The 52482-nt window shown below is 34.2% G+C and overlaps 1 protein-coding gene across 1 annotated transcript; it reads right to left on the bottom strand.

The window, feature by feature from the left end:
* Window positions 1-8211: 8211 nt before the first annotated feature.
* On the bottom strand, window positions 8212-48872 carry LOC114329840 (chromobox protein homolog 1). The gene is made up of 3 exons (XM_028279097.2): window positions 48347-48872; window positions 38210-38415; window positions 8212-16092 (listed from the first exon to the last, which is right to left on the bottom strand). The coding sequence occupies exons 1-3, from the start codon at window positions 48469-48471 to the stop codon at window positions 15938-15940; spliced, it is 486 nt and encodes a 161-aa protein (XP_028134898.1). The 5' UTR covers window positions 48472-48872; the 3' UTR covers window positions 8212-15937.
* Between the last annotated feature and the right edge of the window lie 3610 nt (window positions 48873-52482).

Below are 52482 nucleotides of genomic sequence, written 5' to 3'. Positions count from 1 at the left end.
ATACTGAACATGTGGCTGATATCCAAGCGTTTAGAAGCCCTGAACAAATTAGAGGATATCCCAAAGCCCAGGAGAGAAAATTAACAAAGAAAGAAAAAAAGAGAGGTAGGAGTATGATTCCCACCGATACCCCAGAAAAACGTGAGCTAGAGGAGAAATATAATAAGAGGCAAAATACGGTTCAAAAACAAAAAAAGGTCGTCGTCAAAAGGAAAATTCAAGAGAGTGACAATGAGGAAAATGAAGCAGATGAATGGCATTCTGATGCTTCATCTGATAATGTCATGCCTGAATTAGATCCCACAGCATTCGAAGAGTTAGAAGAAATCCCAGAGAACATTAAAGACAAAAATATATATTACATGATATTACACAGGAAAAATATTATCAGCAAATAGTAATGAAAGTGAATTCGAGCTAAGCTTTTTAAGGAAAAGCACAAAAGTCGATGGAGAATTTTATTTCCAAATGTTCAGGATATTGCTACAATTTCGAAAAAAGACATAAAAATGATTTTGCCATGTCCTGTTAAACTACGGGAAAACAAAACGACAAAACGCTTTTTATTCATTTGAAATTAAGTGTAATTTGAATATTCAGTAAAAATAATGTTTGTTTTTCTTATACTACAATAAGGTTCAGTTTGTTTATTTCTGGAATGAAGAAAAATTAATGTTTTTGTTTTTCTTATTTTATTATTATTTTGTTCAGTTCTAATATTCAGTAAAATGAATGTTTATCTAGGTTTTTCTTATATTATTAGTTTTAGCACATGCTGGTGTTTTAAAATAAATAATTAAACATTTTTGATGTAGTGTTTCAGTATTTTCCTAATGTTTTGCATAAAAAATTCCACTTTTCAAAAAGTGTCTCATTGTACCTCCGGTATGGGTAACAATGAGACAAATGACATTTTGATAGCATATTTGTTGTATTTTCATTATTTATCATTTTTTGCATTATATTCTATTCAAAATTATTATAAATTTTTCATTATAAGGCAGTTGATGGAAAAATACAGGAGTAAAGAAACAAACGCTCATATGGTATTCATTGATCTTGAGAAAGCATATGATAGAGTTCCTCGAGAGATTCTGTGGTGGGCACTCAATAAGAAAGGAGTCCCTGGTGAATATGTAAAGATTGCGAGAGATATGTATGAGGGAGTAACGACTAGTGTTAGGACATGTGTGGGAGAGACTGATAAATTTCATGTGAAAGTAGGATTCCACCAAGGCTCTGTGCTTAGTCCGTATTTATTCTCATTAGTTTTGGACCAGATCACAGCGAAATTACAGGGTAACATTCCATGGTGCTTAATGTATGCTGATGATGTCGTGTTAGTAGGAAATAGTGAAAGAGACTTAGAACAAAAACTGGAACAGTGGAGGCAAGCTCTGGAGGAAAAAGGTTTAAAACTTAGTAGGACAAAAACAGAGTATTTGGAATGTTCGTTTAAAGATGGAGTTACTACAAATAAAATGATATCTCTGGATGGTGAACTGATTGTAAAAAGCAATAGTTTTAAGTACCTGGGATCGGTATTACAGAGTAATGGAGAAATAGATGGAGATGCATGCAGTAGAATTAGAGCTGGATGGATGAAGTGGAAAGAAGCGAGTGGTGGGTTTTGTGACAGAAAAATTCCAATGAAGCTGAAGGGAAAATTCTATAAAACAGCCATAAGACCGGCTATGATGTACGGAACTGAATGTTGGGCAGTGAAGAAGAAAGAGAAACAACGAATGCATGTGGCGGAAATGAGAATGCTTAGATGGATGAGTGGAGTGACAAAGAAGGATAAAATTAGAAATGAGTATATTAGGGGAAGTCTAGGTTTTTTTTATATGTTTATTAGGCAATCTGTTAACAATAGGCACATTTTATCTGAGAAATAATGACATGAAGAGAGATTGTGACCAGCGCCACACATCTCTATAGAGATAATATTAAATTACTGTATTACATAAATATATTAACTTAGCTACTGTAACAATGTTAATGTCTGTGCGGTAAATCTAATGGTGTCTGTCTCTTTAACCGTTTTGTTTCCTGACTGTTGTCTAACAAATTAATTGCAAGCACATTCGCGTGGCTTTCAAGACGTACGATGTATTTTGCACTTAACTCCACTATCACTTCAAGTCTAGGTGTGGCACCAATTGATGCCAAAATGAGAGAGCATAGGTTAAGATGGTTTGGTCATGTTCAACGTCGAGACGTTAATCACCCAATACGAAGAATAGCTGAAGTGCAGATCCCTGGAAGGAGTAGGAGAGGAAGACCAAAGAAGAGACGGTAAGGCAGGACATGTTGGTAAAGGGGATTGACATTGATATGACCCAAGATAGAATTGTGTGGAGAAATGCAATTAGGGAAGCCGACCCCGCATAGGGATAAGGCAAAGAGAATGATGATGATTCTATTCAAAATTATTTGGAGATACTTATACCATCGTGTAACACTCAAAAAATAAATATTATTTGCCTTAGTTTTTAAAATACTAAGCTCAGAAAAAAAGTGTCTCATTGTTACCCATGTTCCAATCCATAAATATTGTATTATACGCTGTGAGTTCGTAGGTAGAGGGGGTAATTAAAAATTCGCGAGCGCCAGTAGTGACAAGTTTGTAAACCTTTACTGGAAATTTGCTTTTTGACGTTCTTCATTAAGAGTTGCATATATATAGCTTTTAAATGTCTCACGAAAGTTGTTGTATTAAAGAGTGTCGAAATACTGGTTACAATAGTAACTGTGTATTCTACAACTTTCCTGTCGCTAAGCATAAGGTGATTCAACGACAAAAATGGATTGATGCAATTAGAAAAAAGTAACACAATTTTAATTTTAAAACGGTAGAAAAATTTGAGCTAAAGGATCAGTTAGCACACTCTCGAATTTTGACGGTTTCAATTTTACAATCCACTCCTGAAACAAAATTTGAATGCGTGAAGATAACGACCAATCACAGCAAACGTAGGATGCCGTTAACTGTCATTCATAAGTTAATATTTAAGAAGTATTATACTATAAGTATATTAAATTATTATACTTTTTTTGCAGAATAAATTTTTTCTAATATTAGTTGTCAACATAAACGTCAAAACGATAAGCAAAATCTTAAAAATAATCATAATGAATAATAAATTCTGTACTTACTGCTATTAATTATCGATTACAATCCAATTACTTCTTTACGTTGTAAATATTACACGATAAGAATTAAAATAAGTTTGAAACAACTATTATTTGCTTTTCTACTGTCCTCTTTAAAATTCCGAAATAGGAACACTAGTCAACCGTTAGATGGCGATAGCAGCCATACCAGCGAAACTCACAGAGTATAGGTAACACTTTTTTCTTTCCAGAAAATTTCCGGTACAAGTTATACTAGTAATCCTGTAGGTAGGTGGCGATACCAGCGAAGCTCGGAGCGGATACTAATACATCGCTAAAGAGTTCTAAAAACAACTGATTTTTGTATAAAAGCAGACTAAAAATCTGAGGAATAATCAGGCCCGACCCTAGGGAATTTGCCGCCCTGGGCAAGATCGGCGACTGCCGCCCCCCTTGGTAGACCCAAAAACTCAAAAATTTCACCATGGCTCTTAATTTGCTTAAATCTATCACTTAAAATTATTGTATTAACGGTAGTGTCTATAATTTTTAAATAGAAGTCAACTTAATATCATTTTTCACTTTTCTCTTTCTTGCTATTACTGTGCCTCCGATTTTAGGATTCTCGATTTCTAACTTTGATGCTCTTTTGCGTCTGTCAAATAGCCCTGGAATTTTAAATCACTTCTGAGAGACCTAAAATGGATTTCCGTTTTTTCTAATAAACTTACAGCTTGATACACTCCCATATCAATACTCTGCAGTGATTTGCTACGTTGATGTGAAGTAAAATGTCATTCTTGCCTCATGAGCAACCATTTTATCGTTGTTTTTATTGATAGTCATTTCTACAAAAGCATTGTAGATTTCTTCAATTTGATATCTTATGGGAGTAATGGCATCAATTCTACTTTCCCATCTAGTTTTGGAGAAAGGTTTCAATTTTAGGCTAGAAATATGATTTTTCAGTACATCCCATCGATAAAGAGATGCTGAGAAAAAGTTGAAAATTTTAAGGAAAAGAAAGAAACTGCAAACTGTGAGGCTTTAACAGCCGTTCACGACTAAATTGAGTGAATGGCTAGGCTAGAACATGGGACAAAAATGCTCTAGGATTTATTTTCAAACTTTTGTTTTGAACTCCCAAGTTCTTCCCTTTCATGTTTGTCCCATTATCATACCCTTGTCCTCTTATATCTTCCAAAGGTATTCCCAGTTCATTCAGTTTTTGCAAAATAATTTCTGTAAGTCCCAAGCCAGTGGTTGCCAGTACAGGTACAAATCTAAGAAAATGTTCTGCAATTTTTACACTTTGTGAAGAACAGGAACCTAAATCGACAAATAGTCATCTGTTCCACTCCAGAAATATCAGGATGTACAATCTAAAATTATGCTATAATACTTTGATGATTTTAAAAAGTTTAAAATTATATTTTGGTTTGGTCATATATAGGAGCTGAATAATTTCGTTTTGAATACGTTTTCCCAAGTAGTGATGCTGATTGTTACTACCATTCGTTGTTCTCCTAATGTGCTCTTGTAAAACAGAATAGAATTTTCCAAAGAGCTCAACAAGCTTTAAAAAATTACCATTGTTGTGATGAAAAAGTTTATCAGAATCGCTTCTCAATGGAAGACAATGTTGTGCTAGGAACTGTATGATTGATAAATTGATTGATTTATAAGTCGTTCTACATAACTTTTTGTGTTTCTTCGTCTATGGTTTTGTCCGATTCTTGTCTAATTGCTAGTTCGCTTCTTGCACTGTCGCTGTGACTGTCGATGAGCTGGAGACTTAGCGTGGCTGGACAAAGTCAGCCATATGTTTCCAATTATTATATCCATTTTCACTAAATTTAATTTTGACATTGGAAAATATTTTACAGAAAAACCAATACACAGAAGTATTTGTCTTAGAATAAATTAACCACTTTCTACGGGCATCTATCCAGAAATCTGAATTATCTTTCGGGCACAACTGAGCCTCTGCAACGGATAATTTTGGCGGGGGTCTTTTGTTACCAAAGTTGTTCTAACAAAATCATTAATTTTATTGGACCACTTTGCTGGATCATAATAAATAATAACATTGTTACCTGTGACAGTAGACAGTAGTAGTGTCATCAGTACCTGACGTAGATGCTGATGATTGTCCTAGATGACTGTCGTTGGACTGAGAAGGGGCGGCAGCGGATGTAGATGCTGATGATAGTCCTAGGTGACAGTCGTTAGTTTCGCCGCTTTTGTTCATAAATTTGTTTTTTTATAATATTAAAAACATAATTTATTATTTCTTCAATTTCAAAAATTGGCCGTCCTCTAAAACTTGCCGCCCAGTTCGCCCACCCCTGGGGCCGGGCCTGGGAATAATGCACAAAACACAAAAAATCGCTGATATAACTTAATTAACCTATAAAATGCCAATAGTGTCAAAATGAAATGTCATTAATGTTAAAATTTCATAACAGTGGAGTAAATTTAAAAGCAATTACTCCCAATTTAAAAACAAACCATAGTATTAGCTTTGATATTTCACTATGTATTGTATGTCCATATTTTAATATTTCTACGGTTATAGTATCTCTGGCGCCTTGTTATTTTTTAATTTTTGAAGTTATACTTCTTTAGGCGCGATTGAGAGTAAAATTTCATAATACTGCGAGCATGCGCACAGACAGTATGGCGTTTAGTTGCTAAATCTTTCTAGTTATGTATAAATATATCAATCAGTGCAAGAAAAGGTGTTGAAAGAATAATATTAGTGTTTTTAGTAAATATATTTATTATAATTTTTGTGTCTTTGGATTTGTCTTCCTCAGGAGTAAGATGAGTATTATTAAAACATTTTATTGTATATTTATTATACTTCACACCTTGTCTGTTTGTTACCGTGAATTGTCATTAGGTACGTCCGAACCGATACAGACCTCGTAGCCATGGGCGTCCACAGGGAGGGGCAGCTGCCCCCCCCTAGAGAGGACGAGGCGAGTGTAAAATTGGTGAATAAGCAATATAGAAAAATACAAATTTGTAACTTAATCTTGATTTTGAATGCAACCACTCTGTTTCTATATTTTAGCTGGGATGAAAAAACCACATAAACTTAACAAAACTTTAATGAAAATTTGAAATCTGCTATTATTTTATTTACCTAATATTTTTTTAAATCTGCAAGCAACGGCAACCACCCCTAAATTCGTATTTTCTTTCTATTCGAATCTTTTTTTTCCACTGTGCGTCACACAGCTTAAATTTAGTTGTGAACGATTTAAATAGCTTAAATGAAGTTCGAAATACTATTGCAACTATTAATTATACAACCAATTTCTTCCGTGAATCAGTATTAAGAAGAAATATGATAGCAAATATCCCTAGCCTCTGCGAAACGCGGTGGTTCGAGAAATACAAGGTAATTAGGGTTTTTCGAAAAAATTTCATTGAAATTGTACAGGCCTTGCAATCCCTATCCGTTGAAGGAAATTTGCTCACTAGAAAAACATCTTATCAGTTGCATTCTGTGGCATGCAAGTCAGGATTTATCGTCGCTGTCATTGTGATTGCAAAATATTCTGCGAATACCTAGAGCCTATAGTCAACCGCGTACAATCTGCGCAAACTAATGTTTTAAAGGTAGCGGAACATATTCGTCAAATCATGGATATTTTTAAAAAACACAGACAGAACGCAGAGAACGTAACAAACACTTTATTGCATGAAGCCAATAAGATAGCCGAAGAATGCGGTTTTGAATTATCTACCCCTAGAACTGTAGACAAGCAACAGCATAGAAACAATCAACCAGCTGATACGCCTAGTAAATACTGGAGGCGATCCATGATTCTTTCATATCTTCTCTAGAGACACGGTTTTCCGAAGAAAATACGCCAGCCTTCGCTCCGACTCTTCTGCATCCCAAGCATTTATCAAAAATTGATTTAAACGGCCTTAAATTAGAACAACTGAGACAATCCTTAAACCACTATGAAAGAAATGGAATAGATGCAGAGCTAGAAGTACGGGTAGAGCATTGGAATAAAAAACACAATGAGTTAGACATCTTCAACACCCTTGAAATTTTGGAACTGGTTCGAGCGTCCACTACTTTTTATCCGTTAACAAAAAAATTGCTGGAAATTCTCGTAACATTTCCTTGCACTACGTGTACAGTTGAGAGGTCGTTCAGCAGTCTTCAAAGTATAAAAACATGGCTGCGGAGTACAATGGTCGAATATCGCCTTTAATGGGTTAGCTCTAATGAGCATTCATCGAAAACAAATATTACCAAAAAAGAAAGAGTTTGTAGAGAAAGTTTTACAAGAATTTACAATTGATCCGCGTAAATTGTTGTTTAAATAATAGTGTTTAGGAACAGACAATTTATCTTGCTTCCCAAATCGAAGACTTATCCAGAAGGAAAGAAACTTGTTAAATTTGCATCACGTTTTTGTAAAAATCGTTAAAACATTTTTAAATATTTAAATTATATTTAGTTAAGTCATTGAGTTATAATCTTGGCTCCAAAAACATTTTTTCAAAACTTTTCTTAGGAAACCCCTTCACCCTCTCTGAAAACTCTCAATTTACGTCTATATTTATTATTGCTTATCTAACCACTTTTTTTATTTCTCAAATCTGCCCTGCCCTAGTTTTGATCCTGCGGACGCCCATGCTCGTAGCATATTTGGTATAGCATTCGGCCAGAGAACGAGAGGTCTCGAGTTCGAATCCAGTGCAATCCGATAATTTTTTTAAATTTTTTTGAAAGCGGTAAGCACAAAATTAGTTTTGTGTTTAAAAAAATTAAAACAAACTGTTTACAGTATATTTATTTTTAATTATTCATATAATAGAAGTATAACTTCTTACGTGCGTACAAAATACACACACATTCTTTTTTTTATTACATCTTCTATTCCTTCTTCTGTTGGTGCATATAATATATGCAGACATATTATGTCTGCTGCATCAGCCTCTCCGACTAGTCTTAGCTCTTCTATTTCGTAATTCATAGCATTGATTCTGTTTAAAAAGGACGTGTTTGTAAGGAAAAACGATAGGAACAGCTGAAGAAATGTAAATAAGTATAAATAAGTATTATTTGTTATGAACATTTATTAACAGAATTCTGTATAAAATACGATTAGATTAAAGAGTAGAGAAATATAGTGCGTATTTATATTTTACTCTACCAATGTCATTAGAAAATTTTACAATTTTTTGAATTTTATACAAAAGTCCGCCTACTTATTATTAATATACAAAGGATCAGATATTTTTCTGTACAAAATCTGAGCAATAGGTCTTAAGAATAAAAAATATAATAGATTCATATTATTGCAACTTTATATTGTTTTTGAAATTGACAAAATTAAACTAAGGTGATTTAATATTAATAATAAAATATATATGGCTTAAATTTAGATGTTATTGCTGTTATTAGGTGGTGATAGAATGTATGATATAAAACCTAATGACGCTTAAGGTCTTAACGCTTAATTCTGAAAAACCTGCTTATTCCGTTTAAGGTTTAAACATACCTTCAATAATAACTTCTTTAGATGCCAATCACACAGTGCCATTCTCGACTTACAGTGCTAACAGTTATCTTGACATTTTGAATAATTTTAGATTACAATTTTGCTGTTTCTCCTTAATGTTAAGCAGTGGCGTGCTGGAACTTTTCAAGCGGCCCGGTGATTTTATAGAAAAGCGGCCTTCCATCCTCATTTTACCTTCTATTTTCAGGATTTTTTAATCGTTATTATAAAACAAAAATATAAATTATTTTTAAATCAAACATTAAACTTTAAATTCAATGAAATTGTTTCAAATTTGCTGTTTTATTATTTAAGAATAAGCAATCTTACAAATAATAAATATTATCACATGTATGACAACGTTGTTTGCAGTAAGGCAGAAACCATAATTTCCTGAATAAATATATATAAATTTAATGTGATTAAAAGATGAAAATAAAATTAAATTTTGAGAATTTTTCAATTATGTATCAAGTTGAATTTTAGTAAATCAATAATAATTATACAAGAGGGTACAAATACAAGTACAGTACAAATACTTTAATTTAACAATATTTAAATGTTAATACAACGCATTATTCTAAACATTACTTTGCAATTATTTTATACAATAATTAACTCTCATTCAATAATTTCCGCATTAAGGTCGTAGCCGCAAAATTTCGCGCCAATGTGTTTTAAAATCATTCATTTTTTTTTCAAATCCTGAGGAAACTAATAAGTATTTTTGAAAAATTTAAACGAATAATGAAAGATTACATTATTACCGAGTGCCTAAAGTCCCTTAGAATAACCAAAAAGTTTCTTTTGAATGAGATATTTGAAATTTAAAATCACACTAAATTTTCTCTTTTTTTACCCCTGTAACTTATTAAAATAAACATTATAGAAGTTTGCAGGGACTTTCGGCCCTCGGTAATAATGCAATATTTCAATCTGCGTTTAATTTTTCAAAAATACTTATTAGTTTTCTCAGGATTCGAAAAAAATAAATGTTTTTAAAACACATTGCGCAAAATTTTGCGCCTACGCCCTTAAAGAAGATTTTTGAGCAAATTCGTCGATTATTTCATTATTTTTAAGCTCATACAGCTCAGTCTTTTTCTCTAGCCATTAGCACAAATGTTTCTAAGTGATCTTGTGTTAAAGTAATTCTTATCCTATTTTTTATGTATTTCAACGTTGAAAAGCTTCTTTCACAAGATACTCGTGTCACTGAGAGAGTTAATAAATGCTTATTTATCTGTAGCAATCATTTATGTACATAGAGTCTTATTAATTTACTTAAACTGTATTTTACAATCAAAAAAGATTTAAATTTTTGTGAAATGTTTTGTTAACATCAGTCGATTCGAAATTAAAAAAAATTGTTGTTACATCAGATCTAGAAATTTTTATGAAACAAAAATTTATTTGGCCGGCCTCAAGAGGCCGCAGCCTCTCGGTGATTGCACCGTTTCATTTATATGGCCAGCACGCCACTGATGTTAAGATGTTTCTTTTAATAAGAATACTTGATCACTGCGATATATTCGATGAAACACTGAGAGATAATGAACGAAAAGTGCTAGTCAAATCAAAATTAGTGATATTACTACTCTACAAAAATGATAATATGAAGTTTCAGTCATTTACTTTCAATTATTCTTTAGAAGTTTTAGTAGACTTAGTTAATGCATTCCGTCATATTTTTCGTGAGATATTAACATGTCTAACTTATGTGTTGTTATATTGAATCTGTAAAATAGGCGTTGGAGGTCATTGGCCATTTTGTAGTCGATGTTGGTTTCATTTGCGCTTTCTATTATCTTGTCCGTGATCCTGTTAAAGAGAGTCGTACTGAGGTGATCTCCCTGTTTGATTCCTGCCCACACGTTCTATTTCTTCTGTCAGTCCATGTTGATTATATTCTTGTTTTATGGCAACTGTTAAGCTCCCTGATTCTTGCTGTGTTTTTATTGACGTTTTTCTGCTTCATGTCTTTCAGTTGGACTCTTTCAAACGCTTTTGAGAGATCCACAAAGTATAGGAAAAGAGGTTTTCTATGGACTTCTCGACTACGTTATCTATTTAAAGAGGAATTTCTATGGCTTTATCGTACTCACATAAAAAAGGTTCGCCATTCCTGACCTAGCTGAATTTGGAGTCTACTATACCAATCAAATTTTCATTATTTTTTCATTTTCATTATGATAATGAAAATAAATACACCAAGAGAAATGGGAATATCACTGGGAGGCACGGAATTAGAAACGGTAGAGAAATTTAACTATTTGGGCAGTATTTTGAACAACAAAGGAGGGACAAAGGAGGATGTAAAACGGAGAATAGGAATAGCTCAAAACGCATTCAATATGCTAAGGAAAATGTGGTCATCACGTCAGATGACAAGTAAAACCAGGATAAGAATTTTCAACAGCAACGTGAAGACTGTGTTACTATACGGAACAGAAACATGGAAAGTGCCAAGAAAATGTATCAGACAGATGCAAGTGTTCATAAATAAATGCCTAAGGAAGATTCTTAACATTTACTGGCCAAACCGCATATCAAACCAAGAGTTATGGACAAGAACTAACCAGGAACCTATATCCAAGACAATATGCAAAAGGAAATCGAGTTGGATGGGGCACACACTAAGGAGACCTGACACAGACATAGCGAGACAAACCCTAGAATACACACCACATGGCAAGGGAAGACCAGGTAGACCCGTGGAAAAGAAGTATGGAGAAAGAAATTAATGCTATTGGGAAAACTTGGGCAGAAATAAAGATTAGTGGAAAGGATAGGACAGAATGGAGGCAGACAGTTGACGCCCTATGCTCCGCATGGAGTGAAGAGGAATAAGTAAGTAAGTATACCAATCAAATCTGATTTAATATACAGATTATAACAAGTGGTACTTTTATTTGAATGATTCAAAAAGTTTGTTTTCACGTGGAAGCATGTCACGAATTTACTTCATAAATAACTCTTTTTTTTAAACTCCTTTCCTCACCAAAGTAATTTTTGAATCAGTGTGATAGTTGATTTCAATAATGTATAACAAATAAATTAACAGAAACAGTTGCAAGCACATATGCAATGGCAGTTTAATTTGTTTATTGTAAATTGTACAATGCATATAACTTTTAACATCAAAGTAAAAACTCCTTTTTTCCCCAGTTCCCAACTAATTGGCGAACACAGACCAATACATACTCGTATATGTGACCTCCTTTTCGAGTAGGGACTATTATGTTCCCGGAAAGTTATAAACTTTTATCAGCTATAAGTCGTTTTATTTTTACAATTTTATAATGTAACTTTTCAATTCAACTAAATTCAACCACAGCCTGTTTGGTTTTGAGGATATTTAGCAAGTACAAAGTTAATTGAAGATGGACTTATAAGTCTGAAAATGTTCGTTCTGAAACTTATGTAACCCCTTTGGATTTTTCAATTTTAATTCCTGATTAAAATTAAACCAAATACAACAGGAGTTTTTACTTCGATGTTACTTAACTATAATGTATACAGCGAACTCCCGGGAACCATCCCGTTTTCATTAACAATGAATAATACAGTAGGACCCCGATTATCCGTGCGCGGATTATCCGTTCTATGATTTTCCGTTACTGAAATTGCATTTTTGAGGTTTTATCGAAATAGCGTCACCGTAAATTACTCGACGGAAACTCTAAAGACCCTATTCAATTTATTAGACACCCGAGAAATATCAGTTTTTTAATTTCAAGCACCTGTAAAGTATCTTCAAAATCATACAGAACTGTTAAATGGGTTAAATAACGATTACTTAATAATCATGCTATATAATTAAGCTAAAATAGTGAAATTTTTTTATTGAATTGAGAAAACTTAACAGATGGCAATAGAATGTCTGTTGCAGTGAGTCGACTTTTTTCAAATTTAGTTTTTTAGTTAAATTAGTGATTGTTGTTCAATTTTCGTAAAATTTGCAGTGGTGAGTGTTAATATTGTTCTATGTGAACGGTAGTTTTTAATTTATTTAATTTATTTTAAGATATTAATAGAAATATGTTAGTTTCTAAATGTTGAATATCTTCGATTGGAATTTTTTCATATGGGTGATTGTAAAAATCTTTTTGTTGTTCTATTACTGCTCTTTTAGAAAATATCGCATGTTATCAAAAAGAAATATAAAAAAAATGCAGTGTAGCTTAATCTTTATTTCTAAGGTTGAGTCAAAAACCTAAAGGGAAATATCATGTTACATGGATTTGGAGTGGTTGGCATGGCAGAAAGATTTCAGTAACTCCCAGAGGGCAACGATTCTTAATGAATTTTTCTGTAGAACACTGAGAGTCGCCCATAGCGATATAAGGAATACATTGGAAGAAGCAGAGTGTTCAGTATCGGAGTTCACTGTACGCCAAAATTTGTACAGTATGGGATTCAAATGTCATAGGCCAGTTAAGAAACCAAAACCGTCACCACAAATGCTCAAAAAACGCTTAGTTTCGGCCAATTCGCATAAATATTATATGACTATAAAATATTAATGCAAATTGGTCCAAACTAAGCCTTTTTGAACATTTGTGGTGATATTTGGTTGTTTGGTTTGTTACTTAACTGGCCTATGACATTTGAATCCCATACTGTACAAATTTTGGCGTACAGTGGAGTCCGATACTGAACACTCTGATTTTTTCAATTCATTCCTTATATCACTATGGGTGACTCTTCTGTGTTCTACAGAAAAATGTATTAAGAATCGTTGCCCTCTGGAAGTGACTGAAATCTTTCTGCCATGCCAACCCCTCCAAATCGATGTAATATGATGTTTCCCTTTAGGTTTTTGACTCAACCTTCGAAATAAAGATTAAGATACACTGCATTTTTTTTGCTATTTCTTTTTGACAACATGCGATATTTTCTAAAAGAGCAGTAACAGAAGAGATTTTCTCCACAAGAAGATTTTTACAATCGCCCATATGAAAAAATTCCAATCGAAGATATTCAACATTTAGAAATTAACATATTAATATAATTAAAAATATAAAAATATAATTAAAAACTAACGTTCACATAGAACAATATTAACACTACTGCAAATTTTACGAAAATCGAACAACAACCACTAATTTAACTAAAAAACTAAATTTGAAAAAGTCGACTCAGTGCACTCTTTTAGCACATTCTATTGCCATCTGTTAAGTTTTATCAATTCAATAAAAAAAAATTCACTATCTTAGCTTAATTATGTAGCATGATTATTAAGTAATCGTTATATAACCCATTTAGCAGTTCCATATGACTTTGAAGATAAAAAACTGATATTTCTCGGGCGAGTCTATTAAATTGAGCAGGGACTGTATACGACGTGAGGGAGGTCCATAATAACGCAATACCGATAGCAAGTGCTCTGGGAATCCCTGTAAATCATACGCTGCTGCGTGCTACTCCGTATGTGTGAGATTTAGTTGCGCGCTAGAGAAGATTAACTACTCTGCTATATTCTTAGCGTGTCTAATACGTGTCTTTACCAGTAACTGACAATAACCAGTGGTAATCGCAAGAGAAATGCTTTAAATATTGAACAAACATTACAGATTTTAAACAGAAGTAGAAAGGTGAACGTGTTGCATTATTATCATGAATCTATGAGGTTGTTAAGCAAACAATACAAAATTCCATGTTCAGGTCGAACTCTACTCTCAACATATCTGCAAGAAAATCATTGGAACGATTGACTTTTTAATAACTCGATAAAGCACTTTAATAAAACCAAGTGGTTTCTGCAGAAATAACAACTTGAACACTTGAAAATAAAAGAACCTTTAAAACTGATTCATTTGAAAATGAGAATAAAGACGAAGAAAATGATGGAACGGTATTAATCAAAAGAGAACTAATAATGACTTGAGATAGGCTTGAGCAACGAGAACCTTCAGAACTTGTCAATCTTGCGGTTTGAACTTGCATAGAATACATCAGAAGATTGAACTATGAGTTTTAAACTTATGAGATTTTCTTTTTCTTTATCTTGTTATAGTAGGCACATTATGTGTGTACATATCGCACCTTGAAAACCATATGGCAATATCTGCAATTTTTTCATGAAATGACCTTTGAATGCAGTCTAATAGGAAAAAAAATCTATTTTTTAATGCTATATAGCAGCGTCTGCAAAAAATTTTAAGTTCGGCACCAGAAAGATACATCCCTATGGCTTTTGTCAAAAATCGGTTCTTCTTTTTATACCATCAGGCATTATCTGCAGTAGTTGATGCTCTACGGTTCTAAAATTGGAAAAAAAAACCCCAGATCTATATGGCAATATGTGCAAAATGTGACCCACGCTCGTAAAATGAAAGCAAGATCTACTAAGGAAACATCCTTTGAATGCAACAAAACAGAGTGCTGCATAGAGATTTGATTGCAACACTGGAAATAAGCGACAAGACTATAACAAATTGATATACAACGTCGTACTGCAGATCCCAAAAGAAAAGCGAATTATAACCGACAGACATTATATAAGCGACAGATTATAATATGCAAGACTTTGATTAAGTGTTAACACTAAAAATTTGTAATAAATAAGTACAATCAATAAAAAAACTGTTATTTTATATGAATTTTTACTCTACCATGTGCGAAAATTGATATATTTTTTAATACCATATGGCCGTATGTGCTAAAATACCTATTTCCTGGGGGAAATTTTACGTACTTTTTAATTCATATAAAAATATGTAAAATTAAAGACAATTGTGCCAAATACCAGGTTTACAGCTTAATTTTTGGAATTACAGTAAATAAAATTAACTTTACAAAAACTTAAAATGCTCATAACTCAATATTATGATTTTTGCAGTTACTGCCCTATGGTTTTCAAAGTGCGATATGTATCATATATAAAAAATAAATTTTTCAACTATTATCAGTGCCGTGTTGGTCCCATGGAGCACGGATAACCGGGGTATTCTACTGTACATGTTTTTTTTTTTGTTTATGTCATTTGATTAGAAACATGGCGTCCCGATGACTAATCAAATGTGACTGAACTAAGTGTAATGTATGTCAACCAAAATTTGATGGTCCCAATATATTCAAAAACTTCCATCTTCCCAAAGTTATAAACCTAATAAAGCATATTATAAACTCTATAATGTAATAAAAATCAACACTTTTTTGTTCAATAATCCCACGTTAAAATTAAGTTTTACCTTATTAAAAAGGCAAGATCAATAAAAAAAGTAAAAAACGGAGAAACTAAGTTACATACTATGCTTAAAATTAAGAATACACGACTTTTAATTTCGGTAATCTTCTGATGGTGGGGCAGACCAAGTTAGTCGCTCTTCATAAAACTTAATTACTACCTGTGGACATTTGACGTTTGCTTGCTTTGCTGGTACGAGGTCGGCCTCGTCAGTACCGACCCATTTCATCAAAAACATCAGTGAACCTAAACAAAAATAGGCGTTAATAAAGCGATAATGAAAACAATACAGCTTTACATCAGACTTTATACAAATAATGCTACAGTTGAGTATCAAAATTGTAGACACTAAATTCTAGGAGTTATTCTTGGTCTTCCAATGGCACACAATTTTTTTTATAAGAGTGAGCGGTAGCGTTACTTATTACTCTCCCTAGTGCTAAGAAACTGAACAAATATATGGGATCGGCAATAAAATTTTTACATCGGATTTTAGTCATGTTTAAATTAAATTAATATTTATTGACGGAAAACTATATTTTACAATTAAAATTAAAAGTCAAAAGTAAACATTGAACACAAGTTAACTTACATTACTTACAATTAAACTAACGACATCAAAAAATTAAAATCAAATTAAAATAATTCACGCGAAATAGTCCTTTTAAAAGCATTTAGTGTAACTCCCATAAAGTCTATATTTGGGAACTCATTCAGCCCTATTCTGTAACTTTTAACAAATCGAATAGAAATGACCAAGTCGAATCGTAATTACCCGAAATCGGAATGTTTAATATCTATCGCGTCATTTTCGTGTTTGGATTGGCATTCTGTAACTCACATCGTATTCGAAATCGGTAACCTCTATTCCACACGGTCAGGAGGTGGTGGCAACCCCGCATTGACAAGCGGTATGAGTGTTCCGTGAACTGCTTCCTTGAGATATTACACCGTTGCCATATGCTCAATTTTTTCATGCTATCACATTACATAAAGTTAAATTTATAAATAATAAAATATTAATATAAATAATAAATACTGGATACAAAAAGCTCAAAAGAGGATAAATGGCTTTAAATCCAAGTGAATTAAAATTGTTATAAAAAAGAAGATACATTGATATAATATAAAAAAGCTAAATGAAGATAAGACGTATAAATGCTTTTACATTAAAGATAATTTAAATTAATGTTATTAATTATTATTAATAAATTATTTAAAATCGATATGTATTACTAATAATATGCAATCTTTAAGATTTGATTCCAGCCGAAATAACTGCTAAACAACTTTTCCCAAAAATGGCTTCTTTTCTATAATTTGTTCAGACTATGAGCGTTGATTGATAAATATACAAGTATTATACTGGTATAATATATTTAGCAATCAACGCATAAGAAGTCTATCATATACGTATGCTATTCTTGTACATTATACCATTGATTAAAATTTTATAAGGAATAAGCGAAAAAATTATGGCAACACTGTGGCTGGCAAACATTCAGATTTCAGATGCCAAGCCAAATAGCAAATAAATAAGGTTAGGTTCAATTTATACTCGTACATGTCTAAATTAAATATATAATTCTCTATACAAATAACACCACAGACTAAAAATTAAGGAGTTAAAAAAGGTACAAATACTATAAATAATTATAAATAAGTAGTAATCAACTATTTTTAGTAGATATAAAAAATATAAATGTCAAAACAAAACAAAATGCGCTTGTTCCGATAATCGAAATCTCGAAATCTCATCTCGACAGGGTAAATGCTGTCGAAGTGATTTCTATTCACTATTACGATTGTAGAGATTCCGAAGTAGTTATGGAATACCGATTTGGACTATTTCTATTCGACTTGGCCACTTCTATTCGATTTTACTGACTTCTATCATCGAAATGAGTTACAGAATAGGCATGATTTACACTAGAAACAATTCTATTTAAAGGCATATTTTCTGCATGACGTGTATTGCACGATCTAGCGGATAGCAAGGGACGACCTTGCTATAAATCTATTCGACCCAGAATGCTAGGTGCAACAATAATACCATCTAACACCTTAAATACGAAATTAAGGTCAAAGTATCGCCTGCGATCCTCTAGACGGTGCAAATCAAACATCTGCATGACCTGACTGGAATTCAATTGCATTCCTCTAGTACCTAATCTATACCGCAGATATCTAACGAATTTATTTTGAATCGATTCAATTCGATATTTGTGATTCTCATAACTTGGACTCCAAATCACCGAACAATACTCTAGTAATGAACGAACATAACTCAAAAACAATCTCACAATTACAAACAAATTATTAAAATCATATGACATTCTGATGACTAACCCTAATGTTAGATTAGCACGCGCAATAATGGCATCATAATGGTCCACGAAACTTAGCTTACTATCTAGTAACACACCTAAATCCTTAATTACCTGAACCCTAGATAAATCCACATCTCCTATCTTGTATTTAAAATCACTGGTGGTCTTATTACGTGAAAAAATAATATATGAGCATTTCGAAGCATTCAATCTAAGATTATTTTCCTGGCACCAATGTACTAAAGAATCCAAGTCTCTCTGCAAACCCTCACAATCAGATTCTGACCTAATGCATTTAAATATCTTTAAGTCGTCTGCAAATATCCGATATTCAGATTTAAAGTTCCTACCAATATCATTTACCAACAACAGAAAAAGCTTAGGACCCAAATGGGAACCCTGCGTAACCCCTGACACGGCTTCAAATCCATTAGAAACACATCCTGCTGATCTTACTTGCAATGTTCTTCCTTGCAAATACGAAGTAAACCAAGCTAATAAAGAACCAGTGATACCAAAGTTTCTCAGCTTTGTAATTAAGACATTATGATCTAGTAGGTCAAAGGCCTTACTGAAATCGGTGTATATAGAGTGCACCTCGTAACCCTCATCCATTGCTGTACCTATACTATCGATATACAAAAAGAGGTTAGTGAGAGTAGAACGTCCGCCTACAAATCCATGTTGGTTGTCCGTAATAATGTTCCTAAAACAATTATCCAAACTTGACAAAACCATTTTTTCAAATACTTTAGATAAGGCTGACTGAATACAAACTGGCCGATAATTTTTGATATCACTATGATCTCCTGCCTTGAAAATAGGACACACAAAGGAATGTTTCCATCTGTTCGGGAAAATTCCCGTCTGGAGAGATTTATTAAGAACATATACTAATGGTTCACACAAGGACACTGCACTTTCTCTTAGGAACAAATTCGGTATCAAATCAGGGCCAGCCCCTTTATTGACATTTAATGACAACAACACATTCAGTAAATTGTCAAAAGTGACTTCGAGGTTACTAATTTCCACCTCCAGCTGTTGTGAGAAAATTTCATTACTCTCCAGGTTATCCAGAGATTTACCATTAAAAGTGCTGTATACAGTACCAAAATGTTTCGCAAACAACTCTGTTATTTTTTGTTTGTCATTCTCACTTTCCTCACCTAGAAACATAGAGCCAGGGAGAGCACCATGTCCGTTGGTTTTATTTTTGATGAACTTCCAAAATTCACCAGAGTTCTCATTTATTCTCACTTCCATCTTTGAAACGTAAGCATTGTAAGACTGCTCAGTGAGTGATGAGCATTCATCTCTCAAATTTTTAAATTCAATATAGTGGTGATACTTATTTGTAGTTGTATATTTTTTATGCGCAATCTTTTTGGCAATGATTTTACTCTTAAGTTCAGATGAGAACCAAACAGGAAAATTCGATCCTTTTCAGATATCTTTGGTACAAAAAGTTCAATTGCGTTCCAAATAATATAATAAAAAGCATCTAAAATGTCATTTACATCCTCTAAACAGTATAACTCAATCCAATTGATCTGAAGCAAATAATTATTCAAGGCACCATAATCCGCCTTGTGAAAGTTATAATAAATATTAGTTTCCAAACTGATATATTGATTATCAAATAATATTAATGCTTCAAGTGAGGGATGATACCTGTCATACGTCATTAAAGCTTCCGCTTTTTTTAGATTTAAATAAGTATCAGAGAAACACAGATCAAGAATTGAGTCATACTGGTTTTTAAAATAATTATATTGACCTAATCCTAAAAAATTGAACTCGTCACAAAACAAAATTTCAGTCTCATTACTTATATTTTTAGCAGTCGTCTCACCGTCCCATATCAGATTTGGTAGATTATAATCCCCAAATAATACTAGTTTAGAATCTTTATACTTATTCATAATTAGTTTTACAGTATCAATGTGATTGGAATAAACATTCAATCTAGATCTGGGCGGAATGTAGACACAGCCAAAAACATATTTAATGCAATTAATAGTAATTCCAGCAAAAACCTGTTATACATTTGAACTGGCAATTTCCACTAGACAAGAACTGATATCACTTCTAACTGCTATGATTTCTCTGATAGCATCAGAGCACACTCTGATAGCACCTCCTCTTGATTTCTCGCTGGAAATATGATCACGGTCCCGACGGTACACGGTATATAAATCACAGAAAACTTCATTACTTTTAATTTCAGGACCAAGCCAACTCTCTGTTAGGAAAATAACGTCATATGTAGCTGAACAGGATGTCAAATATATGTCCTTTAGCTTCGTACGCAGACCACGCACATTTTGGTAGTAAAGTGATAGACTATTCATACTTATGTTCGCATTTGGTAGTTTTTTGGATTCTGGTGGTTTTGTTCTTTTACCTTTGAAATAAACGGGTTACCATTCTTGTATCGTATTGCCAAGTTTGATTCACCATTTCTTCTACGCCTATCAAGTTCTTCATATAATTTCTTGAGATGATTTCGTTGCATTTGAGTAAGATCTGATTTAATCAATATGCTCGATGGCTTCAACTTATGTTTGTTTTTAAGACATGCAATCACTGTGGTATTATTTTGAAAAATGACCTTAAGTGGTCTTGGCCTGTCACTAGTGCTATTACCACGTCCTACCCTCAAAACCTTAAACTCAGTTGCTCCAACCTCCAGTTTCGTTAGTACTTCTCGAGTATTTGCCTTGTCATGATCTATTCTCTCATTAGTAACCTTAGATTGGCTCTCATCAACATTATAGATTAGTATATTTTTAGATCGACTACTTCTATCTTCTAATTCCAGGAACAGATCTTGCTCATCTTTGATAATAGATACACTTTGATTTCTTATCTCCTCACTTACATTTCCACACATGGTTTCAATTTTTTCTTGTAACCCTTCAAGTTTCTTTTCTAAAGTTTCAACTTTCGCCTCATTAGATTTTACAGACGCTTTATTTGTATCTATTGTTGCCTGCACTTCAGTCCTCTGATTTAACAATAGGTTAATTATGTGAACAATAACTACTAGTACATCTTTATTGGTAGTGGTACTTTTCTTTAATAAATTATTTATTTCATCCTTGATTGCAGTTTCACTCTCTACAGCATCCACAGTATTGCACAGTAGACTTGAAAAATCAGCATTGGGCACCTGTTTTCCATTGTCAGCACTTTCTTTTGATACCGAATTTTTCCGGCTATTTGAAACAGAATTCAAAGATAATCTCTTCACCACCGTCTCTTTGCATACTTTACATTCCCAGTTATGCGATTTAGTTTTGCGAAAGTCAGCACAGATTTTTTCATATTCACTTTTAGTCAAATCCGTGCATCCCTTATGGACCCATGAGCAACAAGTGATACACTCAATGGAAATTTGCTTTGGTTTAACCTCCCGGTCACAATAAAAACAAATGCACACACTTGCCATCTTCCAAATATAATGTCTTATTATCTTAATAATCAGTCACCTCAACTCCTGGCCTAATTCTAATTATCTTCAAATAAATTGGTAATGACACAAAAAAATCAGATCAGTTTTTAGTCAGTTGTTCAGTCTTCCTTAATTACTATCAATTTAATACTTGCTTAATATTTACAATATTGATGTCAAATCTTATTGTGTTATAACACATCTTAGGCATATAGTATGTGTGTGTGAAAAGACGGCTTGGATGTAGGTCTGTTAGCCACAGATTTTTATTTTATTTTTACCTTAATTTAATAGTTTTGTTATATTTATACCTATTTCATTTAAATGACTATTTGTTTTTTTTTCAAGTAATTTATGAGTAATTTAATTAAAGTCCTTTTACCCTGACGGCCGATATGCAATTAAGAGATGATCAGTAGGTCTCAAACAGTGGGGCGTTAATATTTAATTCTGATCGCTTGAAAAGTAAAATATTTAATTTGCTATATTTTATGTTCAGTAAGAATATTGGATTTTACTCTATCAAAGGCAAATAAAATGAATATAATATGTATATACAGGGCGTGTTAAAAGAAGTGGGACGGAATATTTCGAATACTCGAAATTATTTGTCAACATCAAATGTTCATTAAGATCTCTATTTTGCGTAGAATGAAAATTATACGAATGGTTTTGCATGCAGTAAAATTGGAAAATACTTGACAAGTTGCTGGTATGTCCAAATTTGAATAAAATACATCCAGGACTTTACTTTCTACAGACACTGTATTAAATATAACCTTGAAACAAACTGGCACTAAATCACTTCCGAGTTTTCAACAAAACAAAAGGTTGAAACAAGTGTAGTGATTGCAAAAACGGTTCGCATGTTTTAAATAAGATTTTTGCTGATTACGTATTTTGCTAAAATATTAAATCTAGAGTGCTATGTATTAAGAGTATAAGTCAAAAATGAAAATTTTTTATTAGGACTTTTCAAAGTCTTTTTTACCACTGATGAAATAACTATTACAACTAAATATCAAAATGGTGACGAAATATGATTAATAAATTAGTAATTAACTATTTTACTTTCTACTTTTGTAATACCTTATTAATGATATAATTCAAAATATAGAAGAATCCTGAAAAATCTATTTTATGACTTATACTCTTAGTACATAGCACGTTAGAAATAACACCAATGCAATTCACAACCGTCATTTAAATTTAAATTTGATCGACTTTGTCAATAACAGTGTCGTTAATAGATATTTTTAAATACCATGAATCATTTTCCAAGGATTGGGTGGATTTAAGAAATACATATTTACTAAACAATTTTTTTATGTGTATAAAGGAGATTATAATAATTATGACACATGATACTCCTTAAGGCGGAGATACATATGCGCTCTGCTCGGTGTGCGAGCCGCTCGCGCGCAGCGTATTCGTCAGATTAGTACGTGTTTTCAAGTGACGCACAAACGGCACGCACACGGCGCACCACGATCTAAATTCTGTCGGTTTTTCAACAAACGCTTTGATGGTTCGCAATACGTATTTGGACGGGTTTGCGAGTGGTTTGTTGGTTTTGGCGCGCATGAGTTGAATATTTGTTAGTAATGGAATGGTCGGAACTATCGGAAGGAAATTGATGTTTACCGTGGAAAAGCATTATTGTGGGATCCTCAATAAAGAACCATTTAATTTAAAGAAACAACTTAAATCCGATCTGAACGGAAATAGAAGCTGAAATAAAAAAATGTACATGCGGACCTTTTTAAAAAATGTTAGTTCATTGTTGTACTAAAAATAATAAGATTTACTATTTTATTTGGGCATAAGCCACAATTCGAGTTTGAAATCAAGTTTACTTGACCTTTCGACTTTCACTTCGGAAATAGTTATCAATATCAAAAAAACATTCATAAGCAGATACATATTATGTGTCACCGGAAAGCGAAATAAGTAACGCACGACTTGGAAGACCCAATAGTTTTCTAACTTCGCTTCTGGTGAAGCAACGGAGTTGGAACAAGCAGATATATTATAATTGGGTCACCGGAAAGCCAAAAAGGTAACGCACAACTGGAAGACCCAATAGTTTTCTAACTTCGCTTCTGGTGAAGCAACGGAGTTGGAACAAGCAGATATATTATAATTGGGTCACCGGAAAACGAAAGAGGTAACGCACAACTTGGAAGACCCAATAGTTTTCTAACTTCGCTTCTGGTGAAGCAACGGAGTTGGAACAAGCAGATATATTATAATTGGGTCACCGGAAAGCCAAAAAGGTAACGCACAACTTGGAAGACCCAGTAGTTTTCTAACTTCGCTTCTGGTGAAGCAACGGAGTTGGAACAAGCAGATATATTATAATTGGGTCACCGGAAAGCCAAAAAGGTAACGCATAACTTGGAAGACCCAATAGTTTTCTAACTTCACATCTGGTGAAGCAACGGAGTTGTAACAAGCAGATATATTATAATTATGTCACCGGAAAACGAAAAAGATAACGCACAACTTGGAAGAGCCTATAGTTTCCTAACTTCGCTTCTGATGAAGCAACTGAGTTGGAACAAGCAGATATATTATAATTGGGTCACCGGAAAGCCAAAAAGGTAACGCACAACTTGGAAGACCCAATAGTTTTCTAACTTCGCTCCTGGTGAAGCAACGGAGTTGGAACAAGCAGATATATTATAATTGGGTCACCGGAAAGCCAAAAAGGTAACGCACAACTTGGAAGACCCAATAGTTTTCTAACTTCGCTTCTGGTGAAGCAACGTAGTTGGAACAAGCATATATATTATAATTGGGTCACCGGAAAACGAAAAAGGTAACGCACAACTTGGAAGAGCCTATAGTTTCCTAACTTCGCTTCTGGTGAAGCAACGGAGTTGGAACAAGTAGATATGTTATAATTGTGTCGTCGGAAAGCGAAAAAGGTAACGCACATCTTGGAAGAGCCTATAGTTTCCTAACTTCGCTTCTGATGAAGCAAATGAGTTGGAACAAGCAGATATATTATAATTGGGTCACCGGAAAGCGAAAAAGTTAACACAGGGCTTGGAAGAATCTATAGTTCTCTAATTTCGTTTCTAGTGAAGCTACGCAGTTGAAACAAGCAGATACATTACAATTGTGTCACCGGAAAACGAAAAAGGTATCGCATGACTTGGAAGTACCTATAGTTCTCTATTTTTGTTTCTGGTTGTAGGAACAAGCAGATATATTATGGTAGGGGAGCAAAGTATGCTAAATGTGCAGTCACTCGAGCGCTTTGGGGATGGTCTTTGTTTGAATTTCGAACGAGACAGTCGATATTACCAGTTTGCTTATCTATAGTTAAATATAAATACAAAAATAAAAATCCAGTTTTTGTGGTGAAACAAATTAAACGATTGTTAATGGGATCCAAAAAGCGAAAATGGATTCCGCTTCGACGGCGATAAATCGGAATATTCTGCAATCTAACGAACCTATGCAATGCGACGCAATGGGTACTAGTCAGCAGCCAGTGGCGTACGCTCCAAAATACCAAATGTGCACTGATCAACAATTACAAGGTAATATGCAAATTTCTCAACCATTAAACACATCTTACTCTCAACCCTTAAAGCAACCCCAATATACTAACCCACCTTCCACCTCATTAAATCAAACCGAATGGAAAACAGTCGAAAACTCCAACAAAAGACATCGAACTAGTCCAGACAAAAGAATTGTAAAGCAAACAAAAATAAACGATTACTGGCTGAACTCGCCGACTACCACTTCTAACAGATTCGAGGCACTAAATAGCGAGTCAAAAGATGATGAAATAAATGACCATGAAAGCACAAGTGAAAAAGAGAAAATAACCAAACCGCCTCCAATATTTATTAAGGGGGTTAAACACATACCCCCACTTATCGAATTACTAAACCAAATTGCTGAAAATAATTACGAATTAAAAGTTCTTAGCTCCGATCAAGTTAAACTTCAGCCAAAATCTGCTGACTACTATAGTACAATAACAACAGCCCTATCGGAAAAAAAGACAGAGTTTCATACTTATCAAATAAAAAACGAGCGCAGTTCAGGGTTGTTCTTAAGAACATGCATTACTCGATGGACAAAAATCTTATAAAAAAGGAAATAGAAGAGAAAGGCCACACTGTTAGAAACATTTGGAACATCAAACACCCTAAAACTAACGATCAGCTATCACTATTTTTCGTCGACTTGGAACCTTCTGATAATAATAGAAATATATATGACATTGAGTTCCTATTAAACCATAAGATTAAAATTGAACCACCGTACCAGAAAAGAGAGATACCACAATGTTCTAGATGTCAACGATACGGACATACCAAATCATACTGCCACCTTAGACCACGATGTGTAAAGTGCACAGGGGATCATGCAACAGAGCAATGCACTATTAAAGAAAGAAGTGCCAACGTCAAGTGTGTACTCTGCGAGGGAGACCACCCAGCAAACTACAAAGGTTGCAGGGTATACAAGGAGCTACAAACGAAAAAATTCCCAACGATTAGACCCAGGCCTAGCATGCCAATTAATCATGCACAACATGTCCAAGCAGGAGTTACCTACGCCCAAATCGTTAATAACTCACAACAAATTACGAATAGTAATACAAACCAAACAGAAGTAATTACTACCAATACTCCCGCCTCAAATGACATGGCTGAACTAAAGAATATGTTAAAAGTCCTGATGGAACAAATGGGTACACTGTTAAACCTTCTCACCACCGTCGTCACTAAATTAACAAAATGATCAAATTCTTGAAAATAGCTATTTGGAATGCCAACGGGCTAACAAATCATGCTCAAGAAGTTAAAGCTTTTATACTAATACACAACATCGACATAATGTTAATATCTGAAACACACTTTACAAATAGAAGCTATCTGAGAATTCCCAACTATGCAATATATAACACCAAACATCCAGATGGCACTGCACATGGAGGAACTGCAATCATAATTAAGTCATCTATAAAACACCACGAGTTAAATAAGTTTAAAAGAGACTATATACAAGCAACAAGTATTAGCATAGAAGACTGGAACGGTCCTTTAACAGTAACTGCAATATATAGTCCACCACGACATACTATAGCCAAAAATCAATACCAAGAATTCTTCAACACACTTGGAAACAGGTTTCTAGCAGGCGGCGATTATAACGCAAAACACACTCACTGGGGATCCAGGCTAATAACTCCGAAAGGTAGGCAATTATACATGGCAATGGAAACCAACAACCTTAAATACATATCTACTGGCGAACCCACATACTGGCCCACAGACACAAACAAAATTCCAGATTTGGTTGATTTCTGTGTGACTAAAGGAATACCACTTGAATCCCAGACAGCACAATCTTGTTTCGATCTTTCATCCGACCACTCTCCTGTCTTGGTCATGATATCTACGAATATCCTCGAAACACAACCTCCACCATATCTAAGTAGTAAATATACCAATTGGATTAAATTCCGGGCTATCCTTGATGAGAGACTGGACCTAAACATCCAACTAAAATCGGATGGCGAAATTGACGAAGCAGTAAATCAATTAAGTAGGACAATTCAGGAAGCTGGCTGGCAGTCAACACCTAAACAACCAAGAACAATCATACACAAAGATTTACCCAACGAAATAAAAGAAAAAATCGCAGAAAAAAGAAGACTAAGGAAAGTATGGCAAAGAACCCGTGCACCCCAGGATAAAAATAGATTAAACCAAGCTACAGCGCGACTAAAAACTTTGTTAAACAACAATAAAAACAACGACATAAAACGATATCTACAAAATCTATCTGCTACGGAAACCTCCGAATACTCGCTATGGAAGGCAACACGAAAGATTAACAGACCACAACTCTCTAATCCGCCTATCCGGGCCAGTAACGGACGATGGGCTAAAAGTAACAACGAAAAAGCTACAGTCTTTGCCAAATACCTGGAGGAAGTGTTCCAACCACATGCCCAAAACAACAACTCTGATGCAGAAGATAATATTCAATTGTATTTAGAATATCCATACCAACTAGAAGCACCGTTGGAGAAATTCACAGCCAAACAAGTTTTCAACAAAATCCAAACAGATATGAATCCGAAAAAGTCCCCAGGGTTCGACTTAATCACTGCAAGAATTTTAAAAGAACTTCCCAAGAAAGGCGTGCAATATTTGACACAGATTTTTAACGCAATTTTAAGAACTGGTTACTATCCCCTTTTGTGGAAAGTGGCACAAATCATCTTAATACCCAAACCAGGCAAGCCTGTAGAAGAAGTTAAGTCCTATAGACCTATCAGTCTACTTTCAGTGATGTCAAAGGTTTTTGAAAAACTCTTACTAGACAGATTACAGGCAATCCTCGTGGAAAAGCAGCTAATACCCAACCACCAGTTTGGATTTAGACAACAACATGCTACCACCGAGCAAATTCATCGAGTCTGCAATTCCATAAACAAAGCCTTAGAAGAGAAGCAATACTGCTCTGCAGCCTTTTTGGATGTCTCGCAGGCTTTTGATAAAGTCTGGCACACTGGCTTGCTATACAAAATAAGAAAAGTCCTTCCTCTCAACTACTTTCTAATCCTCAAATCCTATCTCTCCGACCGCCATTTCCTTGTAAAAGTTAAAGATCAGTGCACTAACTTATATCCAATCAACGCTGGAGTACCTCAGGGTAGTGTCCTTGGACCAGTTCTCTACCTACTCTACACAGCAGATCTTCCTACAAGCCAAAACATCATCACAGCCACATATGCAGATGACACAGCAATCATTGCAGCTCACTCAAACCCGTACATCGCCTCGCAACTGCTCCAGACAAATCTCGACAGTATAAATATCTGGTTACAAACATGGCGAATTAAAGTAAACGAAAGCAAGTCAGTACATATAACGTTCACTAATCGAAAAGATACGTGCCCAACCGTCTCAATAAATAATCAAGTACTACAACAAAAGGATGACGTGAAATACCTAGGTATGCACTTGGACCGCAGATTAACGTGGAAGAAACACATATTCACGAAAAGAAAACAGTTGGGTCTGAAACTCAATAAAATGTACTGGCTGATAGGAAAAAGGTCACAACTGAGTTTGTACAATAAAATTTTAGTATACAAGGCAGTGATTAAGCCAATATGGAGCTATGGTATCCAACTGTGGGGATCTGCGTCGAGATCCAATATCGACATCCTGGAGAGATTCCAATCGAAAACCTTGCGCATTATCACAAATGCACCGTGGTACATGCCCAATGAACACATCAATCGTGATCTCCAAATGAAGACTGTCAAAGAAGAAATTGCCAGTTACGCTCAAAAATACGACATCCGACTACAAAACCACCCCAACAGGCTAGCGAAGAACCTAATGAGACCCCAGGCAAACAGAAGGCTAAAGCGCCACACTCCAAGCGATCTACGAACAAGATTTTAAATTTTAAATTTTCAAAAATATTTTATTTATTATAGAGTTTTATTTATAGGGTTTTATTTATTAGTCACAAATAATTTTGTTAAGTACTAAAATTATGATTTTATAGGTTATTGTCACTGGACAGTCTCCTGCAAGTCTCTTTTAATTGTTAAACAATTTACTTATTGTAATCATTATTACAGATTGTAAATAAATGGGATGTTAAAAAAAAAAAAAAAAAATCTTATTGTGTTATAACACATCTTAGGCATATAGTATGTGTGTGTGAAAAGACGGCTTGGATGTAGGTCTGTTAGCCACAGATTTTTATTTTATTTTTACCTTAATTTAATAGTTTTGTTATATTTATACCTATTTCATTTAAATGACTATTTGTTTTTTTTCAAGTAATTTATGAGTAATTTAATTAAAGTCCTTTTACCCTGACGGCCGATATGCAATTAAGAGATGATCAGTGGGTCTCAAACAGTGGGGCGTTAATATTTAATTCTGATCGCTTGAAAAGTAAAATATTTAATTTGCTATATTTTATGTTCAGTAAGAATATTGGATTTTACTCTATCAAAGGCAAATAAAATGAATATAATATGTATATACAGGGCGTGTTAAAAGAAGTGGGACGGAATATTTCGAATACTCGAAATTATTTGTCAACATCAAATGTTCATTAAGATCTCTATTTTGCGTAGAATGAAAATTATACGAATGGTTTTGCATGCAGTAAAATTGGAAAATACTTGACAAGTTGCTGGTATGTCCAAATTTGAATAAAATACATCCAGGACTTTACTTTCTACAGACACTGTATTAAATATAACCTTGAAACAAACTGGCACTAAATCACTTCCGAGTTTTCAACAAAACAAAAGGTTGAAACAAGTGTAGTGATTGCAAAAACGGTTCGCATGTTTTAAATAAGATTTTTGCTGATTACGTATTTTGCTAAAATATTAAATCTAGAGTGCTATGTATTAAGAGTATAAGTCAAAAATGAAAATTTTTTATTAGGACTTTTCAAAGTCTTTTTTACCACTGATGAAATAACTATTACAACTAAATATCAAAATGGTGACGAAATATGATTAATAAATTAGTAATTAACTATTTTACTTTCTACTTTTTTAATACCTTATTAATGATATAATTCAAAATATAGAAGAATCCTGAAAAATCTATTTTATGACTTATACTCTTAGTACATAGCACGTTAGAAATAACACCAATGCAATTCACAACCGTCATTTAAATTTAAATTTGATCGACTTTGTCGATAACAGTGTCGTTAATAGATATTTTTAAATACCATGAATCATTTTCCAAGGATTGGGTGGATTTAAGAAATACATATTTACTAAACAATTTTTTTATGTGTATAAAGGAGATTATAATAATTATGACACATGATACTCCTTAAGGCGGAGATACATATGCGCTCTGCTCGGTGTGCGAGCCGCTCGCGCGCAGCGTATTCGTCAGATTAGTACGTGTTTTCAAGTGACGCACAAACGGCACGCACACGGCGCACCACGATCTAAATTCTGTCGGTTTTTCAACAAACGCTTTAATGGTTCGCAATATGTATTTGGACGGGTTTGCGAGTGGTTTGTTGGTTTTGGCGCGCATGAGTTGAATATTTGTTAGTAATGGAATGGTCGGAACTATCGGAAGGAAATTGATGTTTACCGTGGAAAATCATTATTGTGGGATCCTCAATAAAGAACCATTTAATTTAAAGAAACAACTTAAATCCGATCTGAACGGAAATAGAAGCTGAAATAAAAAAATGTACATGCGGACCTTTTTAAAAAATGTTAGTTCATTGTTGTACTAAAAATAATAAGATTTACTATTTTATTTGGGCATAAGCCACAATTCGAGTTTGAAATCAAGTTTACTTGACCTTTCGACTTTCACTTCGGAAATAGTTATCAATATCAAAAAAACATTCATAAGCAGATACATATTATGTGTCACCGGAAAGCGAAATAAGTAACGCACGACTTGGAAGACCCAATAGTTTTCTAACTTCGCTTCTGGTGAAGCAACGGAGTTGGAACAAGCAGATATATTATAATTGGGTCACCGGAAAGCCAAAAAGGTAACGCACAACTGGAAGACCCAATAGTTTTCTAACTTCGCTTCTGGTGAAGCAACGGAGTTGGAACAAGCAGATATATTATAATTGGGTCACCGGAAAACGAAAGAGGTAACGCACAACTTGGAAGACCCAATAGTTTTCTAACTTCGCTTCTGGTGAAGCAACGGAGTTGGAACAAGCAGATATATTATAATTGGGTCACCGGAAAGCCAAAAAGGTAACGCACAACTTGGAAGACCCAGTAGTTTTCTAACTTCGCTTCTGGTGAAGCAACGGAGTTGGAACAAGCAGATATATTATAATTGGGTCACCGGAAAGCCAAAAAGGTAACGCATAACTTGGAAGACCCAATAGTTTTCTAACTTCGCATCTGGTGAAGCAACGGAGTTGTAACAAGCAGATATATTATAATTATGTCACCGGAAAACGAAAAAGATAACGCACAACTTGGAAGAGCCTATAGTTTCCTAACTTCGCTTCTGATGAAGCAACTGAGTTGGAACAAGCAGATATATTATAATTGGGTCACCGGAAAGCCAAAAAGGTAACGCACAACTTGGAAGACCCAATAGTTTTCTAACTTCGCTCCTGGTGAAGCAACGGAGTTGGAACAAGCAGATATATTATAATTGGGTCACCGGAAAGCCAAAAAGGTAACGCACAACTTGGAAGACCCAATAGTTTTCTAACTTCGCTCCTGGTGAAGCAACGGAGTTGGAACAAGCAGATATATTATAATTGGGTCACCGGAAAGCCAAAAAGGTAACGCACAACTTGGAAGACCCAATAGTTTTCTAACTTCGCTTCTGGTGAAGCAACGTAGTTGGAACAAGCATATATATTATAATTGGGTCACCGGAAAACGAAAAAGGTAACGCACAACTTGGAAGAGCCTATAGTTTCCTAACTTCGCTTCTGGTGAAGCAACGGAGTTGGAACAAGTAGATATGTTATAATTGTGTCGTCGGAAAGCGAAAAAGGTAACGCACATCTTGGAAGAGCCTATAGTTTCCTAACTTCGCTTCTGATGAAGCAAATGAGTTGGAACAAGCAGATATATTATAATTGGGTCACCGGAAAGCGAAAAAGTTAACACAGGGCTTGGAAGAACCTATAGTTCTCTAATTTCGTTTCTAGTGAAGCTACGCAGTTGAAACAAGCAGATACATTACAATTGTGTCACCGGAAAACGAAAAAGGTATCGCATGACTTGGAAGTACCTATAGTTCTCTATTTTTGTTTCTGGTTGTAGGAACAAGCAGATATATTATGGTAGGGGAGCAAAGTATGCTAAATGTGCAGTCACTCGAGCGCTTTGGGGACCTATTGGGTTGTGATTATTAGGTCCTAAAACCGAAAAAGTTAAGTAAAATTTTCCATTTTAGTGGGGACTTCCCATTTTTTAATTTAATTTTCCATTTCCAACAATCTTTTTTCCGATTATAGCGCCATCTATCCATAATTCAAAAAATGTTTCGAATAAAAGTTGTTTATTTTTATACAAACAATCCAAATCTGCAATAAGAAACGGGGTCTACCATTTAAGATTTTAAAGTAACCCCCCACCTCACCTCCGTGGGGGGTCGTGTTTGGAACCATTCGATAGATTTTTCAAAAACATTGATAAAGTGTATTTTGCAGTTTTTCGATATGGTGTTTATTTTGCGAAAGATCGCGGGATTTGTATTTAAAATTTTGACCCCCCACCCCTCTCCGTGGGGGGGTCAAGTTTGGTATTTTTTGATAAATTTTTGAAAAATATTGAACACGTAGTTTTTAGTTTTTCAATCTGACGTTCATTTCGCGAAATATTCGCTTTTTTTTTGTGAAACTTTTTGACTCACCCATATCCGTCAAATCGTCATATTTTTGAAATATAGACTCTTTTGCATGTACTTAACTTACCTTACCTTAATCTGACAATTTCGAATATTTTAACGATAGATTTTTTTTCGGGCCCCCCTGAACGAACTCCCCTGTGTTAAGAGCCAATATATGGTGGAGGTACATCTGCAGGGTACCACGTTTCTCCCCATATGATAATCTGACGCGCTCGAGTAACTACAAAAAACCCCGCTTGGGCTCCCCTACCATTATATTTGTGTTGCCAGGAAGCGAAAAAGGTAGTTCCCGAAATGTTCCCAAACTGTGGCTTATTCCACATAAAATAGTAAATTGCATAAGATGACACAAGAAAATAGTTTCAGAACAATACCAAAATAAGATGTAGTAGAAGTACAGGACAGAGACATGATTATCTACAATTACTAAACGTTCGTAAGTTTCCTCTGGATCGTCAAAATGAAAAATTTTAACGAACAATAACCGCGCCACGAACGCGCGGCGCACACACGGCGCGGAGTTCGCGGCGCGGATATGTATTTCCGCCTTTATATTTTTTAAATAATATGGTTTTGTAAAGGTATTCGCGGTGTGCAAGTACTTGGAAGGGAAACGAGAAACGACCGTGCGCGAGTCGCGGAGAAATATTGCAACTATCTTAAATAATTCATATTGTCAATTGAAATTGTCAAATTGACGTATATTTCATACCTTCTGTCATTGAAGCAGAAAAATTATATATTGCTCCACAATACTGATATGATATGCAATTATTATATAAAGGTAAATTTAATTAATTGTATTTTGCTTGCAGTACTGCATTTTAATAACTAATTTTATTTACTACATACAATTGCTTATGTTTGCATAACATAACCTGCATCTTATTTTTTCTTATTATTTTTTTGGACTAAGGCCTTGACAATTATCCAGCAACCAGGACTAATATAATTGGCCAATATAATTAAAAGTGCGAATAAAAGTACACAAGAGCGTAGAAATAGAGGTCGCTTTGCCGAACTTGCACGGTCCCAATAACTGATTATTGGCTAAACCTACATTATACGATACGACACAAGAATTTAAAAAAAATTAACATGTAAATTCACTGTTTAAATAAGATACAGTACAGTAAAACCTCGATATAACGGACTAATTGGGGGGACGGGATGTCCGTTAAAGCCGAAAGTCCGCTGTATAAAAATAGGTTTAAAATCAATCAATTTTTTTTTAAATTTTGTAGGCAAGTACTGCATTTAGATACAGTGTACAAATCTGTAACTTAATAAAGGAATAAAGTTTTTTTCGCTAATTTTTTACTTCATCTAAAAAATTTCTGCAAAATACTCATTTGGTTGACAAAATTATTCACTGATTCATGGGTTGAATAAGCGATGTATTTTTGCCATCTTCTGAATTTAGAATATTTTAAGATGGATTAGCAGGAGCTTTGTCTAAAATCAATAAACATTTCAACTCTTTAGGAGGTATTACCAGTTTCTTCTCTTGAAATTGTCTCACTGCAGGTACAAATCCTTTAAAAACCAATTTTTTAAAATATCTCTGGTGAACCATGCCCTATTAGAGCTATAATATGAAAGGGGCAGATGATGCCTTTTGATGATTATATCTTTGGCAATACCACATTATAAAGAGGGACAGTAGAACCACTCTCCGAAAAATTGGAAGTAAAATCTGTAGTCGCGCATGGTGACCGCGCAATGTTCTTAGTCGCTTTTGCCCCACTCTCGCATTGCTAGTCGCATAGAAACGTACGGATTTTAACAGGGAAAACCCGCATCCACCACTGGTGAATAACCAATTGCCTATTGCCGGTATTCTTGGGATCAAAGCGCCGACAGAGGAGTGGTTTTACTGTGGAAACTCTATATTCTGTGGCAATACTAGGTTTACGAGATTTACCAACAATTATTATAGTAGTCAATCCATGCGATCCATCGGCGTTAGCACAACGCAGTGCCGAGATCTTGTTCTTGTTGTTTTTCCTTCTAGAATTCGATTTTTCATATTTTTTGCATTAATTTTTTTTTTACATTTGATGTGCTTTTTGTCCGTTATATCCGAAGTCCGTTAAATAGAGGTCCGTTCTATCGAGGTTTTACTGTACGCTGGAATACGTGTTTCCCCCTCCTTAATAACCTATTTATTTCTAGCACATAAGCAACACACTCGGACAGGTTGATTTTTAAAATAATCAAAGTATATTATAACATCAATGTTTCGAACTTTACGCGATCCCTCTTCGGGTGACAGGCAAAACTTTGATTTTATTCTAAATGGGAAAGTACATCATGTGATAGCTTATTTAAAAGTGTTTGAAATATTAATTACAAAAATGTATAATACTTTAATCCTTTTTAAGAGCGTAGGCGCAAAATTTCGATCGAATTGTATTTAAACGCATTCATTTTTTTTTTCGAATCCTGAGAAAACTAATAAGTATTTTTGAAAAATTTAAACGCAGAATAAAAGATTACATTATTACCGAGGGCTGAAAGTCCCTTAGAATAAACAAAAATTTCTTTTGAATTATATATTTGAAATAAAAAATCCGACTAAATTTTCTTTTTTTTTCACCCCTGTGACTTATTAATAATCATTATAGAAGTTCTCAGGGATTTTTGACCCTCGATAATATTGTAATATTTCATTCTGCGTTTAAATTTTTCAAAAATACTTATTAGTTTTCTCAGGATTCGAAAAAAAATTTCATTTCACAAACATTTCACAATATTTCGACCGACATTTTGCGCCTACGGTCTCAAAAAGGATTGAAGTATTATACATTTTCGTAATCAGTCTTTCAAAAGCTTTTAAATGAGGTGTCACATGATGTACTTTCTCATTTAAAAAAATCAAAGTTATCACTGTCACCTTAAGAGGGACCGCGTAAAGTTCGAAACATTGATGCTATAATATACTACGATTATTTTAAAAATCGACCTGTTCGAGCGTTTTGCTTATGTGCTAAAAATTAATAAGTTATTAAGGGGGGTAACACTTATTCCAGCGCACTATATATTGCGTACTATTGCAATAAAATATTAAAACGAATAAACGAAAACTTGTTGAGTAGTGCTGATTGGCACAACAGACCAGTAAAATGTTATTCATACAGATAGTGTAAAATATATCACCGCTTATCTAGTCCGCTAGTAATAAAGTTATCAGTATTTAATTGCAAAGCGGTCTCCTTAGATGGAAAATACTTTATATCCATTGCATGACAACTTAACTTAGTAGATATTCTATACTAATTGGAAAATACACTTGTGTTTGTCGTAAATTGTAATATAATTGGTCTACATATCTCTCGTTAATTTTGCATTCAAAAAAATATGATTCAAATCTTTAATCGAAACATTTTCACAAAAGCAAACTGATGAATTAACTATTCCTTATTATCCTCTTCTCTTTGTTTTTTATGTAAATGATTTAGCTTTAAACATTACAGATAACAATCAGAATACTCTTATTGTGGAATTTGCAGATGATACTAACATTTTAACTATAGGGTCATCCTTGAATAATTTATTGAATATCGCTAATAATAGATTAGATAAAGCACATAGATGGCTCAATATGAATAAACTCATACTGAACAAAGAAAAAACAAATTATATCTGTTTCGTCACTAAAACAAATAATAGTACCTTACCAGAAACTGTCTCAATTCAATCGCAAATGGTTACTCTAAACCAAAGCACAAAATTTCTGGGGGTACATATTGACCAAAATTTAGATTTTGGAGTGCATATAGATGAGATCTGTAACAGGTTGGCATCTATCTGCTACTCTTTCAGAATAACAGCAAATTATTTGGACGAAAAATGTAAACGAGTTGTATATTTTTCAAACTTTCATTCTGTACATTCTGTAATGCGATTTGGAAAAATTTTCTGGGGGGGGGAGTAGTAGCGCTGAACAGGTTTTTGTATTACAAAAAAGAGCAATCAGAACTCTACTTAACTTGAAATACAGAGATTCGTGTAGAGGTAATTTCAAAAAGCTCAACATACTAACAATGGCTGGAACATACATATATGAATGCTTACTTTTCATTTTTAAAAATAAGACATAAATTCTTGAAGCACATAACAAACCATAATACTAATACACGAAACAATCTCATAAACTATAATATACCAATACATAGACTAACAGCATCTGAAAAAACCACAGAATATGCCTGTATTAAATTCTTTAATAAACTGCCTTACAGCATCAAAATAGAAACTGACATAAATAAATATAGAAAGTCTGTTTAACAGTTGCTCATATACCTTGAACCGTACAAAGTGGGAGAGTACCTTCAAGCTGACCTGCAGGGAGACTGAGGGCTCTTATCTGAATCTAAATGTCACTGTTATTGTTATTATATTTTAATATTACTTTTATGTTAAGTGTAGGTTGTTACAGCAACCATTATAATTTGTAATTGACACCATTCTCTCTATTGACAATTTATATTTGTATGTAACTTGTGAATCCTGAGAATAAAGCTTTTTTCTATTCTATTCTATTCCTAATTTGTGCAGATGTGCCTGTGCCTCATATTTTCCGTGTCGAGTTTTCTGACAATAGTAGAAATATCTCGCTTTGGCAGGTTATACTTAAAAATATACATTAGGTTGCGAAGAAAGTTCTTGATGTAAAGAAAAATATAAATTTTTTGACATGCTTGAAATATTTTTCCATATTTTTGTCGATAAGATCTGAGTTGGGATCTCGCCTTTTTTATTGCATCTTTGGCCAACCAACCCACTTTCTCATTACCCAGTATACCGGCATGTCCTTTTGCCCATATAAATACCACTTCCACTTTAGACAAATTATTTTTTATATTACATAAAATTTTTGATTTATACGAACTAAAATCAGTGTTTTCAATTGTGCAGATCTGGAGTTTGTTATTATCACAGCTTTTTTAATATTATTCTCTTTGATCCATTCTAGATCAAAGCGGTGGAGTGTTGCCATATGCATGGAGGGAGGAGGTGAAAGAAAATAAAACAGGCATTTAAACTAAAACTGAGAATGAAGCTTAAAAAGAATATTAAACAAATACAACCAATATTTTTTCACCAATACTTAATTTTTAATCCCTATAAGTATATTTTAAATCATGAACATAATAAATATTATAATCCTTAATATTTACCTGACGTATCTGTAGCACCAATAATTTTTTCAGGTTCTAGACCTCTGTCAAATCCATGGGTTTTTTTATCATCTTTCCCACGTTTTTCTTCCACTTTTTTCTTATTTTTACTCTTTTCTTTCTCCTTGTTCATTTCATATTCTTTAATGAGGCTGGGGCAGTCCAAATGTCCTTCAGGTTCCCAAGTATTGTCTTTATGATCGTATCTGTAAATTTATAAATAATTTTTTATCATATCATGTAAGACTTAAATCACATTAAATATTTTGCAAACAATTATATTACAATAACTCCTTAATAATAACAGGTTGAATATATATGTGTACAATAAACGCTGTACCTCTATGCATGCTAAAACAGGTGTTCAATTGAGTCACCAACATACGTTTCTATTCTTTGCTAGAAGTGACTCCTATGTTTTGTATGCATGCTTTTAGTTGTATGATTGAATAAAGACCTTAAATTCCATTGTTTACCTGCTCCAAAGAAACATTTAGTTTTAACTGATTATTTTGAAAATACAGATATGGTTAACAGGTAATGGATTGCAGATACTTAGGTGTGGAAATATCTAGCGACAGGCATCTGTGGCAAGAATCAAAACAGCAGGCAATGAAAGCAGCGAGAATATCTGGTTTCCTGAGGGATATAATCTGGCGGAATAAATATATGAGCACCGAAAGCAAAGTCCGCATTTATAAGACATGTGTTAGACCCGTACTGACATACGCAGCTGAGACAAGGGCCGAGACAACAAAGACCAAACAGATAATGAGAACAACAGAGATGAAAACCCTAAGATCCATAAGAGGTATCACACTCAGAGATAGAGTACGAAACGAAGACACATTGAGAGAGCTGGGCGTTCAGGACGTAGTGAGATGGACAAGAGCGCGACGACGCATGTGGAGGGACCACGTAGATCGGATGGACCCTGAACGTATGGCGCATTGGGCGAGGACACAGAAGCCCAACACCAAGCGACCCATAGGAAGACCCAAAAAACGATGGTACGAGAGTTGGAGCTCCGGATCGCAGCAAAGACTGTAACAGAAGAAACAGGACATAGTCCTATTACAAGAAGAAGAAGAAGAAGAAGAAGATATGGTTAATCAATTAACCCCTTAACACTAGAATCACCAACATTTTTGCATACCTAGAAGCACCGGAGCGGTCAAGATGATGGGTATTAGAATTTTCTATCGCCAGTTGTTTTCGTATCGTTTTTTAATTGAAAAGAAACCTATATTGAGTTAATACCTACTAACAAAAGACATTTAGTTAATTTAAATAAATTATTTAATTATTTAAGCACAATTTATGTAGTAACAAATGTTTTTAATTTTGCTTGTACAAGACCTACACACAAATTTTTTAAATAGGTAGGTATATGACTTTCACATGTTTAATTTTAGTTTTAGTTCCCAGTTTTCCACTTCTTCTTCTTCAGGTGCTATCTCTTCTACGGAGGTTGGCAATCATCATAGTTATTTTAATTTTTGAGTCAATAGCTCAGAATAGTTGTTTTAAGCTGCATCCAAACCATTCCCTCAGGTTCCTCAGCCATGAAATTCGTCTTCTTCCGATTCTTCTTCTGCTATCTACCCATCTATGCATTATGAGTCATGGGGTGCCATACTTTGTCGCTCCGCATCACATGTCCGAGATATTGTAGCTTTTGTCACTGCCTACGTTTATTATTTGATTAAGGTGTTGGTGTTGTATCTCTGATTTGTTTCCGTTGATGTTGGCCTGCCCTTAGTCAGATGATCTTGTCGCAATTCTTCTGCTCACTGAAGTAGGAAAGTTTGCTCAGATATTTGACAACCAGTAACTTCCTATACAGAATCGAAGCATTTCTTCCTACCATATCTAAGATATTAAAAAAAGGATGCAACGGCCATCTTCTTGAAGCTGATTTGGTTGAGCACTGTATGGCCATCTGATCTACAACGTCCACTCCGTATTTTGTATGGTTATAGTAGGTAATGGTTTTAGGTTTCTCCTTTTTGTCTATGCCTATTTCAATATTGTTTGAGTATAGAGAATTCAGCACTAGAACATTTTTGATCATTTTTCTGTGGTACACCTGATTTCCCAGGTTAGCTCAAGTCTTCATGTATGAAAATTTTTGATTTGTATAATTCCATCTTTTCGTTTTTTATTGACAGAGGAATATCCTTTCTTGCTCGGTTTATTGTTCCAGTACTGCTGGTAGCCTTCTTTCGTAATACTTTTTATGTGTCGTGACATTTCTTCCCTTATTCATAAACGGGCCCATTCATAAATGGGCCCCACGGCTAATTACATGTTAACCTAGAAGTTGATTGTCTGGTTGTTGTTCTTCTTTCTGTAGGTAAGGAAATCCGTGCAATAAATAGTTGGACTAGACATTAGCTGTAAGCCAGAATTTGATTCCAAACTTATCGGGTTTATATGCCATGTACTGGGTGAAGTGACATCTTGCCTTTGTGGGAAAAAGCTGTTCGTCAATAAATATATTTTAACCAGTTGTAGGTGTAGCAAAATATACAATTCTCTATAAATAAGTTCTAGTAATAAGTAAATAAGTAATAAGGACCGCATTTTTTCTAGGTAGACAAACATTTTCAAAAAGTAATTACACTAATTACCTACCTGCAAACGAGAACTTTTAACCCTTAAATAGATGTAGCAAAGTCCCAAATTTTTAAGTTTCTAGAATAACTATGAATAAGTAGTAATACAGAGGGTCAAAAATAGAAAGCAGTCAAAATGACTGCCCTAGTGCTTCTAGGTACCTATATATTAACACATCTCAAAAAGTAATTACACTAAGGACCTGTAAAAGTCCTAAATTATCAACTTTCTAAAACAACTAGGAATAAGTAATACAAAGGGTCAAAAATAGAAAGCAGTCAAAATCTGGTGCTTCTAGTGTTAATGCACAATTTTTTTGAAAAAGACCGGCCAAAAAAAATCAATTTATTTTTAATGTAAAAGATGATCCTAGTGCCCCGGTGAGTCCAAATAATACTTGCATTTATCCGATTACTGAAATAATCGTCACCAAACTGTCACTGGACGATCACAATTTTTGTTGGAATAATCGGAAGGGCGATGCAATGCTCAGTTTTTATGGTCTAAGATGCAATGAACGATAATTTTTTTGTTAGAACACATTTTGTTTACTGCGCAGGACCGTAATATATACATACATTGAAAAATGAGCGAATCAGAATATAAATACGCAAATCTATAAGAAAGCGGCTTACAAGGAAGAAATAAGTCGTAAGTGATAAGTAGAAAAAGATTATATTTTATACTTGAATAAGTAAGTGTTATAGCCTACAATCCCATGAAAATGATAAATATCAATAAACCTATTGTTTTTTTGATTTCACATTAATATTTTCAAATTTTGATTGCATTCGAGTGTGAAAAATTATAGCAACATAAAAATACAACGCCGCTGGAATTATCTTGAGTGTGCACAGTTTGGCCAGTTTAGCACGCTCGATTTAACTTGAGTCTGCACGTTAAGGGATTAAAAGGCTGGGAAACTGTATTCACATTAAAGTACAGTGAGAAAAATGAAAGAATACCCATGAAAGAACACATAAAACACGCTGTATTTTGCTGTCACCATGTCACAAAGAAAATTGCCCAGGGCAAGTACATGTAACAATAATTATTACATGTAAATGTATGCGTTACTTGCGCTGGCCAATTTTTTGTGTTACACGCTGACAGGAAAATACAGCGTGTTTTATATGTTCGTTCATGGGTATTCTTTAATTTTTCCTACTGTATGTTTATTCTAACATAAGAGTTAACTGCATATTAAAAGGTGATTATTATATACTGTCAGATAATTTTATTTAACACATTCGCTACAAACCAACTCATATATGAGCCACATCGATTTTTCTCATTGACCAGTGTCTCATCCTTGAGCCAGGAATTGTACTGCATATACCAGCAATATAAATAGATGCTCTATCTATAAGGACAAAACTTAAATACCCCTTGGCAACGGATGTGTTAAGGTTAGCAAAGGGAATTGCATTTTGCCTTAAACATGCAACTTTTGTTAGCAAATCTAAATACAGTAAAACCTGCCATATCCGGATCAATGTGGCGACAGACCGATCCGGATATGAAAAAATCCGGATATCAAGACCACTACTTCTTTTACAGTCTCTGAAACGTTTTCTCCTTCATATATTCCAGTAATCAACGCCGTCAATAACTTTCGTCGATAGACACGTTTTATAGATTCCATAATACATTATTTCGCCATCTTTTAGTTCCTTTTTTAGTGCGTTGTCCAACAGCAGGATTGCCTTTCTCGGTAGATTTCGGTAGATCCGGACAACGCAGAACCGTCCGGATATGGGTAGGTCCGGATATGAAAGGTCCGGATATGGCAGGTTGTACTGTATACTTAATTATCTTTCTTGATGAAGTGAACTCTTGTGTTAGGATAAACGTGTTTTAGCTTTAATACAGTTTTCCAGCCTTTTAATACGACTTTTCAACGCTTCCCATTTGTTTCGATCTTCTGTCATATGTTGTATAATCCGTGTATAATATTAATATTACATATGACAGCAACTCGAAACAAACGAGAAGCGCTGGAAAGTCCTATTGATCAAATCTCTTTGTTATCAAAATAATCAGTTAAAACCACATAAATTTTTTTTTGGAGCAGGTAAACAATGGAATATAACATATGGTCTTTATTTTTATGACTTTTACTATTACATTCAATTACAGCACATATAAATATTTAAAAAATTTTAGCAAGTTGATTTTTTTCATTGATATTATGTACAATTTCATTAGAAAACGACTTTTTTGACAGATATACGGAACTTTTCTATATAATATATTGTAGACTACAGTGGAGTATGACTGGATCGCAGACATGAAACTTTGGCAATGTGGAGAGGTAAGAGTACAGGTTAGCCCACTATAGTAGACCACAGTTATTAGCATTGGCTTTCTGTCAGATTAGGGAGTAGATAGAGTTTTGTTCTTCTAAGGTTGATTCTTATTATGTAATTACTTTCCTTGTTACTGTTAAGCGGCCCATAAATTGCGTTCTTGCTCGACAGTTTTGTTCGACGAGCAAGTCTGTTCAAATAAAAATGATTATTCCATCATTTTTGCAAGCGAGCAAGAACGACAGTTTTCAACGCACACACTTCCGTTTTGCATCATTTTTGTTCAAACAGACTTGCTCGTTGATCAAAACTGTCAAACAATAACGCATTTTGTGGTCCGCTTTATGCTTATCACATTTGCATTGAAAGATGGTAGCTACAATTATTCTTAAGAATAAAGAGAATAAATTAAGTCAAATCCCACAACACATTTAAAATTTATCCTATCCCAAATGAAGACCATATTACTATTCTTCCCCCAGTTTATTATCATACCAATAATAAATAGTTTGAGATCTGCATGAGACAAACCAGTAAGATCTCAACGTATGATACCAAATGTCAAGAATTGCACTTATCAGTGCTTGCATTTATATTTAACATATCTGTATACCAGATTAGAACTGGCAGCACGAAAAACGAGGTTCAGAAATGGCTGATAAGGAATCCTCAGAAAAAATAGGGTCACTAAAGGGCAAATCCAGACTAAAAAAATAATCAAAAATATTGATAAAAAACTCTCAAACAATTTGATAACCCTCAATAAACGAGACATCAAAACGGTCACTAAAATGATGACTGGACATTGCTGTTTAACACATTCGCTGCCTATTGAAGAGGATGGAACTCGGCTAGGAGCCATTTTATTGAATGTCACCTTACTAAAGTAACCATATCACTTGCCAGTGCGTAAACGACACCTTTTTTTTTTTTTTGGGAAGGAGGAAATCTTCATAAGACCGTCAGGGTAGACCGCAGCACCCCAAGAAATTAGTGTTCTGCCCTCTACCCTGGTGTGTGGGATTCAGTCCGCTTGCCCGATTCAGACACCCGTGAAGCCGAGCGAATCAATCGTGAAAACGCAACTGCCTACCCACTAAAACCCCCTCATTCCAGCCGTGGACACCCGGTACGTATTCTTAACAAACGTTACTTCAGATGCCCCGCTGCTGACCCTATCTCTACTCCATGTCGGTGGAGCCGACTGTGAGGAGTAGTTATTCTTTTATTGGTTCTAGAAATAAAACATTGAGTACTGTGTACAAAAAGAAGAGTATATGAAAAAAGTTAAAATAAAACGAAGTGTACACAACTGAAATAAAATAAAGTAAGATAAAATAAGTATTCATAAAACATTGTAAAGATAAAAGTGTATAGATAAAGGTGTATAAGTAAAAGTAAAAACGTAAACGACACCTGACTGAAGTAACCAAACCACATGCTGGTGCGTGATCGGCAGCGAATGGGTTAAGAAACCACCTATACCAGTGGTTCTCAATCTTTTTGAGTCATATACCACCAAATACTTTTAATTATATTTTTGGTACCACTTAACTGACATACCTATCTAGCTAGGCGATCTAATTAACTATAATAGTGGTGCTGATTTTGGCTGTTTTTGAATTTTGTGTACCACCTCAAATATTGATATGTACTACCAGTGGTACATGTACCACAGATTGAGAACCGCTGACCTATACAAACTAAGTAAGATGAATGAACCATGGTGCAAAAAGTGCGAAATGGAAGAAGAGACTGTCATACACTAGAGATGTTGAAAAAGTATCTATTCGTTACAAAGTACTCATTACTTATGAATACCGAAAGTAACGATTACTATACAGAGAGGCAAATCTTCACTTTGATTACTCTGATTACTTCGTACCAAGCGTATCAGAGCATGTAACGACTATTGTATCTACTTTGATTACTCTGACTACTTCGTACCAATCGTATCAAAGTGAGCAACCACTATTGTATCTACTGTATCTATTAAATTTAAATTGTATATACATATCATAAAATATCTCAATTTTAACTGTATATTAGGGTTACCTAATTTTTTTTTTTTGAATAAATTCTTCTTCTTCTTCTACTTTGATTACTTCGTTACTTCATACCAATCGTATCAGAGCAAGTAACGACTATTGTATCTACAACCAGTACACTTGATTACTTTCTACCAATCATATCCCAGTGAGTAAAAATAGATCAGTGAAGGTTGTTGTTATATCGGAATACCTATACAAAATATAGTCTAAGAGCTAGTGAACCTTTTGACTAACGGTCGTCCTGTAAGGCTAGAAATTTGTAGAGTGATAATTCATAGCACACCAAAGCTAAAAACCATGACCTGGCAGGCCTCAGCGGTGCACGTGTATCTACCAGGTGAATCGAAAAGTGCAAATTTAGGGGGTAAAATAAACTTTCTCCTGTAAGGTTTAAATTTAAGTATGTGTTTGAGTAAGTCATTTAAAAGAAATGTGTAAAATGACAGGCGATTCTGAAGAGCATAAGACCTTGCCAGGCGAGGGGAAAGATTAGGGGTTTTTCCTAAATTTATTTTTTTTGCATCGAACAAATTTTTTTTAAGTTTTTTGAATCATTCCAAACAGAAAAGGTCTTTGGTGATTTTTCTCTTAAGTTAATAGTTTTTGTTATATAAGCGATTGAAAATTTTGAAAATTGCGAAATCGACCATTTTTAACCCCAAATCGGATATTTATCTAAAAATCTCAAAGTTGCCAAGGTAGGTAGATATTCTTTAAACATTGATTGATGAAATCCCAAAGAGTTTTTTGCAATACAATATCGGAAACCCCTTTGTTTTTTAATTGCTAATCAAGCGGACGCTTCACTGTAGTATAAGTGAGGACGTTTGAGTTGGCATAAATTCATTATCTCGAGAATTGGCAAATTTCAAGAGCAATCTTCAGACAGGTCGATTTTTATTTTTAAATTAGGACTTTTTGGCATATATATAATACTAGTGACGTCATCCATCTGAGCGTGATGACGTAATCGATGATTTTTTTAAATGAGAGTAGGGGTTGTGTGATAGCTCATTTGAAAGGTTATTTAATTCTCTATTCACTAATATAAACAATAACATAATTATTTATACAGGGTGTACAAAAAAATTTTTTTTATTAAATTAACTTTGATTAAATTTGACAAATAGAAGAAAAAATTTTTTTTGTACACCCTGTATAAATAATTATGTTAATGTTTATATTACTGAATAGAGAATTAAATAACCTTTCAAATGAGCTATCACACAACACCTACTCTTATTTAAAAAAATAATCGATTACGTCATCACGCCCAGATGGATGACGTCACTAGTATTATATATATACCAAAAAGTCCTAATTCAAAAATAAAAATCGACCTGTCTGAGGATTTCTCTTCAAATTTGCCCATTCTCGAGATAATGAATTTATGCAAGCTCAAACGTCCTCAATTATACTACAGTGTAGCGCCCGCTTGATTAGCAATTAAAAAAACAAAGCGGTTTTCGTTATTTTATTGCAAAAAACTCTTCGGGATTTCATCAATCAATGTTTAAGGAATATCTGCGTACCTTGCCAATATTGAAATTTTTAGATAAATGTCCGATTTGGGTTAAAAATGGCCGATTTCGCAATTTTCAAAATTTTCAATCGCTTATATAACAAAAACTATTAACTTAAGAGAAAAATAACTAAGGACCTTTTCTGTTTGGAATGATTCAAAAAGCCTAAAAAAAATTTGTTCGATGCAAAAAGAATAATTTTAATAAAAACCCCTAATCTTTCCCCTCGCCTGGCAAGGTCTTATGCTCTTCAGAATCGCCTGTCATTGTACACATTTCTTCTAAATGACTTACTCAAACACATACTTAAATTTAAACCTTACAGGAGAAAGTTTATTTTACCCCCTAAATTTGCACTTTTCGATTCACCTGGTAGATACACGTGCACCGCTGAGGCCTGCCAGGTCATGGTTTTTAGCTTTGGTGTGCTATGAATTATCACTCTACAAATTTTTAGCCTTACAGGACGACCGTTAGTCAAAAGGTTCACTAGCTCTTAGACTAATACCTACCTACCGAGAAATACGATTCTCGATATGATTACCGGTACTCAAATACAAAAATAACAAAAGTAATCATAGTAATCAAATCATTTTTATCCCTTAAACAGATTGGTGAAGGTCGTTGTTATATTCTCGATATGATTACCGGTACTCAAATACAAAATTAACAAAAATCATAGTAATCAAAGTAACGAAACTGTAAATGATTACTTTATACTGATGATTCCCAACCTTTTATGTTTGGCGACCCACCTTCTGATGTTTTCTCATGTTCGCGACCCATCTCTCACCCATGATGATACGCAATTCTGTACTCTGTCCGCCACTCAACTACTGTAAGAGCCACTCCATGATCCACCTGAAATTTGCCCACGACCCATCGGTTGGGAAACGCTGCTTTATACAAAAGTAACGATTTGTAACGAATACTCGAAAGTAACTATAATCAACATCACTATCATACACTACTATGCCATTGCAATGTGCTATGCCACTATGGCAGCGTTTCCCAACCAGTGGGTCGCGGGGCGAATTTTAGGTGGTTCACGGTGTGGCTCTACAGTAGCTGAATAACGTACATATATATCATCATGGGTGAGGGATGGGTCACGAATATGAAAAAACATCAGAAGGTGGGTCGCCAGACATAAAAGGTTGGGAACCACTGCACTATGGCATAGTAGTGTATGTGGTGTTGGCCTTCGCCAAGGCCACAGAACTGATTATGAGTTTAAAGAAAAAACAAGGTATAGTACAAAGGAAGAAGACTGAAAGACAAAATTTTCTATTAAGATATTTACAGCTGATACAGCTCCATGGAACAGTAAGATTTATCGACATTAATTCCCTATTTGAGTTAAATTCATTAAATATTGCATTATATTCATAATAGTGAATTATAGACAAAATATTTGCAAGGACACTGAAGAAAACTATAAATATATTAAGTACTATTTTCTGAGAAAAACCCAGAAAAACAAAAACGGACCATCTGAAATAGTAGATACAATAAATTTTTGTTATCTATTTGCTGTAAATGTTATAAAATATAACAAACTTTTCCCTAAATAAGGATAGAGTAAAGAGAAGCTGTTAAAATATTCTGGTTATGTTTCAGAAATGAATCTCTTACCCAATCCATTTCAACAGATATTCTTTTACCCCTGAGGCATTAATTCTGCTGTCTATAATTTTTTCAACAGTGTATTCCTCTATAGGTTCATCAGGGTCTGGAGAGGTTTTTCTGCTTTTGCTCATTTTTTGGTTTTTTAACTTTGTGACCTTTGTGTAGCAACTCTAACCTTAAATGCAAAAATGCCGAAATCTTGCAATGGTGTAAAGAACTGTGAATATTTCCTTTTAAAGCAGGACAAAACTTGATGCACGCGCGCTAATATCAACCACTTTGTCTAAAAAATTATACACTCAAATAAAATGTTGACATACCATACCATTAACAAAGCGCGCGCGTTTTTAATAAACAAAATGGAGACACATTTTTACAGCAATTCAGCAATTTTTACCAACTAACCCACCACATGTCAATTATAATCACAAAAGAACTAAAAAAAATATCCTAAATTCCTAAAACACTATATTGATACAATGAGTCCGCGAGATATACTATAGTTAGTGTTTCAAACACTTAATTGAATATTGAATGTGAATGTTTTTTACTGATTTATGAAACACTTGTAAAATGGATTTTCTTTTACCATTTTTAATGTATCCAACCATTCGCTATCTTGTTCTGCATACCATTTATTATTCCGAATTGAACGAATAGTAATCTATTATTAAATAAATCATACCATTTAATTCTAAACAATAGTAAAATGAAAATGCCTTTCCATTTATGGTTAAAAAACGGATAGAAAGAAAATCAAAAATCAGTAAAATTCAAGATAGTTCCAATTTCCAATCCAAAGTTGTCAAATGAACAAGTACAGTGTTGCCTGATTTATAAAATATGACGAAATTCACTTAAAAATTGTGTTTTCGGTTACACTGGTCAACACACATTTTGTGATGGGGTGATTTTTTGGTATTTCCAATAGTTTTAGCATTCTAAGTTCAAAATTAAAAACTAATGTGAAAATGTGTTTATCACTCACCAATCTTGAGGAACCAGCGATTATAGGTATCTAAAAAATAGATAGATACACTGTGGATACACTTGAGTCCACGATTCTTTACCCGTGTGTCATTAATACCTGGCGAGATAAAACACATACATTTTATCTAGCATCATTCTAGAAAGGAGCAAAAATGCCCCCTTTAAAGAAATTTGAAGATTGCCGGGTGGAATTTTAGGGAAGAAATTGTTTAAATATTTTTTTAAACAAATTCGTAAGATCACATTTTTAGCTCCGGAAAATATTTTTTTCAGCCAGATGCCAGATAGCCAAGAGGGACAGGCAGCCGACTCACTTGCGTCACTGTGAGGTATGAAAAGTAAAAAAGATAACGCAGCAGTGTAAAATTCTAAACAAGTAATAGGGCTTTTCATCGACTCTCGTTTGTTTCGAGCTTCTGTCATATGTTGTATAATATGTGTATAATATTCATAAATACAGATTATACAACATATGACGGAAGCTCGAAACAAACGATGAAAAGCAATATTTGACTTCGTAAGTCCTAGGTTTTCACCCAAAGTGATCGAAAGTAGAACCGGAAGTCAATATTTGAACTCTTCGTGTAGGTAGGTATCTTTGCGTCGCTTGATATACGATTTCACTAATTTTGAGTCATTTTTACTAAACCGTCGGTCATAGTTGTTTAAACGGAAATAAAGATTCAAGCTCGACTTTTCAATACGATTCGATTGATATGTCACATGTATGTACTATTCCTGCGACTACAATATATGGCACTTGCGGACCTTGCGGTTAATTTTTTTTAATCGGATACTATATAAAAAAGCACGTCGAATAATATATCGCTTTTACTATTCCGGTGACTCTAAAACAGTGCTTCTGGTTGGATTGCGTTTCTATAACCAGAAGTTCGATATCAAATTTCTCATCTTTAATACCATCCTTGGCATTTCATTCGACACCTCATTTTTGTCATTCGATCGCTATTAAGAACGGAGAATTTATTTTCGCGGACGTACAGACAGTTATGAAACGGGAAGTATATATTTGTTCTCGACTTGCTACGGCGCATCCAATATATATTATCACTGACACACATTTAACTGAGAACAGTAGAAGGTGAGAACAGTACTTCCGGTTGTATTTCTGAAACCCGAATTCCTAGGTCAAATTTCTCATCTTTAGTACCATCCTTGGATTATAGGCTTTCATTCGACACCTCATTTATCATTCTACCTGGAGGAGTTGTGTTTACGGACAGACAGACAGACGGGCGGGCGGCAGACGGACGTGGATAATTCAGTTTTCACATTTTTTCAAAATTGGGTGAAAATAATATAAATCTACAGCTTAGACTGGAATACGCTGGTATCTGATCGGCTTATGGGGGACTCCCACAGGGGGAGCAGTACAGCAAGGCATAAGGCTTGCGATGCTCAGTGATCTCGAAAACTATGTATAAACTTTTGAGAAAAATGACAAGAGACCTTTTTTTATTTAAAGTGACCCAAAAAACTAAAAAAAATATTTTTTGGGGAAAATGGTGATCTTTTGAAGAAAATTATTGTTTAAACAATATGCTCATATTTTATGTTCATAATTTTTGACAACTCCGTGCATGACTGACGCGACACCTAGCGTAGTAGCCTAAAATTTTTGTAGAACACAATTTGACGTTAAACATAAAATGATACACATTATGACATATTTGACGTTAAATGTGGTTTATAAAATTTATTATACAAACAATAGGTTAGGAAAACGTCACAGTTGACAGTTTTTAATTTTTGCTAAAAAAACCTCATCAAACCTAATTTAGTGTGAAAACAGTTGTTAATTCTTGTTAATTTTTTATTTATCGTTGATAAGAAGTCGAGGTCCGCTGGGATGAACAGCCTCGGCTTCTTTTCGCAGTGAATATCTGTTGTGAATTTTGTTGTGTTTGACATTTGATTTTTTGGAAGAAAACTTAAAATAGACAAATCTGTGATTATCGTTAGAGGTGAACGGACGACTCATCCAAAGGGTAAGGGCCAAAACTATCTATATTTCCCTGTTAATTTCTAATTTGCATCGACTGGCATAGATTTTAAATTCGTCAATCTGCCGCATAAGATGGAGGAGGAAGTTCCTCCCGATCCTCCTCCACCACCTGACCCTCCTAATAAAATCAACCAACATGAATGTCAATCTCAACCTCCAATTATTCAGAAAAGTCTTAAAGGAAAAAAACAAATACTATTTTCGGAGACCGACATAGGTCCTTATGAAGTATTTGTCCAGGGTCAGGATAAAAATATTGGAGATTACCACGTGTTAAGTATAGCTAAATCTATTTCTGTTTTAAAAATTAAAGACATCACGAAAATCAGTAGAAAAGGTAAAAACAGGATAGGGGTATTATTTGCCACTAGAAAAGCAGCCAACGATTTCGTTGTGAGGAAAGATTGGGAAGCCCTAGGGTATGACGTGTTCATTCCATTTCATCAGATTTCTTGTAGGGGTATAGTAAGGGGAGTTAATAAAAGATTCACAGAGGAAGAAATAAAGGAGGCATCAGAAACCAACTTGGCTTTATGTAAGATATTAAGTGTAAAGCGAATGAACCGGAGAGTACAAGTGGATTCAAAGGTTGAATTTGTCTCCACGGGAACTATTAGCATAACTTTTTCAGGAAAAACTATTCCTAAAGAAATTTCCATATATCAACTACCAATGAGGGTCACACCATTCATCAGCCCTGTTCTTCAATGTGGAAATTGCTTACTTTATGGCCATTCTACGAACCAATGTAGAGGAAAAAAGAAATGTGCTAGATGCGGAACTTCTCATGAGGATTCTTCATCTAATACGTGTACAAAATATTGCATTTTCTGCAAATCTTCTGACCATGAATCAAATAGTCGTAATTGTAGAGAGAGAGTCAGACAAAAAGATATTAAGGATCTAATGTCCTTTTCTAATCTATCTTTCTATGAGGCAAGTCAGCAGGTTCCTAGGATACATAATATTTCATCTTTAAACATAAACGATTTCCCCCCCTTACATAGCGATCAGAATAATTCTAATGGCATCTTACCACAGGAGAGGAGGTCTGCAGCCTCAGCTCAATATTCAAAACCTTTTAGTCAAGTCACTCAATCTCCACCAAAAAGAAGAAGACCTTCAA

Source organism: Diabrotica virgifera, chromosome 7 (genome assembly GCF_917563875.1).
Source record: "Diabrotica virgifera virgifera chromosome 7, PGI_DIABVI_V3a".
NCBI lineage: Eukaryota > Metazoa > Arthropoda > Insecta > Coleoptera > Chrysomelidae > Diabrotica > Diabrotica virgifera.
This window is presented reverse-complemented; position numbering and strand designations above follow the sequence as displayed.

Coding starts and splice junctions, on each gene's coding strand:
- LOC114329840 (XM_028279097.2), bottom strand. CDS start 48,471: ATGAGCAAAAGCAGAAAAACCTCTCCAGACCCTGATGAACCTATAGAG. Junction 38,416..48,346: donor TATCTGTTGAAATGGATTGG/GTAAGAGATTCA, acceptor ATAAATTTACAG/ATACGATCATAAAGACAATA. Junction 16,093..38,209: donor TGGTGCTACAGATACGTCAG/GTAAATATTAAG, acceptor ATTTTTGTTTAG/GTTCACTGATGTTTTTGATG.